We start from the raw sequence: 72,089 nt of genomic DNA on the forward strand, positions 1-72,089 counted from the left end.
AACTTAAGTGATCTACAAACTTTAGACATACCACATTACATAACATTGATCTAGCTTGATCACATACTTTCTAAAAATCATATTAGCAGGCATTAGCCTCTTTACAAATCCATAGACTTGATTTACATGTCATGTCAGCTGATACAAAATGGCATATTAAAAAAATATGAACTGGCACTAATGGCCTCTTTACATTATTTCATATACTTGATTTACATGTCTTCCAGTTATGGCCAACGACCCCACATCGGCTATAGTTAAAAGGACTAATCTATTTGTACTCTGTTTGCCTGCGTCATTTCTTTAGTTGACCTGTGATTCGCCTTGTAGCTGGCGGCAATATTGTTTTATAAACAATCTCTAGCAATTCTAGTGCATCAAGAATTGGGTTGAAAGGAAGGGAATATGCTCTACGGTACATTTGAACTGTGAAATAAACACCGAAAAAGAGGGTAACATCTTCATGCCTATGATCTATAGCGGCAATTGCATGACTGCACGACAACCCACTAACCTGCCACACTTGACAACTGCATGTATGAGTCGTTAGATTAATAACATATTTCTTTTCCGTATTGATTTCATACATACCATCATGTGCCCATGTGATTGTGTGAAGGAATCTGGACTTATCCCTCTTTATGTCTATTACTTTTTGGACCTTCGGTGTAAGCAAGCCGCTCTATGCTAGGGACATGGTCATCTTCTTTGAAAATTCTACCATGAGCTTAACCCTTAGGCACTCATGGAGTTTAATAAGGGGCTTCTCCAGAGCCTATAATAGCTACCGATTATATGATGCAGAGATGTTCGAGGTAAGATGATTATATCAATACCCTTGAAAATATGTATTTGTTTAATATTTTGGATGCTGTAACATGATCTAGTCATATGCCTCAGTATTTGCATTCTTAATCTTTGTCATGTACTCATTGAAGTCTGTTATAGACAATGCACATACAGCTTTCCAATAAAGCTTTGTGAGCGTCGAATTTCTATAGGTCTTTTTTAAGTTATTGGCAAAGTGATTCATACAATAGCCTTGTTCACTAGTTGGGAATACTTTTTCAATTGCAGCGTGTAACCCTTTCTGACAATCTGAGATAATAGGCAATGCTAGCAAATCAGGCTTCTCGTCAAACTACTAATTGAGAAGCTCTAAAAAGCAAATCCAACTTGGTGTATTTTCACCCTCAACCACTACATATGTTATAGGAAATATATTTTCATTTGCATCTAACCCAACTGCAGCCAATAGTATCCCTTTGTATCTTCCCTTCAAAAATGTCTCATCTAGTCCTTCCCATAAGTGGCCTGCAACCAAACATAAAACCATACAAACATAAATGATTGCCAATAAACACACACTCAGACCTATCATGATCATCTATGTGAATAATCGTTACGGTTTCAGGGTTAGTGATTCAGATCTTATTAAGGTACTTAACGAGGTCCCTGTATTCCTTAACCCTCATTTATCTCTTATCTAACCTATTTGCCCCACCATGGTTGTTGGTAAGATCACATGACACCGTGATCATGTTGTATATCATTAACCACATCTTCAGTTGTCAGATTGGGCATATCATTCAAATGATCTTTGATCTTGCTTGCCACCCAACGGCTTCGGGCAAGCAGCTGATGAACCTTACCAATTGCACCGGGACATGAGTGCACATTTACAATTTTTTTCACCCTGAAGAAGTTTGTTGTATTAACCCTCCAACATCTCCAACATCGCAGTTGCCATGAACGCCATCTGTAGCATACATTACCCATACACGTCTCTCCTCGCTTTTTATAAACTTCATATTGAAGTTTTGTAATATGGCATAATCAATAAGGTGATTACAGCATGCCTATACATCATCAAAATCCTGATCTTATTGAAGTACAACTTCGTAACGATTAATCCTGAGGGCGCTTCTATACCTATAGCAGCAACACCTTCACTGTGAACTACTTGCTCTGATCGATAAGTGCTGTAAAAAAGAAAAATTAATAACAAGTAAAAATTGTCCTAACACAACATAAAATTAACAAATAAGAAAATTCATGATTTTCATTGCAAACTTCTTACGTGACCAATCTTGATGGACCATTATCGGGCATTGTTGGTGGTCAATATTCAGTGCAGTTGGACTCAATAGGTCTGTTTGATACGTATATAACAATGGGAGAAGACCCTTCCATCATATTTGCAATGTCGTCATCATCATCAACACGTATCATATTATTGTTACGTGGTAACCTTGGGTCAATATACCTAATAATCATGGTACTTCAGGTATAATTTGATACTTTTGACAAGTGATCCTTCACTTGGTCAAATAATGGGATCCCCTTAAAAAATATAACCTTCATGTCCCCACCTTCATATAAAATACATCCATCATTAGATTTCTTCTTGAAAAAACCACCAAGGTGTAAAACGATATTCACTCTGTTGTTACCCATTATTATTGTGTACCATCTCAATCACTGCATTGAAATTTTAGATGGAAACAAATATATAATACTTATAAGAAGTTTCAAAATACTTATAAGAAGTTTCAAAATACTTATATATAATGAGGAGGTTGCATTATAGAGGGACATTAGATTACAATACAGATACCAAAATATAAATAAAACTACAATGGCCAACCTTACTACATCAAGTATTATAGAAAAACATTATTTTGATGGCCACCCATTAAATAAATCTAAAACTTATTTATGCAACAATATAAATAAATTTAAAACTCATTTATGTAATATTTTAATCAAACTATATCAAGTACTATAGAAAAACAACATAATATTTTGATGACATACCTATAAAATAGTGTTGGTGTGTATATTTGATGCTCTCAAATACCTCATTCAAATATTGATACATAATAGATGATATGAGGAAAATGGATGAAATAGATAGAAAATGGATGAGAGAGGGAGGACGCTAAGGATAAAGAAAATGCTAAACAAATTGTGAAAATAGGGTTTTATGCAAAAAAATTGAAAGAAAAAAAAGGCAGGAGTACATTACGGTTATTTTAAGACAGTATAATATATGTAAAATATTACGCTAGATCGATTACCGTAATAGAATGTTATTACACTACGATAATTAAAGTACCGTATAAAATGTTCTAAGAATGACGGTAAATAAATTACCATATAAAATTTGCTAGTCATTACGGTATTTAAATTACATTAATGTTCTTTACGGTAAAAAGACTAACGTGAAGGTCATTTCGTCCAAAAAAAACCTGAAAATAATGCGAAAGGGTGTAGACAAGGTTTTTGAAAGTTTGGGATTTTTTTTTCCTATTTTGTACAAATACAGATATATTTACGATAATTTCCCTAAAAAATTCTGCATCTTTAGATTCTATTATCATATTTCAACTTAGTTCAAGAAACTACATGCTTTACTCTTTTGTGCGTACCCCTCAAATACACATCTATAAGCTCTTAATCCCAATATATTTCTTTTTAAATTAAGGAGACTTGTATAGAGGCTAAGCATCCATACTTTAAAAAAATTTAAAGATGGCTTCTTATTAAATCATAGCTCATGTGCAGTCATTTACTTTCTTATATAATACACTATTAATTATAAACCATGTTGAAAAGCTTCACCCCACAAAGCTAAAAGCAATTTATTTTCATTGAACTAATCATTTCTACTTAAGTTTTATTTTTTCTCTCATCGAAAACATTTTGTTGAGGAGTTGAGGAGTGTAAAGAGCCGTCACTTGATGTACAACACCATTTCTTTCACAAAAACTAGTAAACTCATTTAATAAATATTCTTCACCCCTATCACTTCTTAGAAACTTTATTTTTTTATTTAATTGATTTTTTACTTTGAAAATCCTGAACTTTTTGAATGGTTAATCTTTATGCTGTAGTAAATACATATGCGATAAACCAAAGAAATCATCTATGTAAGTGATGAAATATCTTTTCCCTCCCTTTGTGAATACATCATGTAAATCACACAAGTTCTATAACTCGGCATTCTTGTCTACTAAAGGGAAAGTCTATCTTGTCATTTTGGCTTGTACACATGTCTCACACTTTTCTTTTGATAAATCATCACATGACACCTAATTTAATCATAGTTTTAATAAAAACATATAATTAAAAAAATTATAATCTAGCATGCCACAAATTACAAAGACACAATATAAATAGAAGAAATTTTTAATTCATTACTCAAGTCAAGCTTGAACATCTCATTTCAACAGTCCCTTTTCAACAAATACAATTTGTGGTCAAAATGATCTTATCAAACCATATGACTTTCTTATTGTAACCCGACATCAAATTCCTTTTTAGTTTCTTCTTAGTTCTAATAGATGAAACACATTTTCCAAGGTCAATACTTTGCCTGAAGTGAACTTTAGTTCAACTTTACCTTTACCACACATCTTTAAAATAGCCTATGTCAATTGAACTAGTTCTCATCACCTACCGGTTCATACGTCCTAAAGAGGTCTCAATTATTTGAAACATGTATGATAGTCCCTATGTCTGCCCACCAACCTTCCTCTTTGTTTTATCATATTCATTTCACTTACCATGGCCATTAATTTTCTTCGGTGTTCATATCTACTTGATTTTCAGGCTTTTAAGGCCCATTTTGATGTCAGCATTCCCTTAATAATTACCGGGTTTGCTAAAAGTAAAGCAATCTCCTTTTTTTTTGGTTTTTGTTGGATTTTGACCTTTAATTTTTAGATGTATCCTTTTAAAGCAAGGGAAGAAATGCTTTCTAGTATTTTGAGCAATGTATCTTGTGGCGATATTGCCTCAATCGCTAAGGTATCGAAATATCCATGAATGACTTAGTCTACAAATATTATTGAGAGCAACTCTCACTAGCAGCATCACCACAAGCGATGAGTCACTCATAGTTGAGCGCATCTCTGACTCATTGTGTAATGTGCACCGTCACGGCTGATGCAATAGGACTTCGACCAAGCGCCTCCAGCTCATTGCATTGCATGCACCATTGCGGCTCAAAAAGACGGCAATCTGCAAGCCCGATCCACATAAAATGCATTTGCTAATAGCACATCTGCACTGATATGAATGCGATCTAAGGGCACATCTAGGCCAATGCGAGAGTGAACTGCAAATTACAACTCAAGCACCTTTGCTCCTTGCACACCCACATACACAGGAGGTACACGCTTCGTGCACTCCACATGAGTAGCATACTCCCTACTAGATTCTATACATACAACAAAAGAGAGCATTTCCATTTAACTATATCATTTCTCTTCTCTATTTCCCAATATAGACTAAAAACCCATCACTTTCTGTACAACACAAAACTTTAACTCAAGCAATTCCCTTAGGACTAGGAACTCACCTGAGCCTCGTACATGAACCAGGTGGTTCCAGTCAAATCCAGGCGACTCCTTGATTTGAAAGCCACTAGAACATGGGACCACTATCCTAGGACCATATGGGCAATTCCATGTCAACTCGATGAGTTTTTGACTGCTAAAACTTCAGCATCACAACCATCCATGTCTCCACATGCCAACTTCTTTCCCACTTTAGAGAATTCAATCATTTTTTTCTTTTATATTTATAGCTGAAAAACAAGTTAATGTTGATCCTTAATTAGGAGAGCTCAAGTGTGAAAAGCGATGGGCAACTTTAATGAAGAACTCCCATGAGTGCACTCATAACAACTATTTTGGACAGGCTACATCTAGAAAAGGCTACAAACTACATGAGGATAAAGAATCAAAATCATTAAACACCATATATAACAGTTTTACAAACACAAAAGTGGCTAGAATCAGCATTATATAAACAAGATGGCACCATATATACGAATTACACTACCCGTCACCTGATCAAAGACCACATAAGCATGCAGGTGGATCAAGTGGCAATATGTCAAATGATCTTTGTGTAACTACTCCGTTTCAACAATCCAGGTGCCGTAAATTCTGGATCATGCTAAGGAGAGTAAAACTCAGTGAAACTCAAATAGTATGAGAAAGGAACCAGTTTTGCAATTTGCATTTGATGTTAATGTGCACTTTTATGTACATGAACTGTCTTCGGACCTTCTATCACCATCGGCAGTGGCCTGGACTTGTGCCGCATACTGCAAGTTCCAAAGAATGTCTTCAATGGAGGGACGTGCTGATGGCTCTGGAGAGAGGCATCTGTTAGTTATGGAGATTACAACAGATAACGATTCTTGTCCAGAAGTACCGAGAACAATTGGGTCCACTATGCGTTTCCTTTCATCACTACTGCTGAACGATCTAGCCTGCACCAAAGGCATGTCTAATTCACATGCACACACATATGTAATACACAAATCTCTCTCCCTCTCTCTCTGGAGGACCTTCAAATCTAAATTGTTCATTTCGATCCATAGGGCAAAGTCCTACTCAGGACTTTTTAGTGGACCCCAAATTTCTCATATCGTATTTATCACACTCTAAGATCAATCTTTATTAAAACAAAAAGATGATTTGAAGCTCAAAAAATGGATCAAACAAATCCCCTTCAAGACTGAATTTTGACAATTCATTTGTGTCAAATCTAGGGAACTTTGAGTGCAAAAGTGTTCTCATCCCTTTCTCGAAATTGATCATATGATGAAGCAAAAATGATTTGACAAAATTTTAGGCCAATCCTCCTATTGAAGTGTGGTCTCCATCAAAAATCCGTCTTAAAGAAATTTTAAACAAAAAAAAGTAAATTTCAAACCAAAAAACTGAATAAACTTTGGTTTCGAATTGTTTTTGGACCATTCATTTTAGTTGTTTAAAACATGTACTTAAAAGATTTAAAATCTACTTTTTTTCTAATTCATGATGGTGGTGGTCAAGATTATCAACCTGAGAAATTTTAAATCCAAAATCATCTCTAAGATGAACTTTTGGAAGGGGACCACATTTTAATGAGCCCGTTTAACTTTCCTCTCTCTCTCTCTCTCTCTCTCTCTCTCTCTCTCTCTCTATATATATATATATATATATATATATATATATATATATATATATTTGATCAATGCTTTTCTCTGTAAGCTGGAGTCTAAACATAGAGAGTACCCTAACCATTTCATTCAGCAAGGATGCATGTTCTCTCTCAATTGTAGTGGGTCCAACAAGTACTTTAAGAAGTATGAAGCCGAAGCCATAAATGTCATCCTCAAGATTTGTATTCTTCCTGGAGATAGAAACATTGAAATGGATCTAAGTCAATATAAGCTTCAAATCCTATATGAAGCACAGGAGGAATAAAGGATTTTTTTCTTTTCCTTTTTCTTTCTTTGGGCAGCAGGGAGAGGGGGTGCGGCGCTGCAAGTACTAATTCCCAGTCCCACAGAAATCAGTGGAATTTTGGAAATTTTTGCTCATGAAATAAGAATATATAGTGTGGATGGGAAACTGAATTCCTTGTGTTGCATAGCTTTCAATAACCATAGAAAGAAGAAGCATGTAATCAGTTGTCATGTCCCATTTGCCAAAGTACTCACTGTAATAAGTTAGGGAACTTTTACATGTCAAAAACAAAAAAAAGTTAGGGAACTTTGACATAATAATTTAGAGAACTTTTACTGTTGATCTTCCTGGAGCTGTTTTTCATTTTCATTCGAAGGAAGGAATGTATTTTTAAAGTATGAATAGTTTAGAAGGTTTCGAATGAGTTCCAATAATTAGGCCTAGATCAAATAATATCCCAATAGGCCCTCACCAGTAATGGCACCGTGTGTACAAGATGAAAGATTACATCCACATATTCAATCCAGTGGGACCTCAGATTGCTTCATGATATAACTGAGCCTCTAAGGGCTGTTTCTTGATAGCAATGTCCATAATTTCTGATAAAAGATTTAGGTTCCCTGGCTTTGACATTCATTTGCTGAAATTTTTCCCCCAAATTTGGTTCTCTTCCTAAACCGTTGACTAACAGATTTTTTTTCACTGGGTAAACTTTTGTGGAACCATTCGCTACTGGTCTTCATATCCACCATTATTTTAGCCTTTCAGGTATAATTGATTGTGGTTACATCTGTAGACAATGGACCAACATGCTGGATGACATGAGAGTACAATATAAAGCACATGAAAGCAATTCAGAACTGACGTGTAAGATTTCTCTCAATATGAATGGGTAGTATTTTGATTGCCAGGATTTCATTCGAATTTGAGTACTTACAAATCAACAAATGAAGAAAAGGGTGAAAGTTCAATACCTCATACATGATCTGGGATCCACATGGACAGACTTTTGGCTTTCTATCCTTCCCTATATATCATAAGAGTACACACTGTGTCACTATTTGAGCAACTGAATGACAACAATGCAACTATATGGCCATGTAATGTACCAAAAAACATATGGTGAAAAAATCATGGATACCTCATGTTTTTCAATTTCTTCAGTAATGATTGCTAGTCCATAGTCACTCAATTTTGCAGTAGCATGCTCATCAAGAAAAATATTATGAACTTTCAATCGATTGTTGAAGAAACCAGGAATTACTCGTGTGTGTAGGAAGTGTACCGCCTTTGCAACACCGACCAAAATATTCAGTCTTGCTGGCCAAGATAAAGATTTCTCTGGAATATACCCTACCAAAATGAATCTTACTAAGTCATCAAGGTGCAGCTAATCTTAAAAATTTGAGAAATCATTAACTACCTTGCACACCCCATATTTACCTGAAAGATGAGTTTGAAGATTTCCACTGGGTATGTATTCATAGACGAGAAAAACCTGCTTAACACCATAGGGATCATGCACACTGTCGAGGCAATGCCCCAAGAGACATACCAAATTGGGATGCCGAAGCTTCGAAAGTAAATCCAGCCGGAGTTTGAGATTTCGAATAGAATATCTTTTAGACAATTCTAAACAGCGTATGACAACGTAAGTACCATTCTCCAAACTTCCCTTGTAAAGCTGGCACAGAACAGGAATATTGGTTGTGGACAGAGCAATTGAAAGGAAATTACCAACTCTTTATATAAACACTAATTGTAGTAGAAACAGCATGTAATTTTGATGTAATTATTCATTCCAAGCAATGTGTTGAAAATTAGGAAAACAGAAACTTTGTGCAAACACACTCTTGATGTACAAGCATGCATAAAGACTTAAAGATATCAGTCAACATTCATATATGTAATCAATTGGAGTTATTTTGGTCATTATTCCTATGATGTTCTTTTCTAGCAGTATTCAGAAGGGAGAACTCATTTTTCTGTCAATATTCCCAGCTATTTGGGGTCGATTCATGAGTCCCAGTCTGTCATTCTACTCTATCAAGGGCCCTACCCTCAGTGAGGCCATAATTCCCCATATCTTTTATCACTATTTCCAACCATGTCATTTTGGATCTACCCCTTGCCCTTTTTGAGCTTTCCACTTGAACTAACTCTCACCCCCGAACATGTATTCTACATTACACATGGCCAGTCCACCTAAGTTTACTTTCTCTCATCGTATCACTTATTGGACCAAACTTGAGTTCTTAATGTATTCATTTTGAATTCTATCCCTTCTTGTCTTATCACTCATCCATCTCAACTATACTTGTCTCATGGATATGTTGTTTCTTGACCGCCCAACATTCTACCCCATATAACAAAGCTAGTCTCACAACTATCCTATAGAACTCGCCCTTTAACTTCATTGGTATGCAGGGATCAGAAAAATTCTAGTTGCACATCCCCACTCTGCCTAATTCTATACGCAACATCTTCCTCAATATCTCCATTTTCTTGAATTATCGATCCAAGATATCGAAAGTGCTTTTTGGTATTTCTTGGTTGTCCATCGTAACTACTTCCTTGTCTCTACTCCTATTGTTATTAAACTTTTATTTCATATACTATGTTTTAGTCCGACTAATTTTAAAACCTTTGGATTCTAGAACATCCCTCTAATGTTCGAACTTTGTGTTGATGCCACTTCGGGTCTCATCGATCAAAATTGTGTTGTCCACGAATAACAAATACCATGGTACCTCATCTTGTAGGTGCCTAGTTAAGTCGTCTATCACTAAAACAAAAGGGTACGGGCTCAACGCTGACCCATGATGTAGACATATTGTCACTAAAAACTCACTCATCTCTTTACTAGTTGTTCATACACTAGTTAGTGCTACCTCGTACGTATCTCTCACCAAGTTGATATAGTATCTAGAGACTCTTTTCTTTTCTAACACCCGCCAAATTAAATCTCGGGTATGCTATCATAAGTTTTCTCTAAATCAATAAAGACCATGTGGAAGAATTTTTCCTTCATCCTAAACCTTTTAATCACTTTTCTAAGTAGGAAAATAGCCTCAATTGGCATAAAGTGACACTAAATATTCCTTATAATATAAGTTTACAAAAAATCTCACGAGATGCGAGTATAAGCCTACTTTATATATTTCTTTCATAGTGGTAATGATATCAAGGATAAAAGACCATACACAACAGATGACAATCATCAAAAATAAAAGAGGGGATGATGAGAGAATATCATAGGCAAAAGAAATATAAAAACAAAACACACCCTTCCTATGGCCACTGTGGTCAGTCCATCCACTCCTCAATTCCCTCCGGAAGATTGTGAGGGAAAGATATATATCTTATCCCCACACAACTCTAAACGTTCTGCAAAACTATGGGCTGTCTATCAAAAAGATTGTTTGCCTTCATAGAAGCAAATATAATCACATTCAGAGGTAGATAATCTCCTTCCACAACAAATGGGAGTAAAAATCTGTTCTTTATGCAACATTGGCAGTAAGATACGCCCTTGTTATCTTTTCGTTCATGAAACATCTGGATTATGTATGAGGGGCATTTTAATCATTTACCCACACCGATGAAAATATGTAGCAAAGCAGGTCTAGGATACCCTTCATTGCGAGAAGGGCATCCAAAAGTCAAGGTTCCCTTGAATAAACCCAGAGTCCAAGTACCTCCCAAAATCCTTCATGTTTTTTCTTACGTTCTCTAGCACAAAACCCTCAACCAGACATTGTTCTTCCTGCATCAAATCCTAAATTCTCTCTCTCTCTCTCTCTCTCTCTCTCTCTCTCTCTCTCTCTCTCTCTCTCTCTCTCTCTCTCTCTCTCTCTCTCTCTCTCAGATATCAAAAAAAAAAAAAAGTAAAGGAGGATGCTGCTGCAACACGGAAAAAGAACTAAAATAGATAAACGCAAACATGATTTTGCAACCTCAAAACCCCTATATTTTTCTTTCTCCCTACCAAACCGTCAGAGTCTCTTTATTGACAATAACCTAGTACTCTTTCTCTGTCTCCCGCTCCCCACCCCCCCTTCCCCCTCAAAAAAAAAACAGAATCTCTATAAGTTCTCTGGAATTATCAACAACAACCTGGACTTATTTCTCCCCTTGCTTGTTTTCTCTAGTTCCTCTAGATATTCTAACTCAACTTGTTATTATCAAATTAAATGGCACGAACCTTCTCTTATGGAGAAATCAGACTACAGTTTTGGTTCATAAACATATCTCTTTGACAATCTTGATGAAACTAACCACCTTATCACCACCCACCAATTTAAATATCGGGTTTCTCATTATCAGCACCCACTAATTTATTTGGATTTTCCATTACAACAAAAATCATTAGCCAATTTTTGGATTAGTCCATGAATATTGAGGTCTGGAACTCATCATGCATCAAATTAAGTTCCATGGCCAAACCTCTATGACATTGAGAGCTACCAAACAAAGATCCATTAGTGACTCTCATACATATAACTCCTAGCAGTCCTGATGTTAACAACAAGTCCATGAACATCTTTATCACTTGCTCTCAGCTTCCAAAGATTGGAGAACTAAATCTATTTCTACTTCAGCACTGATCAATTTTTGGTAGCATGATTACACTTTTGCAAGCAAATTTCTTTATTGCCACTAAACATGGAAGGTTATCAAGGACAAGATCGTAGCTGTGGATTTGGCTCTAGATAGAGATGTCCCAAGCCTCTCATGACACGTACTCCTACTGTTAGTCTTCATGGTTCTCAAACAACTTCTTCCTTTGCAAGCATGACCATATTGCTCTCCAGTATTATAACTGACTTAACTGGGGACATGAAATAATTTGCCACCATTTCTTGTAAGGACACATGAACTTGCCAGGTTATCCAGGATTTGTGATCTTGCCATCATGCCAGTTGCATCTTCTTTGATAGCTTATGGAACCTAAAGACTTGGGCTTCTCATCACATCCGATAAATGCACCTAGGTGTTTTTTGTTAGCTTAATCTATGTCATGAATCATTTAATATCATCCGATACAGCTCATCTTGCTTCCCATATCAGCATAACACATCTCTCAACTAGGTTTGGCATTTATTGTAGCCAATATTTCCCATAAAGAAAAATGACACAACTCATCCCTTTTCCCGAATCAGAGTAATAATGGGATCAACTAGGTTCAGTCATCGGATTTTGCCAAATGATTTCCAAATTCCACACTAATATTTTTCATAATTGACTTAGAGCATTTGCTAATTAATCTTCATATCTTATATGTCTTGTTTGTTCAACAAGTATCCTTGTCACAACGTTTAGCCCACGATAACCTTCTCATACATTTTAGCGAAAGATGATTTTAGGAGAATAAGGGAATTGCTTGGGATCATGGGAAAGCTCAAAAAATGATAAACTCATTGGGGATTGAAGAATAATGTGAAGACAAAAAGGGATTGGGCCAAATGTCTAAAACCTGGTGGTGACACATGAGACACACCCAAGTCCACCCAGCTAAGTCAGTCCAAAGGCAAGCTCAGATAAAAACTCAACCTATTAGAAGCCCGAGTTCATCATAAATTCATAATCCTTGAATGATTGTAAACAACCTGGGCAGAGTAGTCAACCAGCACATGGCCCAAGTAAATGCATTGACCAATTTTGGACTGCCAAAAGGTTATGATGAAGCAGTCCAAGCAACACCCTAGCATGACTTTTTTATAAGGCTTGATTCCTTTATTTAAATATTCCAAAGAGTTATCCATCTCCATTTACATGCACAATGTATAAATATCTTCACTGAGGTAATTTCTATATTATAAAACCAAATGAGTGGCTGAAGACTAAAAGACATATCTACAGTACCTTATGCATTACAATATAATGGAAAATTTAGATTATCCATTTGGGACTGCATATTGTTTAATGCATGCTCTCATTGCTCACACAGACATGTGTGTGTGTGTGGGTGTGTGTGTGGAGAGAGAGAGAAAGAGTTATCCATGATGGCTGGTTGAACCCACATGCTAATGGGCCGAGCCTATTCCCAAATTATTGAACCTTGGATGGCATAAATAAACATCAATATTGTCAGCAATGATGGTGACCTAATTATCACATTATATATTCTTTCTTTGTATGATAGAAATAAGCGCATCCTAGAAAGATGAATGCCACACATATGTCTCAAGCAGGTATGTAATGTCCATACCAAGGTTCAAAAAATGGATTCGAGTGCCTAGGCGGTTTGGGTGCCTGGCTGCCTAGGCGGTTTGGGTGCCAGGCTGCCTAGGCGGTTAGGCGCCCTCCTAGCCCTGACCAAAATCAAACCCCCCCCCCCCACCCCAAACACAAAAAATATAGGAGTTCTTAGGGCTAGTTTATTGCCTTAGGGAGTTTTTAGGGCAATTTTAAAGCCCCAAACTCCTCGTGATTATGAAATAGACAAAAACATAATAGTACAACAATACAATACTACAATGAGTTACTACTAACTTGTAAGCTATAAGACATTAAAATGCTTGAAATCCCAAATGTCATTGTACTGACTTGTAAGTTGTAATCAATTATTTATAAAATAAACTAAAACAAAAAAAATAGAATATCAAAATAAGACACATTGTACAAAAAAGGAATCACTTATTCATAAAAGAATATGATATATGCTCAACTTCATCGTCCAAATGAGAAAAAACCAATAAATCATTAAAAAAATAAATCTTTTTCTTACAAACATGTAAATATATCATAAAAGACAAAAAATAAAAGTAAAAGAAAAAAAACATGATCATAACATATTGTGTTGTAGCAAAATAAAATCAAAACCCTCTTTTAAATATGACAATACTTAAAAAATACCAAAATCAAATCGGTGTCAATGTAAACCTCGACTATTGGGTCGCCAAAAGTACTCAAAATCAACTATTAGAAGCTCCAAATCTACCCATGAACTATTGTCTTCGTTTTGGGAAGAAATCGAAAAAATAAAATGTATCAATCTTTCAATAAATCACAAAATAATAGTTTTTGAGGGGTTTTTCTCACCCTAAATGCCACGGATTGTATATTGGGGGTTTAGAATAACTCCAAAAAGCCTTTTCCCCCCTTTTTAGGGGGGGGGGAAATTATGTATTTTACCCTCACTGGAGGGTTTTGGGGGTTTAGAATACCCCCAAAAACCCTTTTCGCCCCTTTTTAGGGGGGGAATTTATGTATTTTACCCTCACCAGAGGGTTTTTTTCCGCCGCCCGAAAATTGTCACGGGGCGTCACCTAGGCGGCCGCCTAGAGAATAGCGCCTAGGCTGCGCCCAAACCCTATGTGACTTACATCCTCTCCTGTATTCGATAGCATACCCTATGTGACATTACCGGTCTTCCATTATAGGGCTAACCATCAGACTATATTACAAGGACATAGTTACACGAATACAATAATTAGTGTCTGATTCAGATTCACAGAATCCAACTTACCTAAGTATAATTTGCCCAGTCCAGCACAACATGTCTGTACAAGTTCATACGCACATATGTGCTGGTATATATTGATATATAAATTAATTTGCAACATTTTAATAATAAATTAACTGTTAAGAAAATTAAACATGTGGGTTCAAATCAAACACACGCATTTCCAAAACATGAGACACGTGCACCGATGTGTGTCTTACAAAATGGACATTGCTGAAACGCATTTCTCATTCATCCAATCTATGGACTCACATGTCAGCATGGCACACACCTTTTTTGCATATCCAAAAAAAAAATGAAAATTGCCAGACACGAATATCGACAAAGGTTTCTTGTCTGTATGCTTGTCACCACTTGTGTATTCGATTGCAGCACTGGATTCTCCTAAATGTGCGTGTCATGCATGTCATTGTTACATAGCCATCAGATTATCCAACCTCTTATGTCCTTCTAAATCAAAGCTATAGAAAAGATATCAGAGAATTGTAAGAAACCCAAATCAATGATTTTCACCATTCCCACTATGGTAAATTTCTACTAACAGCAAAATAATATTTTTGCATGATTTTGACATCCCATTTGATCATTCTCATGCAAATCTCATATTATAGTATCGTCCGTCCTAAATAATTTATAGTTCACCATCAAGAAGTGTTTTTCGAGCAATAAAAGGCAGCTTCGTTTCACTTGAAAAGTTAGTTAACAAAAGGTCTTAGTCATGACAAATAGTAAAGAGATATCAGTTAATCTATGACATAAACTGGTTGTAAAATGAGGTTGAAGCAAAGTGCAACTCATTGAAAGTATTGAACAACTGAAAGAATGTCGCAGCCTACAACTAGAAACATCAATGGAACATAAAAGATGTGTGGTGATCTAAAAAATAAATGTGGAAAGACCTTAATAATAGACTAATTAAATGCAACTTATCTAGCTTGCAAGCCAAGCATAGATTGGTACCTTCCCAATAGATCCTTCACCTAAATAAGTTGAATGATCAAAGTTCCTTGTCGCCTCTTCTAACTCTTCTAACAAAAACGATCGGTACACAGGCAATCCCTGGGCACCAAGTTTCATTGTTTGAGATATAAATCCTGCTAAGAGACAATAATAACCAACATATCATACTGATAGCTATCGAATGTCCATCAAATGGTCAATGTTTCTAGATCTAGGACATGCCAAGCACCATCTTACAAATCACTTCCACGAAACATAAAGGGAAGGCACGAGTTTCTCATGCACAATTGCAATAGAAAATGAAACAAGCTAGAAACTCATTATCCTTCCTTTAAGACTTGGAATTAACCATATCTGAAACTGTCAAAACTTGCCTTCTTTATCTTCTACTTTGGACTTTCCAATTCGTCACTAACCGACATAATTCCGTAAAGGTTATAAAAATACATTGAAAAATAGTTGTGTTCCATCAACATATGTATGTGTTGTGTGCATTAAACTTGAAATGGCTATGGCTACAAAATTGGACGAAGATGTTCTAAGTTCAACAGTTGGCTGGTGTGACCTGGAGATTCCTTATCTAAAAGTATGTATGTATATTTTGTGTGTGTGTGTATATATATATATATATATATATGGGTTATGTTAGGGTGCTCACACTAAAGAACATTTTATAATTGTACTCAACAAATTTTGGACACTTAGATACCCTTGTTTTGTACACATAGATACCCTTGTTTTGTACATTGAGATTTTTTTTAATAAGGGTATCTTTGGTCTTTAGGAGAGGTACGACATCATCCACATGGGGTGTGACATCGCCCACATTACTCTATGTGAGTGATGTCACACCCCATGTGGATGATGTCACAACTCTTCTAATGACCAAAAATAGCCTTACTAAAAAAATGTTCAGTATACAAAACAAGGGTATATAAGCATCTAAAATTTGTTGAGTACAATTATAAAATGCTCTATAATGTGAGTACCCTAAATGTGTATATATATATATACACACACACACACACACACACAACAAATGCCCAATGGCCCAGATTGAATCTGGGCAATCTAATAGTCACAATTGTATGTCGTATTTAAATTTTAATTTTTTTATACAAATCTAAATCACTTGAAAATTGGTACGTACATTATTACGAAATAGGTGAATCTAATAAAAATATCAAAAGAATAATTCAGAAAAATTAAATTGACCAAAATTCCTCTAAAACTTTCAAGGGTATTTTAGTCAATTTATTTTTGCAGATAATTATTTTAATATTCTTATTTAGTGCACCTTGATGAGAAAAATGGACGCCCCCAATTTCATGTGATTTGTATTTGTAGAAAAAATTTAAAATTAAAATACAAAATGCAGTTATGATCATCCGATCGGCCCAGATTAAGGGCTTACACTATTCCATCAGCCCATGAGCTGACAGAATCTTTTCCCTATATGTGTGTGTGTGTGTGTGTTTGTATGAATTATGTTAGGGTACTCATACATATAAGTATTTACTTATTGTACTCATCATTTTTAGACATTCAATACCCTTACTCCACCATGTAGTAACTATTTTTCTTAGGGGTATTTTAGGCAATTGAATAAGGGTAAAATTGAAATTCTTAATAGAAAGAAGAGCATTTATTACCTATATTGGAGGATGACATCACCCCCATGGAGCAATGATTGCTTTTTAACCACTAATAAATGCCATTACTTTCATATAGAAATATATATCCTACCCCTCCTATTTACAAAAAGTGCCCTTACTAAAAAAATATTTGTATTACAAAACAAGTGTATATGAGTGTCCAAAAAAGTTGAGTGTATTAAGGGAATACTCATATATATGAGTATGCTAACATAATTTTATATATATATATACGGACGAGACTACAACGCCTATGGGCGAAAATGAATAGTGTTTTTCGCCCATAGGTTCATCACTGCCCAAAAAAATCCGACGGTCTGCGTTTTTCGACTGCCACAACAGACATGCTAGGTCCATGACGGTCAAAAATTCACGCAAACCGCAACAGACAACCGTTACGGGTCCGTTCAATGAACCGCCACAGACATAGCAAGTCCGTGGCGGTGGCGAAACACTATAGCACTTTGCCTGTAGGGGTTTTTTAGGTTTTCCTATATATATATATATATATATATATATATATATATATATATAGGAGAAAAATTTTCATTTGCCCTAAACAGACTGCTACAATGGTGTTCCCTCCCCATTTTGTAGGATCTAACCCCAAAATGTTTCCACACATCCTCTTCATCCTGGCAAAGATCATGAAAAAGAAAAAAGGAAAATTTATCAAAATGCACCTAAGATATTAACTATATAACATTTTAGTTTCTTTTCTAGGATTATCTCAAAATCTATTTTCATATCTAATTATAAAATTTTAAATTCCAAAAATAGTTCAAATCAAGTAGATCTATAAACATATGAATATGTTGAAATGGACGGTCTAGATAATGTGTTTCAAAATGCATTATTTTTGGGACTCAATTTTATTTTATTTTTTCGTACTCATACATCTCATTGTTAAGAAGATCAATTAGAGGGTTTTTCAACATTAAAACAACCTTTCTTAATGGATTTTTTATGGGCATCTGTAATTCTACATTTTAAGATTGGAACTTTCTATAAGTGTTTTCCATATATATATATATATATATATATATATAAGCAAAAGTTTATATAGAGCAGAGGCTCTAAACAATCAAATTTGAGCCTATCTCAAAAATTTCACTAAAAGAGGTTGTTTTGACGTTCAAATATCTTCAAATTGATCATCTCGACATCAAGAAGCATAGACATGAGAAAAAAAAAAGTTTTCAAGTTTTGGAAATAGTGTATTTTGTAACACATTTTTCGACCGTCAATTTTCAAGATTTTCTAGATTTCAAAGATCTATCGATCTACTCTATTTTTTAAGCTTTAAACTTTATAAATAAATATAAAAGATATTTTAAGGCAATCACAAAGATTTCCAATATTGAAACCACATTTCTCGATACCATTTGAAGGTAGGCTCTAATTTGATTGTTTAGAGCCTAGGCTCAGAATAGTTGAAAATGGGTAAAATGTCAAACAGTTGATAAGCTAGGTGTATTTTGATAAATTTCCAAAAAAAAATGGAAAATGGGTTTTATGAGTAAGGAGAAAATGCAATGAATATGGGCTGTCTCTAAATAAAATGCAATGAATATGGGTTGTCCAATTTAGAGAAGAAATGACATGTTTAGATCGATGCTCTAGGCTTAATTAAGACCAAATTTTGTAGATGACCTAATCTTCACCAGATATGAAATGAGCAGCCAGCACTCATCAAGTTCCAAAAAGCAAATTTTTACATTTTTTTTTCGGAATGTTTGATGTGCGTCTCCAAATCTAGGGCAGCAAAAATTCCCATATGCCCCTAAAATGGGGGAGGGCACACCATTGTAGCAGTCCAACCAAGGAAATATGAAATGTCTTCCCTATATATATATATATATATATAGGGTGTGGTTTCTATAAGGTTGCAACCTTAAACAATCGAATTAAGGCGTACCCCGAAATTTTATCATAATATGTAATTTTGGTGTAAAAATTTTCTAGGATTATCTCAAAATCTATTTTCATATCTAATTAAAAAATTTTCAATTCCAAAAATAGTTCAAATCAAGTAGATCTATAAACATATGAATATTTTGAAATGTACGGTCAAGATAATGTGTTTCAAAATGCATTATTTCTGGGACTCAATTTTATTTTATTTTTTGGTATTCATACATCTTGTTTTTAAGATGATCAATTAAATGGTTTTTCAACATTAAAACAACCTTTTCTGATGGATTTTTGAGGTGCATCTGTAATTCTACATTTTAAGATTGGAACTCTATATAAACTTTTTCCATATATAAATAAATAAATAAATATATATATATATATATATATATATATATATATATATATATATATATATATATATATATATATATGAATTGTATATAATGAGACCATTTACCTTTTTTACAAAGAGGTCACAATTACTTACTACCATTTGATGTGAAATCTAATAGCTTAGATTTGTTACAAAGTTTGAGAAAATTTCTTTTGAATTTTGAGTTTGGTCAATAAAATAAATGCAACCATCCAATTTCACATCCAACGGTCAAGATTAATTGTGACCACCTCGTACCAAATACGAAATACAATTGTGACTAATGGATCGGCCCAAATTCAATCTGGACCATTGGGCATTTACTGTAGCTGTCAGCTAGGGGGCTGACCTTAGACTCTCATATATATATATATATATATATATATATAGGGAATGGATTATTTCATTCAATGGGCTGATAGCTACAGTGTCAGCCAACGGTCTAGATTCAATCAGGGCCGATCTGACAGTTACAACCTCATTTTGTATATGAATTTTTATTTTTTTTCTACAAATCCAAATCACTTAAAATTTTAATGTTCCAAAAAACGATTCGCCCGGCGCCTAGAAAAATATTTCCGCACGCCTCGACCTGGGCGCCCTAACACAGGCTGCTGTACCTGGGCGAGTGCCCAGGCAAGCTAGGCGGGCACCCAGGGCCCAAGAAAGTTGACATTTTTTTTTTTTTTTAACGTCGCTCAAAAGGGCAAAGGGGATCATTTTGACCCCCAAGTTTGTATGAAATAAGTTTTGGGGTTTATTTTTAAACCCCAAAGTGAAACAAAACAAGAAACCCTCAATCTTAAACTTATTTATGAGAATCTAAAGTAATTTCAGAGAATCGAAAGTACTTTTTGTGGATTGAAAAAGATTGTTTTTCTGATTGAAATTATTTGGTATTATAAGACTTTTCTGTTGATTCGTAGCTCGATTGAGGTAACCAACATCGAAGATCAGAAATTGGGTAGAAAAGGTCAGTTTGTAATCTTTATTTGAGTTATATTTTTTCAATTTGAGATGTCTTTGGCGGGGTCTACTAGGGGTGGAGATCTGGGATGGAAATATTGTGTTAACCCTGATAAGAATGACAAATAAAATTATGTGCAATTTTTGTGGACATTTTTCTAATGCCGGCATAAATAGATTTAAGATACATCTTGCCGGCATTAGAGGTGATGTTGCCCCATGTAAGAAAGTCCCAGATCTTGTAAAGAAAGAAATTTTGGAGTACATTGAAGTTGAAAAGAGTAAAAAGTTGCAAAATAAAAGGATATAACAGAATTAAAGTCTGGGATCCATATTTTTTATGATAATATTGACACTAAAGAAGAGGATGAAGAGGGGGAAGAACAGGTAGCCATGATTGATACTCAGAGCTCTAAGACCAAGAGGGTTTTTAGGTCTAAGAAGGCTCGTACGAGAGGGCCTATAGATAGATTTTTTACACCTAGCCCTGAGACAGTAATTGAGAAAGGCAAGGGAGGAAAAAGGAAAAACAAAGTGACAATTGAAAATAGGTTTAAGAAGAAAGATAGAGTCAGGGTGATTCAGTATATTGCTCGGTGGTTTTACCATTCGGGCATTTCTTTTAAAACTGCTCGCTTGAATAGCTTCCATACAATATTGGAAACAATTGGGCAATTTGGGCTAGGTTTGAAAGTTCCAATTCCTTATGAGATTGGAGAGCCACTACTGAAGAAAAAAGTTGAATACGATAACAAATATCTCAAGACTCATAAGAAGGGATGGGCTAAATTTGGGGTTTAATGACAGATATGTGGAGTGATAGGAGGAGGAGAAGTAACATGAATTTATTAGTAAATTGTACCACGGGTACAGTTTTTTTATGCTCAATCGATACTTTCAATGATGTTCATGATGCGCATTATATAATTTCTTTCATTGATAAGGGCATTGAGGAGGTTGGGCAGGAACTTGTAATTCAAGTGGTCAAAGATAATGCTGCTCCCAATCTAGCTGCAGGTCATTTGCTTCGACAGAAGAGGTCTCACATATTTTGGACTCCTTGTATTGCACATTGCATAGATCTTACGCTTGAAACAATTGGTGAATTGCCTACTGTTAAAGGAATTATTTTTAAGGCTAAGGAGATTACAATCTTCATATACAGTCACATACTTATCCTTCGCATAATGCGCAAGTTTACAAAAAAGAGAGAGCTAGTGAGGCCTTGGGTCACTAGATTTGTCACTGCCTACCTTAGTCTACAAAGCATGTATAGAAGGATAATCGCATTAAGATCTATATTTACTTCAGAGGAGTAGAGCAGGTGTAAGTGGTCTAGAGATGCTAAGGGAAAGAAGGCACGAGATATTGCTCTTTCAAAATATTTTTGGCGTGGGGTGAAGCATGCGATATTAGTATTTCTTCCCTTGATGAAGGTCTGGCGCTTGGTTGATTCTGATAAGTCTTTCAAGGGCTTTATATATGATGTAATGGAAAGGGCTAAGAATGAAATTGCAGAGAATTTGGGCAATGATGCAGCGAAGTATGCCCCAATTTGGGAGATTATAGATAACAAATGGGATAGGCAGCTCCATACACCATTGTATGCAGACATATCCAAGATAAGATATCAACTGAAGAGCTAATTTTGTACAAGTGTTCTTTGATGTCATTTGGGAAAGATATGGCATTAAGACAAAGAAACAAAGAAGAACCAGGTACTATTCTTTTGACTTTGTTTTATAAAATATAAATTTATAATTTTCTTTCAAGTTATAATAATGTTAAATACCTAAATTAATTATAAAAGTTGCCCACATATTGTGGCCCAATGGTGGAGACAACATGGGTGTAGCGCTCCAAACCTCCAAAAGATGGCTATACGGATATTGAGTTTGATAACCACCTCTTCTGGTTGTGAGCGCAATTGGAGTTTGTTTGAGATGGTGTTTTACTATTTTATAATTTATATGCTTTTTTTGTTTATACGTTCATTTTGTTATATAGATTCATAAAAGGTAAGAAGATCATAGACTCGTAGTAGTTACTTATGTATTATTTTTCCTTATAGGTGCATACAAAGAGAAGAAATAGGCTTGAGCAAAAGAAGCACAATGACTTGGTTTTTGTTAGAGAGAATAAAAGGCTCAAGGAGAAGAAAAACCAACCAAAGAAGACCCTATCTCTTCGAAAGACATGGAGAATGCTTCAGATTGGCTAGTTAGTGACCCTGGTACTGAGGAGGTCTTCCCTGGAGACATGGGAAATGGTCGAGGGAGCTTCGGGGCAAGCTTTTGATCCTAAGAGGGCCACTGGAGCAACTTCTTATGCTCGTACTTCACGGAGGGAGATAGAGAAAGAGGAGGCAGATTCAGAAGAAACTTTGGAAGAAGAGGAATATGTTAAAGAGGGTGATAATTCTGATGATGAAGGCCTCAATTCTAATGCAGATGAAAGCAATGAAGATGATGATTCTGATTCTTATTGATGTCTTGATTGTCTTCTCTCTTCTTTTGAAGTAACTTTAATACTTTATTGCACCATCTTGGTTTGGGCTTTAGACATTTGGACGATTTTTATTTAGTTGTGGTTTGTAATTTTTTTGCCTTTTCGGACTATTTTGTTGTGTAGTTTACTGATTTTTTTATAGTTTTGGAAGTCAGTTTGTTGATGACTTGGAGAGTTGGAGACTTGGATGTTATTATGGTTTATTTTATGGATATGGAATATGGAGAATATGAGAGTTGGAGAGCTTACCATAGCGTATTAGACTTTTAAATGTTTTGTATGGTTCAAAATTTTGAATAAGTTTATTCTCAACCTGATTACCTTAGAGGCTGAGACATGTGATATGTTTGTATATAAAAACGTATGTTGCGAACTTGCGATATTTCCAATTTTCAAATGGAATAAATTACAAAATTTGACACAAATATATGCATATATGTGTATTTGGATAGCAAATATATAAAAAAAAACTAAGAATTTGCACCACAGGGCGCCCAAGGTTCTGGGCGCCCGCCTAAGCGCTGGGTGCTGGGCGCCAGGCAAGCTGCCTAGCATTTTTTGAAACCTTGTGAAATTTTAGGAGTTCATTCTTCTCATCAAGGCACACTTAATAAAAATATTAAAAAAATAATTCGTAAAATAAAAACTTACCAAAATACCCCTAAAACATTTCAAGGGTATTTTGATTAATTTATATTTTGTGAATTACTTTTTTTATATTTTTATTAGATTCTCCTATTTTTGAAGAATAGACGTTCAAAATTTCAAATGATTTGGATTTTTACATGAAATGAGGTTGTGACTATTGGATCGGGCCCAGATTCAATATGGGCCATTGGCTGACACTATAGCTGTTAGCCCGTGGGCTGACATGATCCTTTTCCATATATATATATATATATATATATATATATATATATAAAAAAAAATACTACAAAATACCTATAAGTGAATTTCTACAAAACTTCACCTACGGCTTTATCACTATTCAAAGTTTATCACACAGTCACAGATATCAGATAGTTTTTTAATTTTAATAGTTTTTTTACAAATCATAGTGATCTAAAATTTTGTAAGTGTGTGCACCTTCATGAGATGCACATAACTAATATATAAAACAAATAATTATGATAAAAGTTACGCAAAATATCCCTATAAAGTTTTAAAGGTAATTTCATCATTTTACTTTATGGCTATTATTTTTTAAACATTTAATTTTGGTGCGACTTGATCATATGCACACGTTCCAAATTTTAGATAAATCTGATTAGTACAATAATTATAAAAATTCAAATACTACCAGACAACTGCGATCGTGTGTTGAACTTTGGACGGTGATGAGGTGTAGGTGAAGTACTATAGAACTTCACCTATAGGCGTTTTGTAGATGCTTATATATATATATATATATATATATATATATATATATATATATATATATATATATATATATATATATATATATATATATATATATATATATATATATATATATATATATATATATATATATATATATATATATATATATATATATATATATATATAGGAAAACACTACGCAACGACTATAAGCGAAAATGAACAGTGATTTCGTTATGCTTATCATCGCCAAAGTTCATCGCACGGTCACGGTTGTCCGGTAGCGTTTCATTTTTCATTTTTTTTCTACATATCGGAATGATCTGAAATTTGGAACCTGTGTTCATCAAAAATAATAAAATCTAATAAAAATATAAAAAAATAAAAATATAAATTGATCAAAATACCCCTGAAAATTTGCAGGGGTATTTTGGTCAAATTATATTTACGAAATTGTTTTTTTCATATTTTTGTTAGGTGCGCCTTACTAAGATGTACATACCCTCCAAATTTCAGATCATTCCATTTATAGAAAAAAAAAGAAAAATGAAACACTACTGGACAATCATGATCGTACGATGAACTACAGATGGTGATGAGCATAGGTGAAATCACTGTTCATTTTCGCTTATAGGCATTGGGAAGAATTTTCCATATATATATAGTAAGTAAAGGAATGAGATGGCTGACTGTATCGGCAAAAGAAGTTTTAAGAGAATCTAGAAAAAGAAATTTGGTGGTGGAAATTCCGAGAAAGAAACTTGGTGGTGGAGTGATGAGGTCCATAAGACCATTAGTGAAAAATGATCATGTTAGTGTAATAGAAACGATCAAAGGTTAGAAGACTACAAAATTGTTAAGAAAAACTCTAAACAAATAGTAAGTAAAGCGAAAATTAAAACATATGATAATCTATACAATAAATTGGGAATAAGAGAAGGTGAAAAAGATATCTTCAAATTAGCAAAAATAAGAGAGAAAAAGTGTAGGGATCTAAACCATATTAAATACATTAAGAATGAAGATCAAAGGGTCTAACGAGGTCAACGAAAGGTGGAGAGTTTAGTTTAAAAAAATTATTAAATGACGAACACAATGGAAACATAGTAATAGAAGCAATTGTTGGTATAAATGAGGGCAGAGGTCATAAATACAATCGTAGGATAAGGATGTCAGAAGTGAAAGAAACTTTGTAAAGAATGAAGATAGGAAAGGCTCTAGGACCAGATGTTATCCCCATAGAGGTTTGAAAGTGTGACTAATTGACGAAGTTGTTTAACAAGGTGCTGAGAACAAAAAACATGCCAGACGAATGGAGGAAAAGTATTGCGGTATCTATTTACAAGAACAAATGAGACATACAAAATTGTGTGAACTATCAAGGGATCAAACTTATGAGCCATACTATGAAGCTCTGGGAGAGAGTGATTGAGCAATGACTAAGGCATGAAACGAGTGCATATGAAAACCAATTTGGTTTTATGCCAGGAAGGTCAACAACCAAGGTATTTTCCTACTTAAGAAACTGATTAAGAAGTTTATGGCGAAGGGAAAAGACCTCCACAAGGTCTTCATTGACCTAGAGAAAGCTTATGATAAAGTACCTCAAGATTTGATTTGGAGGGTGCTGAAAAAGAAAATAGCATTTAGACACTACATCGACTTGATGAGAGATGTACGATGGTGCACTAACTAGTGTGCAAACAACTAGGGGAGAGACGAGTGAGTTTTCAATGACAATAGGTCTACACAAGGGTCAGCATTGAGCCCGTACCTCTTTATCTTAGTTATGAACGACTTAACTAGGTATCGTGGTGCATGTTGTTCGCAGGTGACATAGTTTTGATCAATGAGACCCAAAAAGGCGTCAACACAAAGTTAGAACTTTAGCGGGATGTTTTAGACTCCAAAGGTTTTAAAATTAGCCGAACTAAGACAGAGTATATGGAATGTAAGTTGAATAATAATAAGAGTAGAGACGAGGAAGTAGTTAAGATTGATGACCAGGACATACAAAAATGACCGCACTTTCGATACTTTGGGTCAATAATCCAAGAAAATGGAGAGATTGAGGAAGATGTCACACACAAAATTAGAGCTGAGCGAGCGAAGTGGAGATATGCAACTGGAATTTTATGTGATCGCCATATACCAATGAAGCTGAAGGGTAAGTTCTATAGGATAGTTGTGAGACCAGCTTTGTTTTATGGGACAGAATGTTGGACGAACAAAAAACAATACACCCATAAAAAAAGTGTAGCAGAGATGAGGAAGTTGAGATTGATGAGTGGCAAAACAAGAAGGGATAGAATTCGAAATGAATCCATTGGGGAAAGTTCAGGTGTGGCACCAATAGGATATAAGATGAGAGAGAGAAAACTTATGTGGGCTAGCCATGTGTGGCATTGAACCAATACAGCACCTGTTAGGAGGTACGAGTTAGTTCAAGTGGAAGGACTGAAAAGGGCAAGGGGTCGACCCAAAAGAACGTGGATGAAAGTAGTCCAAATAGATATGGGGATCTATGGCCTCAGAAATGGCCTTAAATAAAGCAGAATGGCGGATCAAGATTCGTGTAGCCGACCTCAATTAATTGGGAAAAGACTATGATGATGATATATATATGTTGGCTGTTAATAACATATTTGAGTGGTTTTTCCGTACTTTTTATTTTATTTTTCCGACCTGCCTGACCAATGATAAGGCCTGTTTAACAAACTGGAATGGTGCCCTTATGGTTTTACCATAACAAAAATGGACTGACCATATGGCTTTTATTTTTTTTATGAAGTGACTGATCATATGGCTTACATGTTGAGATATATACCACATAATGATCTGATAGCAACATTGTAAAATATCACTAGGACAAGTGATGCAGACAGATATTGAGTACGATGCCTCAAAACACACAAGTGAGCAACAAAAGATAATAGTAGGTATTTTGTTCTGGAACTCTATCCGTCAACTTAAGTCTGCAATTAGATATTAGAATCACATAAATGTGTAAGATAATGTCATTAGTCTTGATTCTCCATTGCACAACACGCAAAAGGACACTTCAATCACTCTTATACTTTGATATACAATACCATACTTCCTATTTTTATTGTCCATAATTTGAAAGGTGAATAATTCCTTTCTAAAAGCTACACTTCCAACAACAGAACATCTCACACTTCAATACATGCCAACAAACACCGAACTACAGATAGCACTCAAAAGACATTCCTTTACAAGAATCATTTCAGTTGTCTACTACTTTTTTGGGTAAAAAAATAATAGTATTTATAAATAACTGAAATCAATAAAAAGTAAGTACTCTCTTTTTCTTTCCTTGTTTGGGGGGGGTAGGTCAAATTTCAATTGTTTATATTCCAAAACCAAGAATTATTTGTAAGGGGATTAATATTGTGAATAGAGCTCATAACTCTAGTTTGCACCAGCAACATCATAGTCGTTGGGTAGGAGAACGGGAATGGTTCTGGGATCAGGGGCAGGATCGATGGAGCGAAGCTATATTGAAGATCCCTGTGTTAGTGATCAATTATTATATAAAGGTGCAGGATCCTGTATGTAAGTAACGAATTTTCCAAGGACATGTTTTGGAGTTTCTTAATTCAGGGAGCGCATTATTAAAAGCGATCCAAAATATTACGGAGCGAGGAATAACTTTTATAGGAGCGAGCTCTATTTTCTTAGATTACGAGTTCCTCGTGTGGGTAATAAACTTTAAAATGTAGCTTCCAACGTTGTTAACCAATAACATGTAGGCGTAGTCCTTCTATGAAATAAATATGGAACTTTAAAGTGATCCCATATTGGTGGGATCTGGATGCCATATATGCCGATGCTTGTATTCCCTTATTTTGGAATCTACATTCCAATGCACTCTAGAGCGCAAACCATAAGACTAGGGATCTATATCCTGTAATGTTTAGGAACGCGAAATTATACTGTAAGAAACTCATTCTCTTATGAGATGGAGCGAGATCCCGAAAACACTAAATTGAGTTTCAAATGAGATCCACTCCAGAATCGAGAGAATTGAGGTTCTGCAAGGGATCGCCAAGCAAGGGCGGAGATCCCGGTAACTATGAGCAACATACAAAAAACCAAAAGATAGCAGATTCTTATGACCATAATGAACAAAATCACAACAGAGTTCAGCAAATGTGGCTTCTGCGATGAAAACTTAGTGTCTTCTCACCAATGTAGACTATATTCAAAGCGAGTTCAGACAAATGTGGCTTCTGCAATGAAAATCTAGTGTCTTCTCACCAATGTAGACTATATTCGAAGCTCAAACGTACTTTTTTTTTTTTGGCCATTTAGCGAGCTCAAATGCCCAAGGTCAAGCTTGTCACACACATGCACCTTCCTGTTGAAAAAGGGCTCATCAAACACTCAAAGCCAGCCTTTCAAATGCTTGAGATACAGACTTTTTAAGGATGATATTTTTAATGCGGGAAGTTTTTTTATCAGACACAAGCAAAGCACCTTACTGATAAAGGCAGTGTCATTAGGAAGAAAAATATAACATGAGGGGGATGCACTGGTTATAATGCCAATGCAGATGCGAGAGATTTACAAGCATAATTTGCAAATTAATTAAGGTTCAGAAGTCAATGAACGTCTTACTTCCTTATGGACCTATCATTAGTGCTATAAATATACAGTTTCCACAATAAATTTTTGACAAAGAATCCACTTCTAACAAAGAGAGTTTGCTCATGAAGCTAGTTATAGAAATCTTAAGCTTGTCAACAAAGGACACATCTATGGTTCATTTCTCATGCGTCAGTCTCAGAGGATCAGTGCAGAAGTTTCATAAGAGAAATGTAGATAATAATACAAATTGGACCACTTACTTGCATTAGCGAGCAGCTCAGTGGAGAAACCTGTCGGAGAGTTTTCAGTTGTTGTCTTTGGGATTAGATTCTGCTCTGATATCTCTCTTTTACAGCATCTTTTGCAGAGAATCAGGGCCACAAAAACAAGCACAAGAAGAAATAGAGCAATCCCTCCAATGATGCCAATTAATATACCTAAGCTTATAACCACAGTTTGTTCAGTTGATTTGCCAAAGCCTTGACAATAAGAAGCCTGGTGCTGGTGCTGAGAATTTACATATAAACAGTTCCCAGCAAACTTGACCACCCTTTTCTCTGCCTCTGAGCCCAAGCAAGAGGGCAAAGCTCCACTCAATCGATTTGAAGATACATCAACAAATCCAAGTGAGCTACTGCATCTCAGAGAACCAGGGAGAGCTCCACTGAGAGAATTTGAAGCGAGATTCACGTAAGTGATATTGGGCAATGAGAAAATCATAGGTGGTGGAACCCCATCAACGAAATTGAATGAGAGGTCAAGATGTTGGAGATTGTCTAACTCACCATATTCTGGAGGGACCTCACTCGAAAACAGATTCTTACTCAAAAGAACAGTGATTACCCCAGCAGGAAGCTCTGGTAAGTGAGGCCCCAATCTGTTACCCCTCAAATCAAGAGATTGAAGCCCTGTTAAACCTTTTAATTCGGGCAAATTGCCTGAAAGACTGTTCTCTGACAATGCAAGGACTTGAAGAGTCTTGATTTTGGCCATGGAAGGAGGCACTGGTCCCTTAAACCTATTCTTGTTCAAACTCAATACCGATAAGTTCTGAAATGAATCGAACCAATTGGGCAGGGTATCATTAAAGAAATTGTTGTCAAGTTTCAAAGTTTGGATTCTTTCCATGTTGGAAATCTTCTGAGGAACACTACCAAACAAGAAATTCGACCCAAAATCAAGAATTTCGATCGAACTAAGCCTATGAATCTTGTCAGAGAGAGGACCCCAAATCCCCAAAGAAACCATGCTCACCACCCTCAAGCTGTTAAGCCTACACAGAGTAATGATGAAAGAATCCATTGAGAACTGGTCTGATAGGGTCTGGCCAGAGATTGGGAAGCCATCAAACTCCACATACTTTACTGGTTTTTCGCCAACAATTCTGAGTTCGATGACTGAGTCATCTTTGCAGACAATGCTTACCTTTGACGAGGAAGGCGAGTAGCAGAGATCAGTAGTGATGTTCCAGGCATTCAATGCTTGTGGGTATTCAAGATGCCTCCTCAGCTGCTGAAGGATTTGGGTTTGAGAGGACGGTAGTGGCTGCGAAATGGGAAAGAAGAAAACCCATGAAAACAGAAGCAAGACCACTGCAAGGAAAGGTGCCATGCGTGAGTTTTTGCAGGAACAGAGTTGATTTAGAGAGAGAGAGAGAAGAGAAAGAGAAAGAGAGAGAGAGAGAGAGAGTTGTAAGGCTTCTGTAATGAGGTTTAGAAGGGAAAGAGAGAAGCATGCAGACTACTCTGTTAGTGGGTTTTTGGATTCAGTGGTATTCTGAAGCAGAGAGAGAGAGAGAGAGTTCCCAAATGCTTCTGGTTTCAATTGAAACTAAGAGATCCTCTGCAATGAGTTTAGAGAGAGTTAGCAGCCAAGCTAAGTAGCCTTTCTTAGTGGAAAATGTAAGTTTTTCTCAGTAAGTATAGAGGGAATGCCGCCCACCTAAGCATCCCATTTTCAGAAGAAAATGAGACTTTGCCTGAAATGAATTTGGTGCTTGAGCTGAGTTCTAGAGAGAGAGATCACAACAGTTGGCACATGGAGTGTATTGATTTGGATGTAGATTGGTTGATTGCTGGCATTAATGGAGGTAGTTGCCCGCACCACAGAAATGTAGAGAGAGAAAGAGACATACGGCACCACACAAATGTAGAGAGAGAAACAGAGAGAGGGTCCAGCGATAGTAGACTGGTAATCAAGTCAGGAACCGGTCTTTGTCTGAAGTGGGCTCTACGATGCGTCTTTTCTGATACCCACAGTATTTATGTAATTATTTTAGGGTGCGGTTTGTATAAAGCATGGGCTCTAAACAATGAAATTAGAGCCTACCTTCAAATAGCGTGGAGAAATGTAATTTCAATCTTAAAAATCTTTGTGATAATATATGTCACACCCCAAAAATTTACAATACTGTTATTCTTGAGATGTGACAGACAAAACATATATACATCTATTGATAAGACAAATTTACAGTGGCGAGGTCTTATAAAGTAAATAAAGAAAGTTAGCACAACAACAGTATCTTCCAAGGTTGATCTTGACTAGCACTCAAAATGAATCCGCAGTTATCCTGAAAAATGTTTACCATAGTTTGATGAGTTTGGCTACTCAGTAAGTGATCATCATAATCCTAAAAATAATCATGATTGAAAGAGATCAATATTTTCTAAAATGAGATCTATTAATAGAAATGCATCATCAGTTTCACTTTCAATAAATGCATAATTAAGTATAATCCGAGTAATTGAAATGCTTATAACACTTTTAACGGCAGTACATAATTCAAAGGATTTCACAAAATACCCTACTGGCGTCCCAAGTAGGTCACCTATATACCCCATCAACGTCCTGATGGGTCCACTTAATCCCTATCAGCGTCCCAGATAGGTCCACTTAATCCCTGCAGGTCCACTTATACCTCACCGGCGTACCGGATGAGTCCACTTGATCCCTACCGGCATCCCAGATAGGTCTACTTATACCTCACCGGCGAACCGGATGAGTTCACTTGCATACTTAAATTATTTCTAAATCTCTTTAAACATTCGAAAGCAGCAATATCATGTACTCAACATATTACTGAAATCATTAATATGAATTTCACTTAAACCATTAATAACAGTCACTCTCTATAACATTTCAAAAATAACCAATCAAATATTTTGAGCTCAAATTTAGAAAGGTAGCAGTTTGTAAAGGCATTCTAGCATAATTGCCAATTTAATATGTATAGAAAAACTCTTACAGAAATTCAAGAATACGGAATTATCACAATTTATGGGATATCAATCCACAAATAAACATTTCACAACAATATTATAATCAATTGTAAAAATGTCAATTTTTAAATAATAAGGCAGTCATTTGCACATGAATTTTTTCAATGTCTAAATATTCAAAACAGTAGAAGGAAATATCACAATTTTTTTACTAAAAGCAGAAATATCACATTTATTTCTAACAATAAACAAGAAAAATAAATAAATTTATTTTTCTAATTTACAGCATTCAAAATTTCTAACACAGATAAAATATCACAATTTTTATCAAAAAGATTATTTTTCAAGATAATGAGGTCACGTGCGCATAAAATTTATCGCGCCTAAAATTCATGATAATAAGCAGAAATAATTATTCATTTCATTTTTAAAAAGAATGGATTATTTTTCGAGACAATGGGGTCACTTACACATAAAACTTATAAAATAAAGATCCTGGACGAAATATCACTATTTATTAAAAGAGACTATTTTTCAGAAAGACGATGTCACTTACTCCCAAATATTTGAGAGGGAGCTTCCGATAAAAATTCGGTTCGAGAGAGGAGTTCACTGTGTTTCGACCAGAGAGAGAGAGATCTCAAAATTTTCTAAGGTGGGAGTGCTCACCCTCCCCTATTTAAATTCTTATAACGTATTATTATAATATTTTATTACGCTTACCTCATACCTGAGGTGTCGCGTTAAGCGTCTGCTTTTAACATACGAAAACCACGTCCGCTAAAGGACGTTGCCAGCTGCAAGCAGCAAGCAAAAGCAAGCAAGCAAAAGCAGGCAAGCAAAAGTTAAACCAAGTAAAACTTTTTGAAAATAGTGATGGTCCCCAATGACCATCATACTCAAACAGACCATCACCTATTTAAAAGCATCTTTTCTCTTCTTTTTTTTTTTTTTTTTTTTTTTGAAATTTTAGGATTGTTACATTCTTCCCCCCTTAAAGAAATTTAGTCCTCTAAATTTGTGTACCTGATTACTGAAAAAAGATAGGGGTATTTTTCTCTGATTTCGTCTTCTCGTTCCCAAGTCGACTCTTCTCTTGAATGGTACTGCCATAATACACGGACCAAAGGAATCTCCTTGTTACGCAACACTTGCACCCTTTTATCCAATATCAAAATTGGCTGCTCAATGAAGGATAGGTCCTTCCTGATCTGTAAAGGTTCATATTTTAAGATATGGGATGGGTCGGGCTGATATTTTCGTAGTGAAGATACATGAAAGACATTATGGACATTTGCCAATTCGGGTGGTAAGGCAAGTCTATAAGCGACACCTCCGATTCTTTCCAGGATTTCAAATGGTCCGATGTAACATGGGCTCAACTTTCCTTTCTTGCCGAATCTCATAATGCCCTTTATTGGTGAGATTTTTAGGAAAACTCGATCACTTTCCTCAAATTCAAGATCTCTCCTTCGGTTATCGGCATAACTTTTTTGCCGACACTGAGCTGTCCTGAGCCTTTCACGAATTAATGCTATTTTATCTGTGGTTATCTGGACAATTTCTGGTCCCAAAAGCTTTCTTTCACCAACCTCGTCCCAACATATGGGTGACCTGCATTTCCTTCCATACAGGGCTTCATATGGTGCCATCTGAATACTGGCTTGGAAGCTATTATTATAAGCAAACTCAATCAGGGGTAAATGGTCATCCCAGCTTCCTGTAAGGTTCATAACACAGGCCCTCAGCATATCTTCCAAGGTTTGGATGGTCCTCTCCGATTGTCCATCAGTTTGGGGGTGAAAGGCAGTACTAAAGGTGAGTCTCGTCCCCATGGCTGACTGTAGTCTAGCCCAAATTTTAGAAGTAAACCGCGTATCCCTGTCCGATACAATACTGACAGGAACTCCATGCAATCGCACTATTTCGTTAATGTACAACTGAGCCAGTCGATCCAAAGTGTACGTCGTGCGAATCGGTAGAAAGTGGGCAGCTTTGGTTAACCTGTCCACAATGACCCAAATGCTATCATGTCCTGAATTTGTTCTAGGCAAGCTAGAGACAAAATCCATAGAGATGTGCTCCCATTTCCATTTTGGCACAGGTAAAGGCTGCAACAACCCAGCGGGCCTTTGATGTTCAGCTTTTACTTGCTGGCATGTTAGGCATTTAGACACAAATAGTGCTACCTCTTTTTTCATATTATTCCACCAAAGGGTTTTCTTCAGATCCTGATACATTTTAATACTTCCGGGATGTGTCGTATAACGAGAATGATGTGCTTCTTCTAAGATAGCTTTCTTTGCACTCTTATCATTCGGGACACAAATCCGACCTTCGAATCTTAGCAAATCCTCACTACATATAGAGAATTCATCTATCTTTCCTTGCTTCACCTTTTTTATAATTGTTATAAGCTGAGGGTCTTTCTTTTGTGCCAATCGAATCTGTTGGATTAATTGGGGTTAATCATACTTACCACACCATTAATGGACGGAGTTGGATGCCAATCCACTATTTCCTCTAACAATCGCATTTCTTGGATCATTAGATGAGCTAAGACCGTAGATTTTCTACTTAGAGCGTCGGCCACAACGTTAGCTTTTCCTGAATGATAATGGATTGTACAATCATAATCTTTTAAGAAATCCATCCATCTTATCTGCCGCATATTTAATCCTTCTGAGAGAAACGGTATTTCAAACTCTTATGATCCGTGTATATTACAAATTGCTCACCATATAGATAATGCCTCCATATTTTCAAAGCGAATACTATTGCGGCTAGCTCCAAATCATGAATTGGATATTTTTTCTCTTATTCTTTCAACTGTCTAGATGCATATGCCACTACTTTCCCATATTGCATTAATACACAGCCCAAACCTTTATGTGAAGCATCAATATAAATCACAAATCCCCCACTCCCCTTAGGAATAGTTAAAATAGGTGCTGAAGTTAACCGAACTTTTAGTTCTTGAAAACTCTCCTCACATTCACTTGTCCACTCAAATTTGACATTTTTCTGTGTCAATCGAGTCAATGGGATTGCGATTCGAGAAAATCCTTCTACAAATTTTCTATAATATCCTGTCAATCCCAAAAAGCTTCGAACTTCAGTCACATTGCTTGGTTGTTTCCAATTAACAACGGCTTCAACCTTTGAAGGATCAACTGATAGACCTTCTTTTGATATGACATGTCCTAAAAATGTCACTTGTTCAAGCCAAAATTCACATTTACTAAGTTTGGCATACAATCTCTTCTCTCTTAATATTTGCAATACTATTCTTACATGCTGCTCATGTTCCTTCTGATTCTTGGAATAAATTAAAATATCATCGGTGAATACCACAATAAATTTATCCAAAAAGGGCTTAAAGATCCGATTCATCAAATCCATAAATGCAGCTGGTGCATTGGTTAATCCAAAAAGCATGACTAAAAATTCATAATGGCCATACCTTGTTCTGAAAGCTGTCTTGAGTACATCTTCACTTTTAATCTTAAGCTGATGGTATCCAGATCTAAGATCAATTTTTGAAAACACTTGTGATCCTTGTAATTGATCAAATAAATCATCAATTCTAGGTAATGGATACTTATTTTTCACTGTCACTTGGTTCAACTGTCTATAATCAATACACAATCTCATAGTCCCATCTCTCTTTTTGACAAACAATACTGGAGCACCCCAAGGTGACACACTAGGCCTAATAAAACCTTTATCTAATAATTCTTCCAATTGTTGTTTCAGTTCTTTAAGTTCTGCAGGAGCCATTCTGTAAGGTGCCTTAGAAATTGGTGCTACCCCTGGCAATAATTCAATGGAGAATTCAATTTCCCTGTCAGGCGGTAATCCTGGCAATTCTTTAGAAAAATCGTCGGGAAATTCTCGGATAACCGGAGTGGTATCCAAATTTATTTCTTCCTTCCTATCTTCTTTGATATAGGCAAGAAAGCCTTGACACCCTTTTCGAAGGAGGCGATTAGCTCGAATACAAGAGATTAAATATGATGGGGAGTCTTCTTTGACACCATTGAAGTAAAATACCGGTTGATTCGGAATACTAAAGGTAACAATTTTCTTATAACAATCAATACTTGCATGGTATGCAGAAAGTCAATCCATGCCTAAGATTACATCAAAATCTTGAATTTCCAAGAGTATTAAATCAACCAACAGTTCCTTTTCTTCTATCTTTATTACACATGATTTGTACATTATATTGGTGTTAATTGAATCTCTCATCGGTGTGGCTACCTCTAGAATGTATTCTAATTGTTCTGGTTCTACCTTTAAGTGGCATGCAAAGTGCTGTGACACAAATGAATGAGTAGATCCAGGATCAATCAAAACATGAGCTACTTTTTGGAAGATAGTAAGAGTACCTTGGATCACTGATTTGGAGGCCTGAGCGTCTTGCTCGGTAATCGCAAATACTCTTCCCTTCATCTGAGGCTTTGGAGCTATCTCTCCCTGTTTTGGAAGCTGTTGTGTCTGTAAGCTAGGACATTGTTTAATCTGGTGTCCCAATTTTCCACATTTAAAACAGGTTCCAGTATTCCCATAACAAGGGCTTGATCCATGATTTTTCCCACATTTTCTACATGGTTCTATTGGGTTTGAAATGGCGAGGGCCTTGGCTTCTTGTTTGGCCTTTCAAACTGTTGTCGATTAGATGATGTAGGTCTAACATGACTGTTCTGATTTTTCGTCTTTTGGTAATCTTCAAAATCTTTTTCGACAATTTGAGCACGATCCACTATTTCAGCATAAGTTCTTAATTTCAAGACTGATATTTTGCTTCTAATAGCTGGCCTGAGACCCCTTTCAAATTTCTTCACCTTTCTTGCCTCATTGTTAATCATATGTGGTGCAAACCTGGCCAATTCAGTAAACTTGGCCTCGTACTGTGCTACTGTCTTATTTCCTTGGATTAATTCTAGAAATTCCATTTCTTTTTGGTCTCGAATAAAATCTGAGAAATATTTTTCATTAAATGTTTCTAGAAATACTTCCCAAGTCAAGGTTTTATTTTCTTTGACCAATACTCCTTTTGCCATTCGCCACCAGTGTTGTGCCTCACCTTCTAACATAAAAACTGCCAAGGCCACCTTCCTATCATCAGGACGTTCCATAACCTCGAATATTTTTTCCAATTGCATAATCCATCCCTCGGCTTCCAGTGGGTTTACAGCACCCTTAAAAGAAGGTGGGTTTAGTTTCTTAAATTGTTCGATATTACTCCCACCATTTCCTGTAACTGACTGCCTGGGTGGATTGTTGTTTTCCATCTGATGTTGCATTAGAGCAACCATATTTTCCAAGGCTTTGTGAATTCCTTCCATATTGGCTTTAGCTAATCTGGATCTTGACTTTATCCCGGTCTGTACATACAATAAATGTGATTTTAAGTACATTCTTTTTAAATTTCCTAAGGATCTTAAACCTATTGCTCTGATACCATAATTGTCACACCCCAAGAATTTACAATACTGTTATTCCTGAGATGTGACAGACAAAACATATATACATCTATTGATAGGACAAATTTACAGTGGAGAGGTCTTACAAAGTAAATAAAGAAAGCTAGCACAACAACAGTATCTTCCAAGGTTGATCTTGACTAGCACTCAAAATGAATCCGCAGTTATTCTGAAAAATGTTTACCATAGTTTGATGAGTTTTGCTACTCAGTAAGTGATCATCATAATCCTAAAAATAATCATGAATGAAAGATATCAATATTTTCCAAAATGAGATCTATTAACAAAAATGCATCATCAGTTTCACTTTCAATAAATGTATAATTAAGTATAATCCGAGTAATTGAAATGCTTATAACACTTTTAACGGTAGTACATAATTCAAAGGATTTCACAAAATACCCTACTGGCGTCCCAAGTAGGTCACCTATATACCCCATCAACGTCTTGATGGGTCCACTTAATCCCTATCGGCGTCTCAGATAGGTCCACTTAATCCCTGCAGGTCCACTTATACCTCACCGGCATACCGGATGAGTCCACTTAATCCCTACCGGCGTCCCAGATAGGTCCACTTATACCTCACCGGTGAACCGGATGAGTCCACTTGCATACTTAAATTATTTCTAAATCTCTTTAAACATTCGAAAGCAGCAATATCATGTACTCAACATATTACTGAAATCATTAATATGAATTTCACTTAAACCATTAATAACAGTCACTCTCTATAACATTTCAAAAATAACCAATCAAATATTTTGGGCTCAAATTTAGAAAGGTAGCAGTTTGTAAAGGCATTCTAGCATAATTTCCAATTTAATATGTATAGAAAAACTCTTACAGAAATTCAAGAATACGGAATTATCACAATTTATGGGATATCAATCCACAAATAAACATTTAACAACAATAGTATAATCAATTACAAAAATGTCAATTTTTAAATAATAAGGCAGTCATTTGCACATGAATTTTTTTCAATGTCTAAATATTCAAAACAGTAGAGGGAAATATCACAATTTTTTTACTAAAAGCAGAAATATCACATTTATTTCTAACAATAAACAAGAGAAATAAATAAATTTATTTTTCTAATTTACAGCATTCAAAATTTCTAACATAGATAAAATATCACAATTTTTATCAAAAAGATTATTTTTCAAGATAATGAGGTCACGTGTGCATAAAATTTATCGCGCCTAAAATTCATGATAATAAGCAGAAATAATTATTTCATTTCATTTTTAAAAAGAATGGATTATTTTTCAAGACAATGGAGTCACTTACACACAAAACTTATAAAATAAAGATCCTGGATCGAAATATCACTATTTATTAAAAATAGACTATTTTTCAGAAAGACGATGTCACTTACTCACAAATATTTGAGAGGGAGCTTCCGATAAAAATTCGGTTCGAGAGAGGAGTTCACTGTGTTTCGACCAGAGAGAGAGAGATCTCAAAATTTTCTAGGGTGGGAGTGCTGACCTTCCCTATTTAAATTCTTATAACGTATTATTATAATATTTTATTACGCTCTACCTCATACCTGATATGTCGCGTTAAGCGTCTGCTTTTAACATACGAAAACCACGTCCACTAAAGGACGTTGCCAGCAGCAAGCAGCAAGCAGCAAGCAAAAGCAAGCAAGCAAAAGCAGAAAAGCAAAAGTTAAACCAAGTAAAACTTTTTTAAAATAGTGATGGTCCCCAAGGACCATCATATTCAAACAGACCATCACCTATTTAAAAGCATCTTTTATCTTCTTCTTCTTCTTTTTTTCTTTTTTTTTGAATTTTTAGGATTGTTACATTATATTTTCATCTTTATTTATAAAGTTTAAAGATTAAAAAATAGTGTAGATCGACATATATATATGAAACCTTGAAAATTGACAATCCAAAAATGAGTTACAAGATGTACTATTTCAAAAGTTGAAATCCATTGTTTTCTCATGTCCATGCATGTTGATGTTAAGATGATCAATTTGAGGATATTTGGACATCAAAACAACCTCTTCTAGTGAAATTTTTTAGATGAGCTCCAATTTGATTGTTTAGAGCATCGGTGCTATATAAACTTTTTCCTTTATTGTAATTATTTTAATTATTTTATTGAGACCTTAGGCTACTCCACATATATGTTTTCAGTAAAAGAAATCCCTTTTTATGTATGGGTGCGGTTTGTAAGATGTACCATATTTGATAGTTCAAACTTTTTTTTTTCTTTTTTTTTTACATTCATACATCTTGAAGTCGACATAATTAATTAAAAACAAATTTACCATCAAAACAACCTGTTTCAATAGATATTAGGAGGGATGCCCTTTTTTATACGTTACAACCATATACAAACCTTTTTCATATTTAATAAAAGGAAAAGTTTCCATGAGTCAGGGAGTGCAAGAGCCCGCTGACTCACTAACGTCCATCATAGAGATGGACATTGTAAAAAAAAACTCCTATGGAGTTAAAACGAATTTGGACGGTGTAAAAAAATAAATAAACATATTAACCCAGATCATAAATCCCTGAATTTTTGGTTTAAAAATCTGTTTATAGCATATGTTTAAGTGGGGCCAGCATTTATATAGTACGAGTCGGCTGAGTCATAGAAACCCATCCTTAATAAAATGAATAGGAAACCACACTAAAAGCATGCAAACCTTTTGAATTGATTTGAATCGACAAGATTCCCCTCCTATGCTCACCCCCTTTTATCTACATACGGCTGATACTAGGCTGATGTTCCTGGACCGTTAGATTTTGATCCAGCTTAAATGCACGGCTCTTGATTCATCGTTATTATTATTGGTAAAGATGTGGGGATATGTTTTGTTTGCACTTTCTTTTTCACTGAGAACAAGGTGAATGAAGATGGGCATATGGACCCCATTAAGTAACACGTAATAATTTGCCCTCCGTTTTGCTCTCACCTCATTTGGTAATAATTGAGTAAAAAGCAATAATATCAAATAAAGATATTATAATGTGGGCACGGCTCTTGATTCATCGTTATATTATTGGTAAAGATGTGGGGATATGTTTTGTTTGCACTTTCTTTTTCACTGAGAACAAGGTGAATGAAGATGGGCATATGGACCCCATTAAGTAACACGTAATAATTTGCCCTCCGTTTTGCTCTCACTTCATTTGGTAATAATTGAGTAAAAAGCAATAATATCAAATAAAGATATTATAATGTGGACAAAAGAATTATGGGGACATCTTAATTATATGACCTCATTCTTATATTATTGAATTTCATCATGGTTTCTCTCTCTTTTGCAGAAAACGATGGTCCTTGCACAATGAGACCTCATTTTGACCATAGGATACAGAAAGCGAGAGGAGATTGTATTTTATGCTCCCTATAGAGCAATAGGGCACATCTACTCCCTCGCTCAAAACACTTAGGAAGCCCTAAAATTATGGGAACCATATAAGGATTACTAGATTCTTATTTTCGAAAGAAAAAAATGTGGATTTTTAGGGGTGAGGTTTGTATAAAGTTCCAACTTTATACTATTAAAGTAAGGTACAACTCAAAACTATGCTGAAAATGTAGTTTCGGTGCAGCAAAGCCTTGTGATGATATGAAAATCGATTGTTGCCTCGATTATAAAATTTAAAGTTTTAGAAATGGTGGCGATCAAGCAAATTTATAAACACTTGAAAATCTTGAAAATGGATGGTCTATATAATGTGTAAGAAGATGAATTATTTTTGGGGCTAGAAATCCCCTATTTTCATGTGTATGAATCTCGAGGTCAAGATGATCAATTTGAGGGTTTTCCGGCATAAGAACAACTTTTTTTAGTGGGTTTTTTAAGTGCGCATTCCCTGTACAGTATAAGGTTGACACATTTTATAGACTTTTTCTTTTTTGGAGAAACTTACATTTAGCCCTTCAAAAATTGGAGGCCCCTATTCAATCTTCAGACATTAATTTTTTTACTACATAGAGAGATTATTTCTCAAATTTTTTTTATTAAGATTAGTCTATGGGTAATAGAGATATCCCCAAAATTTGAGACGTAAAAAAAATCATTACATGTACCTTACCCGAAGGAATAAATCAAGAGTATGATTGCGTGAGTAGAAAATCTTTTAGGGGAGAAACAAGGTCGAGACAAAGAAATATCTGCAAAAAAAAAAAAAAAAAAGAGGTTACTTTTACCTAACCTTCCTTCTCCCAATAATTTTCCCAACGCTCGCTTTAGTAAAATGGTCAAGTCAACATCATTACATGCGTTGCACAAAAATTTGACCAATGTCCCTCTGTCCCTGCATATGGAAACCACAGAGAGGATTGGACACAAAACGCCTTTTTCTAATAAAGGTTCCTGTACAATGAGATAGCGTACTTAAGTTTTCTACAGTATTATAACACCACTTGAGCCACCAGATGTAAAAAGCTGATGGATAGGATCCGTTGCTGCGTTGGTTCAAGCCCATCAAAATTTGATGGAGTTTAAGCAGTGGATTGATAAGCAATATGTGGTGGATAGGGTCCGCTATCTTGCGACTCGCCCGAGTCAGGGGCAACTCGCCCGAGTAACTTGGCCTCACCATTGTGGCGAGGCGAGTTGGGGTGACTTGGATGCCCAACTCGCTTGGCCCAAAAACTAGCAAAATAGTACAAAACGAATGTCAAAAAATTATAAAAAATTAGATAATATTAGGGTGCGGTTTGTATAAGGTTGAGACCCTCAACAATCAAAGTAAGGTGTACCTTGAAATAGTATCGAAAGTTGTTGTTTTAGTACTAAAATTGTTTGTAGTGACTTAAAAATTTATTTCCATCCCTAATTGAAAATTTTAAAGCTTAAAAAATAGTGTAGATCGAGTATATCCATGCACATTTGAAAACCTTGAAAATTGACAATCAAGAATATGCATTATAAGATGCACTATTTCGAAGACTTGAAATTTATTTTTTTCTAATGTAAATATATCTTAAGGTCGAGAGATCGATTGGAAGATTTTTGGGCATTGAAACAACCTCTGCTAGTGAATTTTTGAAGTACGTGTTAATTTGATTGTTTAGGGCCTCACCCTTGTATAAACTTTTTTCATAATACTAATATATTACTATTATGTTTTTGGATAATTTTCATAATTTTTAAAATTATTTGGGAAATTTTATGTTTTCCCTTTCTCTCTTTTTTTTTTTTTTAATATTCAAGATACAAATCAAGCATTTCAAAATTCAACTTTTATAGATATTTTATAAAATATTTCTCTTTAAGTAAATACTATTTTCATTTTTCTCTTTTCCTTTTGTATTTTTGGTTAATAACTTATATTTTTGGTTAGTAAATATATTAAAAATATATAATTATTAATCCAATAAATGGTAAAAAAGTATTTTATTAACCTATATAATTTTCATTTTGAGCTTTTATTTTTATTTTTCTATTAAAAAATGAAGAAAACCAAAAGAAATTATAGTTTCCATAACATGTCATATAAATAAAAAATATATAGTTATAATACTTTAAGGTAAATAATTATATCATCATCATTGAGTTTTATCCGAACTATTTTGATTGGGTACACGAATCATGTTTTGCCATTCAGCTCTTGATTGGGTACACGAATCATGTTTTGCCATTCAGCTCTATCAAAAGTAGTATTGTTAGTCAGACGACAAGTCACCTATCTCTTCTCACCCTTCTCCTTGCTTTAAGGTAATAATATTTTGTTAAATATACTTGTTGATAATTATAAGATTTTAATTGAATAATTTATTTGTCAACTATATTTTACGTATTGTGTCACTTTTTAGATAATTCTTATTAAAAAATATATCGCTTACTAATATGAATTACATTTATGATAATCCCTATCTTTATTCTTAGCATGCGCCTGAAATTACATTTAAAATCCCAAAAATAATTTTTAATCATCAAAATTAATTTTTAGCCAAAAGAAAAAGGACAAAACCAAAACAACCCATACTACATACTTTTTCCTTTTCTTTTTTGACAAGCGTACAAGATTTTTATTGCTTAAACCTGCTTGCAAACATATTACAAAGGTGAGAAAATAAAAGCAGTTTCTTAAAGATATACTCGCCCTTTTTGTTAAGTTATTTATTAGCAGTGGCTTCCCTGCACGGGCCTGAGAAAGTATAGAAGATTTGCGCACTTGAGTTTGTGATCAACCCTCCAACTCCTGCTGGACCAGGATTTCCAAGTGAGCTTCCATCGAAGTTCAACTTCATACTTCCTTGGATAGGTGGAACCCAGCAACTATACGGCCTAGAATTTAGGATGCTTTGGATAATTAGAGTCTATAAATTTTGATTCACATCCACCTTCAATATGCCATATCCCTCCTTAGTATTTGAATACCTATGGATTATTTTCTCATTAACTCTAGGCATATCATAACCAATCCCATCAAATATGGGATGATTTCTTTCCATACAGATTTCCCAAACTACCGAACCCCTAAAAATATTCCATGTGATATTTTCTTTTTTCGGTATATTTGGTAAGCTCATATGTGAAATTTTCTCCTTATGCGATGCCGGCAATAGCATCGCAATCTCCAATAGACTAAAAGCCCAATGCCATAAATGAGTAGCTAAAAAACAATACAAAAACATATGATGGCTTGTTTCTTCATCCTCTTTGCGGAAAATACAAATGTTTATAATCACCTTACCTCTAATTCTCAAGTTATCAATTGTTAACACCTTATTCTGAGATAAGATCCAGGAAAACACTTGCACTTATGTGGAATGCTCCATTTCCAAATTTTATTGAGCTTCGGATGGGGCCACCGCAATCTATCATTAAAGAGAAGCTTATATGCTGATTTAACTAAAAATACTCCATCATTTGAAAGTTCCCATATGACTTAATCTCTAACCCATATCACATACTTACCCTATTTACATGCTCTCAAACGTTAATAAATGAAAACCAAAAAATAAATTAATTGAATAAAACGGAAAGGGAAATAAGCGTACCTATTTAGATAGAGAATATAATCACCTCCAATCTTTAGGGCCAAAGAGAATAAAGAAAAGAAAACTCATAATAGTCTATCTCACTTTCTATCACTCTTTAGCTTTTTTCTTATTGAGTGTACTATCACTAGAAGATGCAGCACACACCTCACCCTTTGTCTCTCTTGCAACCCCTCATTCTCTCTTCACATACCACTCTCTCAAGAAATATACCCTTCCCCCCCTCTCTCTCTTCCTTATCCAATCTATATCGTGTATTAATTGGCCATTTATGTGTCTATTAATTTATCATCCATGGCCATGCATACATGGATGGTAATACATGATTTCAGGGGAGGTTAACAAAAAAGAGGAGAAAAAACTGCGGTTTTTAATGGAGAAAAAGAGTTCCAACTCCATGCATGCATGGTCATACTTTGTGAAGCAAATAGAAAATTACATTATCAAAATTTTCTTTTATTTTTCTTTAATGGATTAATTTTGGGGATAGGGTAGTGTGCGAGTTATTTTGGGGATATAGTTGGTTTTACTATTAGGCAAAAGATTACAGTGGTTTTAAAACGATAAATGTTAATTAGGTTCAATTAGGATAAGACCTACTTGAGACAGTTTGATAAGGAAGATGTGAGTTTTGAAGTAGTTTGATAAGAGAAAGATGTACATGATTTTTGGAGGGAGTGTTTATTTTTTATATGTTCTCATTCATTTATTTATTTACTTATTTATTTATTTATTTATTTATTTATTTTTAAATGCATTTAAGGGAAGATGTCCTTCATTGCAAAGAAGAGAGATTAAAATTGAATAAAAAATTGATTTTGTAATAAGATCTTTTTGGGGTAAAATTTCATTCAGACCCAAAAAAAAAAAATATTCTCTCATCTTTTATTATTATTTTTATTTTAATTATTTCTTCCTGCATCACTTTAATACCTAGAAAGTCACAGAGAAAGAACGTTGTGAGGGAGGAGAGAGAAAAATTTGTAGAGAGCAAGAGAGATAGGGTGTGCATATGGGAGAAGGGGTAAGAGAGATCGAGGGAAAAAAAAATATTCATTTAATATAGGAGAGATACATGGTCATACTTGACAAATGGGCGGTTACCACAAAAAAAAAAAAGCGTTGAGAAAGAAGAGGGAGAATCCATAGCGAGAGAGAATACATTGAGATAGAGAAAGAGATTTTTCTTTTACTTCAAGTGAGATAAAGATCACCGAGATAATCCATAGAGTGGGGGAGAAAGAAAGTAAATTTGAAAATATTTGTTAATAAATATAGAAAAAAGAAAAAAAGAAAAATACGAGAGAATAAGGGGGAGAATCCGTTGAGAGAGAGAGAGTATGGATAAATGATAGAGGTGAGGTGAGGTGAGGTGGGGTGGGGTGGGGTGGCGTGGGGTGTGGGTGTGGGTGTGGGTGGGAGTGGGGGTGGGGAAAGGGAGGTGAGGGTGAGGGTGGGGTGGGGTTGGGTTTGGGGGAATTAATGTTATATAAGTATAGGTGAGAGAAAAAGAGGTGGGGTTGGGTTTGGGGGGAATTAATGTTATATAAGTATAGATGAGAGAAAAAGAGGTAATTTAGCGGTTATACCTTCATATATTGGTTTTTATTAAATAATAAAATTTTAAACCAGTGATTTAAAAATCGTTGAGTCAACACGGATTCGGGCGAGTCGACACGGAAATCGATCATATCATATCGATTCCAATAAAAAATGTTGTACCACCCGGTTATAGAGAAGAATTGGCGATTCTGTACATTGAACCGCCCGCCAATGTACAAAATCAGTAGGTGACATCATTTCTACACAGTATGACATCATATATCAACGAGTTTCGCTAGAAAACCGGACACGTCAACGAGTTTAGCTAGAAAACCGGGACACGTCACCGTATCTCAACATTACATTTGTTTCCAATTTTTTGTAAGGGCAATTGGGATATTTTTTTCAAAATAAAAGAACTTTACCATCAGCTCTGTTTTCAATTTTTTGCAAGGGCAATTGGGATATTTTTTTGAAAATAAAAAAACTTTACCATGCTGAGCTGATGCCACCATACAGACAATCATACAACCCCCTATCCCATTCATTCATCACCAAGTAATATGTTGGTCCTAGGTCTTTTATAGATGTGAAATCCCATTGAAGTTTTCGATGTAGGACAATTCTCGCTATAGCAGCGTGAGAACAAACATATTAGCGTGCAAACTGTTAATAGCAATGAACCTATATACTTATAACCATTAGCTCTTATGGAATTCACTTTATTATAAAAAATGTTTATTAAATTAATAAAATAAATATTTTAATAATTATGTTTATTATAAAAATATTTATTTAATAGAGCGAGCCTTTTATAATAAATTACGTTTATTATAAAAAATATGCAAGCAATTCAAAATATACATATAAAAGCCATCTTGTTTTTTGAATCACGTTTAGTATAATATTATAATTAATAATTATACTAATTACATCAATAACCAAATCTTACATGTTCTTTATTAATATATTTTTCTTATAAATTATATAATTTAATATCTTTTGCTACAGTTGTAAATTAGATTTTAAAATTAGATGATATTACAAGACAAATTTCAAATTTATTCTTATTTGACTAGTAAAATTATTATAAAGTATAAACCAGTAATTTCAATTTCAATATATAATATTATTGTTAGTTACGTTGTGATAATTGTGGACGAGTAATGAGAATTAATAAATATTTAATCTTATACTAATTTCACTTTATATGGGATAATATTATTTTTAATTGTATAAAAAAATGAAAGTTCTTAATGTTACACTCATTTCTTATTGAATTCCCAAAACACAACATTTATAATGATTTTTAATAATTTTTGTGGATCTTTTTTAAGGCCGAATCCAACCGATTCGGCCAATTCCCAATCCGAAACGTCCATTCACCTATCCGGATGAGTTTTTGGAGTACCCGATCCGGGGCACCGATTCGTTTTTTAAACCATTGATTTAAACATAGTTTTCAAATTAGTTTAGACTTTTGGAAAATACAAAAAGTGGGGATAAATAATATAAAAATTAAAAAGAAAAAAAAAAGTAATGAAGAAAGAAAATTAGAGAAATAATTTTTTTTTTTTTACATTTTCAAGTAATTATTTATCCATAAATATTTATTTCTTGCTAATAAACTAGAATTTCAATTATATTATTTACTTATCAAAGTATGTATTATCAATTAATTTTTTAGCTTTTCTTTTTTTATATTTTTATATTTTAAATTATATTATGTAATACTATAAAAATTATAGTATATTATTTTTATTTTTATTAAAAAATACATTATTTATTTATAAGTAAATATTATTCTAATTATTGAGGGATCAAGCTCATGAGTCATAATATGAAGCTTTGGGAGAGAGTAATTTAGCAACGACTAAGGCATTAAACAAGTGTATCTTAAAACCAATTTGGTTTTATGCCATGAAAGTTAACAACTGAGGCTATTTTCCTACTTAGGCAACCGATTGAGAAGTTTTAGGTGAAGGGAAAAGACGTCTACACAATCTTTATTGATCTAGAGAAGGCTTATGGTAGAGTACCTTAATATTTGATTTAATGGGTGGTAGAAAAGAAATGAGTCTCTAGATACTTCATCGACTTGGTGAGAGATATGTACAATGTAGCACTAACTAGTATACGAATAATTAAGGGAGAGACGAGTTTTCAATAACAATAGTTCTACATCAAGGGTCAACATTTAGCTTGTACCACTTTGTTTTAGTTATAGACGACTTAACTAGGCACCTATAAGATGAGGTACAATAGTGCATATTTTTCACAAATAACATAGTTTTGATTGATAAGACCCAAATTGACATTAACACAAAATTAGAGCTTTGGAAGGATGATCTAGAATCCAAAGGTTTTAAAATTAGCCAGACTAAAACAGAGTATATGGAATGCAAGTTTAGTAATAGTAGGGGTAGAGACGAGGAAGTAGTTAAGATCGGCGGCTAGGAAATACAAAAAAAACTGCACTTTCGATATCTTGGGTGGGTTAGCCATGTGTGAACTTAGGTGGGTTAGCCATGTGTGACGCCGACCGAGTACAACACCTGTTAGGAAATGCGAGTTAGTTCAAGTAGAAAGACTGAAAAGAACAATGTGTAGACCCAAAAGGACATAGTTTGAAGTAGTATGAAAAGATATGGGGACTTATGGCCTCAGTGAGAGTATGATCTTTAATAGATCAGAATGACGGACTAGGATTCGTGTAGCCGAGCTCAATTAATTGGAAAAAGACTATGATGATGATGAAGAAGAAGAAGTAAATATTATTCTAAAAAGTATAGTAAATATTCATAGAAATTTTTTAGGAAAATAAAAAAAAAGGAATGAATATTATATTTTTTCAATAAAATTATAGTTTCCATAACATGTCCTCATAATATAAAAATATAAGTACTAAACGTAATAAAAATATAATTATTATTAAATATAATGACAATGTTGAAAAGCCTTCTAATTGTTCATCTTGATATTGAGATGTATGAATATATAAATAAATAAATAAAGATTTTTAGTCCCATAAATAGTGCATCTTGCGGCACATTATTTAAACCATCGATTTTCAAGATTTTTATATGTTTATATATTTACTTGATTTTAACTATTTTTGGAGTTTAAAATTTTATAATTAGATATAAAAATAGATTTTCAAATAATCCTCAGATTTTTTTACAACAAAATTACATGTTATGATAAAATTTGGAGGTGCACCTCAATTGGATTGTTTAAAGATGCAACCTTATAAAAACCATACCTTTTATTTAATAGTAATAATTTTTATATTATAGATAACATAATATTATCATTATTAAATTATAGAATTTTTACATTATTTTGTAGCAATTTTATTTACAAAGATAAAAAATACAAAAAAAAAAAAAAAAAGAGAAAAAATAACCATCTAACCATCCATGATAATTGTAGCTACAGGATTCCTCACACTCTATCCCTCTGTTATTCGTCTTCTTGGGATCTTTCTCTCGCTCTATCTCTCATTCCTGTGTTTTCTCTCACTCTTTTTCTCAGACTCCCCCTCAATAAACCAGTCAAGCTCTTCCCTCCTTGTTTTTCTTTCCGTCTCCCCATCAATAAACTTGTCTAGCTCTTCCCTCCTTGTTTTCTCCTCTCTCAACGATTCTGAATCAGTGGATTTTGGACTTCTATTAAGACATGAGAGGAACCATAGCTCCTCGAAATATTGTATCAGGCTTCGAATGTTTAAAATCTGCAAAGCCGTAAGTGGTTTCCATCTGGTTCCCTCAGAGATTCTAGTGTTTTGAAACCCTATTCTTTAGCTTCTTTGGGATGTGATGGTCCCATTCAACGCTTTCTACTTCACAATGTATGACTATCCATATTGATTGCCATGTTCTCTCTTTCTTTTGCATATCTCAGTCTTTGTTTATTTCATGCCCAAAATTTGCGCATATATTATGCCTATTTTGTTTATACGCTATGCCCATTTTGTCGAGTCCTTGTTTTACTTGTAATGGATCGGGTTCTAGTGTTTTGTTACCTTATGTGATGCGTGTTATGCCTTCCTATTTGGATGTGTTGTTTTGTCTATTTATTTTTAGGTTGATAAGTTGAACACTCTTGTATTTATGAGGTCGGAAAGTTGAAGTTCATGTTTTGCTTTTAGAAAAATTTGATTGTTTTATGATTATTTTTGTGATCTATAGATTCTGAATTTTCTTAATAAAAAAATATAGGGTTTTTAATTTTTATTTTTTAGGAAAGGTTAACTTTTATAAATGAAAAAAAAAAATACATCAAACTAAACTATAGGGGTTCCTTTTACAACTGAAGTTTGCATCTATTTGCTTTATTTAAATGATTTCCAATTGTAATGTTTGAAGATTGAGGGCTTTTATTTATAATATGCTTTTTTTATTCCTGAAATTCGTAATAAAATTTGATTAATTAATTTGAACTTTCGGACTATGAAAATAGCCTGATTTCTTTCCTCTTCTTTTTATAATTAATCAATAAGATTTTTTCCATTTATTTTAGGATGGGATGTACTATTTCTATTTCGTGTTTGAGATCTAAAATTTTTTCACAATCCTTTCCTAATTTCTTGATTTCTAAGATTTTATTTGGTTTTTCTCCTAAGATGAATTCTAGGGCTTCTCTTAGCAAGTCCAATCCTAGGGTTTTCTTTACCTAGTCACCCTCCATGTCGACCCTTTTAATGATCAGTATCTGAGCTTTATGTAATATTCATGCAAGCAGTTATGGTGGAATGTGCACTCTGCTGTTTAAATTTACCTCATTTTCCTTAAGGACACAGAAAGCAAATGATCTATGCATGCAACACCTCCTTGCTAATTTCTTATGTCTCGAATTCATAATATTGGTAACTTATTTTATATGTTTGTTAATTCTTTACTGGAAGCATGCTTCCTTTTTTGAGTAGATTGTTCCCTCATGCCTATGCCAATGGCTGTGGAGAAGGAGGTCATGAAAGGACCTTTTGCATAAGTTGTTAGTTCTCTATAAGGCCATGTATGTGCTTGCTGATTCTTTTCTTGATTTGGGAAGAATAAAGGCTTGAAGGACATTAGATAACATCGATCCATTACACTTGCTAAACAAACTAGAAATCCTCACGAGGCCCATGGTCTACTGGGTAGTTCGTTTACTTAGCTGCCTAAATGGGCTTAAAACAGTCAGGAAATAGTTGAACGAAGAACAGGTAAATATTTTCCATGTCTATAGTTCATGATTAACTTAGTATTCCTTATTTAAGGGCATGATAGATGTAAAGACAATAACCTCGATGATGCAATTGAGTATGACGAACTTTGGAACCTTTTCTCAATAGTCGTAAAAAAAGTCCTCAATGAACCCAACCATGTTATCCCCTTATGTACTTAGAAAAACACAACACCTTCATCTCTCTCTCCCTCTCATAATTATTGGAGATAACCTAAATTGCTTAATTAATGGCACAATACTTATGTTTTGTTGTTTTCCCCTTCTTGAACCTTATCTATATTGCTCATCCATGGGCATGAAATTGATTGCCTTGTCTAAAGCGTGGTAATGTTATACCTATGCTTCCTTTTATGCTTCTCTCTCTATAGGTTTTTGTGTTTGAAGATATTTTTCAGCACCTTGGTTCCTGATGCGGAATAAAAGAGGAAGCCGATCAATAAAGGGTCGACATACAGTAAAATTGTCAACAGTCTCATAATTTCCCTAGAATGGGTCAGAGTCTTCCTAAGCACTCCAAAAGGCCATCTGCCAATTTTCGTCACAATCCGACATGTCTAAGGCAGTGCAAACAAAGAAACAATTTCGAAAAAATCAGCCTCTAGCATCCTAAAACAGACCCCGTAATTAGAACTATATTTTTGGTACATCAAACAGCTATGGGACCACCACCATGAGATTCGACACGGTCGAAAACCCCTATGGGTCAAGTTTCGACTTAATTGGGCACTCAAGGATGAAGTTATGGGTAAAAGACCAAAAAGGGGTAGGCCGCACACTATTCCCGTGCGCCCTCCCTGCACCAAATCACTTTCTGGATTCATATCTCACTTGCTCTGAGTCGGATCGCTCTCAAATTTTGTGAGAGTGTTCATCTTATCAAGACGAACGTTTTTCTATTAGCACGCCTCGTGACAATACCCGAGCAGGGTGAAATATTGGAGAGAAGTTAATGATTTGTGAAGATAATTGCAGAAAATTCAGCAACAGCACGTCTCACTCGAGCAGCCAAATCAAGACACTCATGTACCTGATCAACTCGAAACTAATTGCATTATGTGCGTAAGGTTCGAGGCTATCTCCGATCCGATCCCCACATACGATGAACGGTTTGATTTCACACACGGAGGTTTCAAAACTGCTATAAATTTCGGCAGTCGGATTTCTAGATTCTGGCAAAAAACTCAAAACGAAGAAATCTTCGGCCGGACACGAAATCAAGATGCATTTATTGGAACGTGATCGTGACGGCATGCTTAGTGTGATCCAACGAAGAAATCACGAAAAAACATCAAGGAACAAGCACACTATTGATCCAAAGTTTTCAAGATTCATCCAAATTTCAAGTTACATGATCGTAGCCCAAAAACGCGATCTGTGGCTTGACATTGTTATCAAATTAATCGTCATGCCGAGCCCGATAAGACGTACATCGGAGTAACCTCGAATCATCCATGGAAGATCACGCAAGTTCTAGGGCAGCAACAGGGATTGTTTTGAAATTTTATGTATTGTTGGGCAGGGGCAAAATAGTCCTTTTACACCCAATTTTAGAATTTATTTTATTTTAATTAAATTGTAATTATCATCAATTTAGGTAGTTTTTGAGCATACACTCATGTTTGGGCCCAATTCTATAAGTACATGTTAAACACAATTGTTATGGGACCCCTTGATTTTTCAATACTCATTAATAAAATTTGAGAGTTTTCACGTTCAAATTGTAGGCATGTCTTGGAGAGAGAGAGAGAGAGAGGAGAGAGAATAAAAGGTCCAATACTCTTTAGTGAACGTAACTACCTCTCTCCTCCTCTCATCTTCTCTTTCTCTCTCCTCTCGTCTATATCTTTCCTTCCTATTTTTTGTCTGATTTTCTTTATGCACTTTCCTTCTTTTTCTTTATCTTTCCTTTCTCTTTCTTCTCTTTCCTACCCTCTCTCTGTTCTCTCTCCTTTGTCTCTGTTCATGCATGGCGGAGTCCATCTCTTAGCATGATGTCTTCTTGCGTCAGGGACACGAACAGTGAGCCAGGCTTTAACCCGAGTGGCGGGCCGGGCCTCTGTCAAAGTCTCCTTATCTTCCCTTCTGTCATGGATGGTGGAAGCACTTCACCGTCCATGTTCTCTCTCTTTTCTTAATTTTTTTTCATGGACGACAGAAAAGCATCACCGCCCATGTTTCATCTCCCTTCTCATTCCCCTGCCATTGACGGCGGAAGCACATCATCGTCCATATTCTCTCTCTTTTCTTTATTCTCTGTCATGGTTGGCAGAAGCACATCGCCGCCCATGTTTTCACTCTCCTCTTAATCTTTTGTCATGGACAGCAAAAGCATATCGCCGCCCATGTTTTCTCTCTCCTCTCATTCTTGTGTCATGGACAACGGAAGCTCATAGCCGTCCATATCTTCTCTCTCTTCTCCCACTCCCTTGTCATGGATGGTAGATGCTCATCGCCGTCCATGTTCTCTCTTTCTTATTACTCATCTGTCATGAATGGCGGAAGCTCATCACCGTCCATGTCTTCTCCCTCTTTTTTCATTCCTCTATCATGGACGGCATAAGCTCATTGTCGTCTATATTTTCTTTCCTTTCTTGATTGTCTGTCATGGACGGCGGAAGCTGATCGTCGTCCACATCTTCTCTCTCTTTGTTATTAATCATCTGTCATTGACGTTAGAAGCTCACCGCCATCCATGTCTTCTCTCTCTTCTTATTCCTCTGTCATGGGCAGCGGAGGCTCATTGTCGCCCATGTTTTCTCTCTTCTTACCCTTCTGTCTTAAACGGTAGGAGCTCATCGCCGTCCATGTTGTTTCCTATCTTTTCTCTCATCGCCGCCCATGTTCCCTTGCTCTCTTCTCTCTCTTTCTTCTTTATTCTTTTCCTCCTCTCTTTCCAATCTCCCTTTTTCCTTTTCTCCCTCATTGCTCATCTCGTCTTCTTCTCACATGCACGATATCAATAGTGCTGTGCATGTCTCTCTTTCTCTCTCTTCTTTCTTTTCTCTCTCTCTCGTTTCACCAAGAGAGGCTGAGACAAACATTGCCATGGTAGTCTTGTCGTCTAGCAGTATTGTCGCTGAGCCAGTCTTAGTTACCGTGCCCACCTTACTGCCACGATAGGCTAGCTATTGTGCTAGGTTGGCCAAAGATCGTTTTGACGTCTAGTAGTATTTTTGTTGTGCCGGTCTAGTTACCATGCCCATCTTGCTACCACGTCGAGTCAATCACTTGTTGATCTAGCTGTTGTGTTAGTCTCGCTACCTAGTCAAAATTCCTCTAATCTACCCCTGTCTTCTTCTTTCACTTATCCTCTTACCCTTTCTTCTTTTGAATGTGCACATCCGTGTACATTCACTCACAGACAAGGTGGGGTCTCTTTCAACCCACTTGTCTCGTAAAATTAACCATGTGTGTGTGTTTGCAGAAACAGGAGAATACGTGTCAAGGGAGGCAATTCCAAACCAGTTCTTTGACTGGGGGGCTTTCTTCATGATCTAAGAGGGTGCCCACGTGAGCCAGCCCAAGTAAGTCCTGAACCCACCTTAAATTCCTTTCTCATCGATTGGTATACCTGCTCTCGCTCTTGAGAGAGGTTCCTGAGATAACGATCTTAAAGTCTAGGGTTCTCATGAAACCCGAGACGCGTGTCTCCCGATCATCTAGATCCGGAAGGCGAGATCGAGGCACCTAACCAGCTTGACAACTCCACTGGGGACTTACTACCCCTTCGTCGGATCATTCTTGTTTGGCTAGTTTTTCTTTTGTTTTTTTGTTTTCACACATCACATGGTTGCTGGGTTTCTTAACTCGTTTATTCGAATCAGGGATTTTTTGATCCCTGCATTCGTGAGCGTTCCCCCAGGACAAGTTCTTCGAACTTTGTTTCCAACCTTCCTTTTGAGCAAAGACCCTGTGTCTAGCTCTCAGGTCTTAACCTAGATAGGCATGAGGAGGGACTTAAAGGTCCCTAACTCCCCCTCTCCTAGCTATGGTGGGACTTCTGCTAAGACACCCTGCATTGGTAGCACATCTGATGTCACTCACATCATGCACTCTGTCACCGGTAAGTCACTTGTCGGTCGTATTGCCGAGGTATGGCGGAAGGCTGCCCTGTCCCTTTCTGCAAAAGGCAAGCAAGTTGTGGTTGCTTTTGTGGGTCCTCACAAGGCTACCCCCCACATTCCTACACCACCACGAGTCTCTACCCTTAGAGGGCCGACACATCGAGGAGGAGACCACAAGGCCTCCACCTCTCGCACACACCTTAAGGCTTGTAGATCATCAACTTGAGCCATAGCTCATTGCAACCTTTATGTTACTTCCAGTCAACGTGCAGAATCAAGCTTCCTAAGGCTAGGCCCTACACACGTTATGCATGGGCATCCCACCACTCAGAGCAATGTCGTCATTGCGCAAACCCAAGTATATTGGAGACGACTCCCTCATCCTCTGATTCAGCACACACTAGCGCACCCTGTAAGGGGTAGGCTTCCACTTGCTCTCTTACATATACATGCTCGCAGTTCTCGGCCTCCTAAGGTCAGAACACTTGCTCGAGCCTGGGTTGACCCCAAGGTCACACGTGATCCTTCTTCAAGGGGAGCACACATGTCACCGTCACAGATAGCCTCTCGCTCCTGACTCAATCGTCGACATGAGTCAACCCTTCTCCTGCCTGCCCCTCCTCCTTTGGGCAAGCACCTTCATCCTTAGTACTCGAAGAGCTTCCCCAAGAGTACCATCTTGAACCAGCCCCGTCATCTTGGTCATGCCTCTGGAGCTCACAAGAGAGTTCGAGGCAAAGACTCGATGAGAGATCAAGTCCTTCATCCTCCCCGGCCCAAGATGACCTCAGTTCCTAGCCCGCATCCATTGCAACTCTTTCTTGCACAAGGAGGGCCGACCAGTCACAGTCTAGATCGCAATTCTGGCAAGAGGTCTATCAAAACCTCAGAGCTAAACGTGATAGGGGTCTGTAAATTTTGACTAGGAAAGCTACCAAGACGGTCGCGGCAACCAGCTCTGACAACCCTCTCTATTTGAACCCCTTCTACCTCTTCAGATGACAACGCCTGAAGACGAAATCCATGAACTCTGCACTGTTGTTAGTGTAGTAGAAGATGACCCAGCTACTCAACAGCCACGGTCCCAAGACCATCGAGAACCAGTCCCTCACGTGATCGGTATACAAGAATTGAGTTCAGTTTGGGCATGCTGACCCCATGTTGACTGATCTGCCACATGCGACCCATCAAGCTCAGAGGCCCTCTACTGCAGCTAAAGCTGACCTCCCTGGGATATAGTCAGCGTAATGGTTGCAATTGAGCCTGACGACTCTCAGAAAGAGCGTATGAATAAGTTCGACGGCATGGTGCGCACAATAATGGAGAAGATTGATCGCATAAATGCCGCAAGACAATCGACTAACCATGAGGTCAATTCCCATCATTCAGATGATGCACCTTCAAGGCAACCTCTTCCCTCTGCCTCACAGGACAATTATGTCCCTCACCCCATCTCACAGGAAGACATCGATGATATGGTGACCCATAGCTTAAAAAGCAGACAGATTCCGAGTATGCAAGGAGTAACGCTTTACCAAAAGCTGTACCCTTCATACATTGATCAGGTGTCGTTTCCCTCAGACTACAAGAAATGGAAGTTTCCCCTGTTCAATGGCACAACCTCCCCACATCAGCATATCACCCACTTCCAAGAAGCGTGTCGAGAGACAGTGGCTGAGAGGAGACTCCTTCTCTGTCAGTTTGTTGATACCCTTGATGGCCCAGTTTTTCAATGATATGCTCGAATTCCCCCAAACTCAGTACATCCTTGGGAAGAGATGGAGAAATTATTCCACCAACGCTTCTATGAGGTCGAGAGAGAGGCTCAAACCATCGAGCTTCTCAAGTTGACCCAAGATCTCGATGAACCCATTGATCACTTCATATCAAAGTGGAGAGCCTTGGTCGCTCGCCATACCAATCCCATACCTGAGAAGGAAGCGGTTCAAACTTGTGTGCGAAACATGGACCTAAAATTGCTCTATATGTTGAGGCTTCCAATCCGACCTCCATGTCAGAGCTGATCTCCAAGTCAGTCCACATAGAAATTCTGTCACGCCACTATGGAGGGTCACGACAACAGTCTGCAAGCTTAGGAAACAATCGGGGCAATGGTCTCTCTTGGACTAATACCCGGGGCAACCAACCAAAAGGAGTGATCAGCGCGGCCGTCACTGTAAGCGATCCAAAGAAAGCTCCCTACCAAACTTTGGACATCTCCAAAGGGGTAAGCACAGCTAAGACAACACCTCAGGCAGGCAAGCAACAACAGTCGTACAAATGAGTACCCCTACCCGTGAACCTTAATCGAGATGATTGTTGGACGAGGAATAGGAACAAGGTCTACCCCTTTGAAAAAGAATGGGTCCCTACACTACTCCCATTGTTACTGGAACAGAACATGATCGAGCTCCCAAAAACCAAGTTCCCTGACCAAGCCGGACTCGATACCCACACGAATCATTGTGCTTATCATCAGAGGATAAACCACCCCATAGAGGACTGTTATACGTTAAAAGACATTATTGAAGCCCTAATCCAGAAAGGTCAGATAAAACTTGAAGAGCTAAAGAAGGCATTTGGGGCAGCAGAGGCCTCCCACTCAGTGACAGTCCAAGAGGAAGACAAAGCGCCTAATCTCCTTCTCACCTTGTTCGTTATGATGCTTCAAGAAGGTCTCATCACACTAAAACTGACACGACAGCCTCAACGCCTTGCTCAGGGAACTGAGAACCAATGGTGCCCGTACCATCAGATATAGGGCCATGACCTAAGCGAATGCTCCAGTTTTCATGATATAATCGTGAAGAAAATACAGGGATGCCAAGAGTCTTACAACATTCAAGAAAGAGATCCCTAAACCACTGCTCCACCGGTACGAGAGGACCTCCTGACATAAGTCCTGAGTAATGATGATTCAGATCCTGCCCTCGACCTCCCAGCTATGGATAGTTCATCACCGGCGAAGCAGACTCAAGTCCTTAAAGCGAGAAGTAGTTCGCCAAGCTAAGGTTGTTCATAAGCCTAGCGGCACAAATCAAGTGCTTTTGATAAAAACCAAGAGAGGGTGGGCTCCAAGGGCTGCTCAATGGATAAACAAGACGACTCAACCACCAATTGAGTAGAAATTTCTTAGGCCTCTTCCCCCACTACCTACTTTACTAGACTTTATCCCTGACGCTATCATCCTTCCTTCCTCATCCCATCAAGAAGATGTCCCCGCGCCATCCTCTCCTCAGAGCACGTCCAATGAGGGTAACGACGTTAAAAGCGCTCCCTAATGGTCGAAGCAGGGGAAATACCTAAAAGATTCCCTGCACATGTCCAACTCTAGTGATAACGCAAAAAGCTGCCTAGATCGGTCCAATGAGGGGAACGACCTTAAAAGTACCTCACTTATTGACCTTTATCCTCCTTCTTCTTCTTTTTCTCATCCTTTCTCTTCTATGTCTCCTGCAGGTACAACCTTGAAATGTCCAGACTTCGAGGCTCTTGATAGAGAAATTGAAGGAACCAATATAAGCAGGACGCAACAGAGGCTGTTGAAAAAGACACTGGCCCAGGCAGCTGGATTCTTAACAATTGCTAATGCCCTGGTAGCTAGAGCCAAGGCAGAGCCATCTTCTTCAAAGAAGCACAAGATGTCAAAACCAAAGAAACCCCAGTGGGCCCTTAAGTCTGACCTTGAGCAGAGACTGAGAGAATCAAGAGACCAAAACTTCTATTCTCAGGAAGCTTGCCACATGGTACAAGTATATGAAGTGTCAGCCAGCGTAGAGAAAAAACTGCAGACACTTCTGCAAAGACCGTGTGATTCATATGAGGGAGTTTCTTGTCCCACAATCGTTGAATCTCAACTTCCTTGTAACCTTCAAATTAAACTCCCACAACTGGATACGGCGTCCATATTCGAAGTCGATCCTTTTGTGCCTCAGTTCGAAAAAGATGCATAAATCATGACCTACCCTGGAGCTCTATTAGAGGCGGAGATGTCAGGATTATGGGTATTTGCACTTGAGATTAATGAGAAGACCTCTTAAGCCAATGATGAGGAATTGCAGGAGGCCCCAGAAGAATGGGAAGAAAGTGGACAAGCCACAGCTAATGAGTTCGAGGAGATAAATCTAAGAGATGAAGCTGACCCCATACCCACTTTCATCTCTTCAAATATGTCGTTGGAAGAGAAGGAGAACTTTATTGTCTTCTTACGAGCAAACCAAGATGTCTTTGCCTGGAATTACCATGAGATGCCTGGTTTAGATCCTCAAGTTGCGATTCACCGTCTCAGCATCGTACCTCTGTCAAGCTCGTCAAACAGAAATCAAGGAGGTTCAAGCTTGACCTCGAAATACAGATAGATATTGAGGTGACCAAACTCAGGCAAGCAGGCTTCATTCATGAAGTCAAGTACCCAAATGGCTAGCAAATGTTGTCTCAGTCAAGAAGAAGAAGAACCAAATTAGAGTTTGCATTGACTTTCGCGACCTGAATACAGCTTGTCCCAAGGATGACTTCCCGTTGTCGTTCACCGAGATGCTCATTGATTCTATGGCTCACTGCCAAATCTTATCTTTCATGGATGGATACTCTGGGTATAATCAGATACGAATGGCACCAGAAGATGAGGAAGCCACCGCGTTCTTGACTCCAAAAGGGGTCTTCTGCTACACAATGATGCCTTTTGGATTGAAGAATGCTAGTGCCACATATCAGAGAGCAATGACGACCATCTTCAAAGACATGATGCACAAAGAGGTGGAATCTTACGTAGATGACTTGGTGGTAAAATTCGAAGAGAAAGACACTCACATGAGAGACCTTGAAAAGGTGTTCGAGCGATAACGCTTGCATCAACTCAAAATGAACCCGCTGAAGTGTGCTTTTGGCATGCATTCAGGAAAGTTCTTAGGGTTCATTGTTAGACACCGAGGATTGGAAGTTGAGCCAGTCAAGATCAAGGTGATCCAGGAAATGACGCCACCAACTACATTGTGATTTCTCCAAGAACACCTGGCTTATATCCGCAGGTTCATTCAAACCTCTCAAGTCGATGTAAACACTTTACGCACATGTTAAAGAAGGATACCCCATTCATCTCGGATGAAGCATGTCCAGCAGCCCTTAATGACATCAAGCATCATTTACTCAATCCTCCAGTGCTCCCAATACCAGTGTTAGGAAACCCCTCATCCTGTATGTGACCGCTCTCAACGAATCGCTCAGGGCATTGTTGGCGCAGAACAATGACGAAGGGAAAGAAATCGCACAGTAATATCTCAGCCACAGGATGCAAGGGCCCGAGAAGAATTATCCCTTATAGAGAATATGTGCTTGGCCCTAATCTTCACGATACAAAAGCTCCGCCACTACTTGCTCGGTCATGAAGTAAAACTTATATTGAAGCCAGATCCCGTAAAGTTTGTCATGACATGCCCATGCTTGTCAGGACGCCTTTCTAGGTGAGCATGCACAAAAGGCCATCAAGGGCCAAGCCTTGGCTGATTTTCTCGCAGCACACCCGGTACTGATAGAATCTCCTTTATCAAGTGACCTCCCCGATGAAGAAGTATTTTGTGCAGAACTTGCTTATGCATGGGAGATGTATTTCGATGGAGCCTTCCAATCTGATCGAGGATGCACCAGAGTGGTATTCCTGACTCCAAAAGGAGGAGTATTGCCACTTTCTTTCTCTCTCGCCGATGCTGGTTCTCATAACGAGGCAGAATACCTGGCCCTTATAATTGGATTCGAGATAGCCTTTGATCTAGACTTGGAGCAGCTCAAGATCTATGGCGACTCTGAGTTGGTCATTCGCCAGCTTAAAGGGATCTAGGATGTAAGAAAGGACACTTTTAAGCCCTATCTAGGATGTATCCTCTAGCCACATCCCTAGGAGGTTAAACTCGCAGACCAATGCACTCGCAAAACTTGGAGCTACAATTCAATTATCCTCGTCAGGGCCCACGCCTGTCTAGGTGGCAGAGTGGAGACGTATTGAACTAAGAACCGAGGAAGACTTAGATAATGAGAGAAATATCTTCCCCTAGTGCCCTCCTTGTCCATTCGGAGCACTTCTATCAACTAAAGAAGTTATCAAGACTGAACATGAAATGGCACGGGGTCAGGGAGCTAAGGCTCAAAACCAAGTACTAGAGTTCTTCGACCGAATATGCACATAAATCGAGCAGATAGAAGATTGGAGAGAGCCCATCATTAATTTTTAAAGACATGGTAGACTCCCGGAGGATGGTGCCGAGCGCAACAATGTACGTCGAATGTCTACCAAGTATACCCTCCTTAGAGAGATGCTCTCTTCGAATGATCATTTGACGGTATTCTTCTTAGATGTGTGGACGCGCAAGTAACAAATAAGGTCCTAGAAGAAGTACACTCAGGCATCTGTGGATTGCATCAGTTTGGTCCCAAGCTCTATGAACAGATACGCAGATTGGAGTACTATTGGCCTTCGATGATTGTTGATTCCTTAAACTATGCTAAGAAGTGCTAGGTGTGCCAAATACATTCGAGCTTTGTTCATCAGCCTCCAGAGCCCTTACACCCTACAGTGGTATCATGGCCCTTCTCACAATGGGGTACGGACATTGTAGAGCTTATTGACCCTCGTTCGGTAATGGGTCATGTCTTTATTCTAGTTGCAACAGATTACTTCTCCAATTGGGCTGAAGCGATCCCCCTTAAGAAAGTCCCTAGGACCACAATGGCTAATTTCATTCGACATCATATCATATACCGTTTTGGAGTGCCTGATCGGATTATATCTGAGAATGACCCTCAGTTCAAAAGTCATCACATCGATCGCTTGGTTAACCAGTTCGGTTTCGAATGGAAGTACTCGACTATGTACCACCCTTGAGCCAACGGATTAGCTGAAGCTTTCAATAAGACCCTGTGCAACGTTTTAAGGAAATCGATATCGAAGACGAAGAAGAACTAGCATGAGAAGCTTCATGAAGCCTTGTGGGCTTATCACAATACCACACGAAATGCCACCGATTCCAGTCCTTATTCCCTAGTCTATGGGGGTGAAGCAGTTTTACCTCTTAAATTCAAATCTCTTTATTACGTGTCACTGTGCACTAAGGACTAACCAATGATGACAGGGTCAAACTTCGATATCAAGAGTTGGATGCGATTGATGAAAAGTGGTTGGAAGATCAACAGAACCTCGAACTCAACTAGGGTAGAATGAAGAGAGCCTTTGACAAGTCAATCAAAGTCTGCTCATTCGCCCATGGGGATCTTGTTCTACCCTTCAAGAGGCCGATTGTTATGCATGGGTGGCGCCAAGGGAAGTTTAAACCCAAGTGTGAGGGTCCTTTTATAGTAAAAAACGTCTCGTTAAATGGAGCTTACATACTTGCACATCTTAATGGAGAGGAGGAAATGGCCACTATCAATGGGCGATACTTAAAAAAATACTACCCATGATGCATACTAAAAAAGACTCTATGAGCAACAACAAAGAGTTAAAAGTGTTGGCTATGTGGCCTTTCAAGGCCTTAAAGCCATTACTCTTACGCTTAGTGGGAGTTAAAGAGCGACCGAATCTGGGTGCTTGGTGCACTGAGACCCAGATTCATATAACCCGAGTATTTGAGGCATTAAGAGTATACGTTTTGAGAGTGTGAACTCTCAGGGAAGTGTGAGGGTCACTTCCCAGTCAGGACTATATTGATTAGAATGCCTCATAGTTGATGTGATAAGCCAGGGCTTAGAGAATCCAATCGAGAATAATAGAACCCGAGTATTTAAAAGGGTATTCACCCTGTATGGAATGCTCGACTCATGAGAGATGAGCCCATATCCTAACAAGAGACCGTTCCATAGCATGTGAACCCACAGTCGTATGGGGAAGCCACTCTTCTATAGTATTATCTGACTTAGAAGAGCTAGTGCGCATGTGCTTTGAGAGGACCCCTGTATTTGAGTAAGAACATGTCCCACAGGCGTACACTAGTAATCCATTGAACCCCTGGTGACGGGAAGCTCTAGCTGTAACAATCCTAAACTTTCAAAAATATATGTATATAATAATAATAATAATATGAAGGTTGTCAACAGAAATAAATACAAAAAAAAAAAAAAATAATAAGTATATATGCGTAATGATAATCATAATAATAATACTAATATACAGTTAGGATATTGTTGCTTTTATATTAATAATAAATAAAAGATATTATTGTTAATATATTTGAGGGTTCAATTTTACTTGGGTGGACCTTAGGTCCACCACCTTAAAGGTTTATAAGAACACTCATTTAAACGACACCTTGCATTGAGGTGTTTCTTTTTTATACGTCTTTTTCTCTCTCTCTCCTATGCACATCTCTTTTAACAAATTTTTTCCCACCCTCTCTCTAACTACAAAAGTGGCTAGGATCAATAGTGATTGATGGCGGCAAGAACCTGTGAATCGCGTTAATGGCGTTCCATCCTACAAATTGAAATCAGTGGATAGAAAATCATTTGGGTTCTTTCCTTTTTCTCTGAATTTGAAATATGATCAATAGTAGAAAAGCCCCATTCAAAAAAAAAACAGAAGACCGGTTTTCTTAGTTCTATCTGCTTCCCCAGTTTCGAAGTTAAGGTAAGTGACATTATCTTCCTGAAAAATAGTCTGTTTTTAATAAATAGTGATAATTCTGTCTAGGATCTTTATTTTATAAGTTTTGTGTGTAAGTGACCTCATTGTCTCGAAAAATAATCCACTCTTTTTAAAAATAAAACGAAATAATTATTTCTGCTTATTATCATGAATTTTAGGCACGATAAATTTTATGCGCAGGTGACCTCATTATCTTGAAAAATAATCTTTTTAATAAAAATTGTGATATTTTATCTATGTTAGAAATTTTGAATGCTGTAAATTAGAAAAATAAATTTATTTATTTTTCTTGTCTATTGTTAGAAATAAATGTGATATTTCTGCTTTTAGTAAAATTGTGATATTTCTTTCTACTGTTTTGAATATTTAGACATTGTAAAATTCATGTGCAAATGACTGTCTTATTATTTAAATGACATTTTTGCAATTGATTATACTATTGTTGTGAAATGTTTATTTGTGGATTGATATCCCATAAATTGTGATAATTCCGTATTCTTGAATTTCTATAAGAGTTTTTTTTTTGTATATATATTAAATTGGCAATTATGTTAGAATGCCTTTACAAACTGCTACCTTTCTAAATTTGAGCCCAAAATATTTGATTGGTTATTTTTGAAATGTTACAGAGAGTGACTGTTATTAATGGTTTAAGTGAAATTCATATTAATGATTTCAGTGATATGTTGAGTACATGATATTGCTGCTTTCGAATGTTTAAAGAGATTTAGAAATAATTTAAGTATGCAAGTGGACTCATCCGGTTCGCCGGTGAGGTATAAGTGGACCTATCTGGGACGCGGGTAGAGATTAAGTGGACTCATCCGGTATGCCGGTGAGGTATAAGTGGACCTGCAGGGATTAAGTGGACCTATTTGGGACGCCGATAGGGATTAAGTGGACCCATCAGGACGCTGATGGGGTATATAGGTGACCTACTTGGGACACCAATAGGGTATTTTGTGAAATCCTTTGAATTATGTACTACCGTTAAAAGTGTTATAAGCATTTCAATTACTCGGATTATACTTAATTATGCATTTATTGAAAGTGAAACTGATGATGCATTTCTGTTAATTGATCTCATTTTGGAAAATATTGATATCTTTCAATCATGATTATTTTTAGGATTATGATGATCACTTACTGAGTAGCCAAACTCATCAAACTATGGTAAACATTTTTCAGGATAACTGCAGATTCATTTTGAGTGCTAGTCAAGATCAACCTTGGAAGATACTGTTGTTGTGCTAGCTTTTTTTATTTACTTTGTAAGACCTCGCCACTGTAAATTTGTCCTATCAATAGATGTATATATGTTTTGTCTGTCACATCTCAAGAATAACAGTATTGTAAATTCTTGGGGTGTGACAATTATGGTATCAGAGCAATAGGTTTAAGATTCTTTAGAATGGAAATTTAAAAAGAATGTACTTAAAATCACATTTATTGTGTATACAGATCGGGATAAAGTCAAGATCCAGAATAGCTGAAGCAAATATGAAAGGAATTCACAAAGCCTTGGAAAATATGGTTGCTCTAATGCAACATCAAATGGAAAACAACAATCCACCCAGGCAGTCAGTTATAGGAAATGGTGGGAGTAATATTGAACAATTTAAGAAATTAAACCCACCTTCTTTTAAGGGTGCTGTAAACCCACTAGAAGCCGAGGGATGGATTATGCAATTGGAAAAAATATTCGAGGTTATGGAATGTCCTGATGATAGGAAGGTGGCCTTGGCAGTTTTTATGTTAGAAGGTGAGGCACAACACTGGTGGCGAATGGCCAAAGGAGTATTTTTGACTTGGGAAGTATTTCTAGAGGCATTTAATGAAAAGTATTTCCAAGATTTTATTCGAGACCAAAAAGAAATGGAATTTCTAGAATTAATCCAAGGAAATAGGACAGTAGCACAGTACAAGGCCAAGTTTACTGAATTGGCCAGGTTTGCACCACATATGATTAACAATGAGGCAAGAAAGGTGAAGAAATTTGAAAGGGGTCTGAGGCCAGCTAGTAGAAGCAGAATATCAGTCTTAAAATTAAGAACTTATGCTGAAATAGTGGATCGTGCCCAAATTGTCGAAAAAGATTTTGAAGATTACCAAAAGACGAAAAATCAGAACAGTCATGTTAGACCTACATCATCTAATCGACAACAGTTTGAAAGGCCAAACAAGAAGCCAAGGCCCTCGCCATTTCAAACCCAATAGAACCATGTAGAAAATGTGGGAAAAATCATGGATCAAGCCCTTGTTATTGGAATACCGGAGCCTGTTTTAAATGTGGAAAATTGGAACACCAGATTAGACAATGTCTTAGCTTACAGACACAACAGCTTCCAAAGCAAGGAGAGATAGCTCCAAAGCCTCTGATGAAGGGAAGAGTATTTGTGATTACCGAGCAAGACGCTCAAGCCTCAAAATCAGTTATCCAAGGTACTCTTACTATCTTTCAAATAGTAGCTCATGTTTTGATTGATCCTGGATCTACTCATTCATTTGTGTCACAACACTTTGCATGCCACTTAAAGGTAGAACCAGAACAATTAGAATACATTCTAGAGGTAGCCACACCGATGGGAAATTCAATTAACACCAATATAGTGTACAAATCATGTGGAATAAAGATAGAAGAAAAGGAACTGTTGGTTGATTTAATACTCCTGGAAATTCAAGATTTTGATGTAATCTTAGGCATGGATTGGCTTTCTGCATACCATGCAAGTATTGATTGTTATAAGAAAATTGTTACCTTTAGTATTCCGAATCAATCAGTATTTTACTTCAATGGTGTCAAAGAAGACTCCCCATCATATTTAATCTCTTATATTTGAGCTAATCGCCTCCTTCGAAAAGGGTGTCAAGGCTTTCTTGCCTATATCAAATAAGATAGGAAGGAAGAAATAAATTTTGATACCACTCCGGTTATCCGAGAATTTCCCAACGTTTTTCCAGAAGAATTGCCAAGATTACCGCCTGACAAGGAAATTGAATTCTGCATTGAATTATTGTCAGGGCTAGCACCAATTTTTAAGGCACCTTACAGAATGGCTCCTGCAGAACTTAAGGAACTGAAACAACAATTAGAAAAATTATTAGATAAAGGTTTTATCAGGCCCAGTGTGTCACCTTGGGGTGCTTCAGTACTGTTTGTCAAAAAGAGAGATGGGACTATGAGATTGTGTATTGATTATAGACAGTTGAACCAAGTGACAGTGAAAAATAAGTATCCATTACCTAGAATTGATGATTTATTTGATCAATTACTAGGATCACAAGTGTTTTCAAAAATTGATCTTAGATCTGGATACCATCAGCTTAAGATTAAAAGCGAAGATGTACTTAAGATCGCTTTCAGAACAAGGTATGGCCATTATGAATTTTTAGTCATGCCTTTTGGATTAACCAATGCACCAGCTGCATTTATGGATTTGAAGAATCGGATCATTAAGCCCTTTTTGGATAAATTTATTGTGGTATTCATCAATGATATTTTAATTTATTCCAAGAATCAGAAGGAACATGAGCAGCATGTAAGAATGGTATTGCAAATATTAAGAGAAAAAAAATTGTATGCCAAACTTAGTAAATGTGAATTTTAGCTTGAAAAAGTGACATTTTTAGGACATGTCATATCAAAGGAAGGTCTATCAGTTGATCCTTCAAAGGTTGAAGCCGTTGTTAATTGGAAACAACCAAGTAATGTGACTGAAGTTCGAAGCTTTTTAGGATTGGCAGGATATTACAGAAAATTTGTAGAAGGATTTTCTCGAATCGCAATCCCATTGACTCGATTGACACAGAAAAATGTCAAATGTGAGTGGACAAGTGAATGTGAGGAGAGTTTTCAAGAACTAAAAGTTCGATTAACTTCAGCACCTATTTTAACTATTCCTGAGGGGAGTGGGGGATTTGTGATTTATAGTGATGCTTCACATAAAGGTTTGGGCTGTGTATTAATGTAATATGGGAAAGTAGTGGCATATGCATCCAGACAGTTGAAAGAATATGAGAAAAAATATCCAATTCATGATTTGGAGCTAGCTGCAATAGTATTCGCTTTGAAAATATGGAGGCATTATCTATATGGTGAGCAATTCGTAATATACACGGATCATAAGAGTTTGAAATACCTTTTCTCTCAGAAGGATTTAAATATGTGGCAGATAAGATGGATGGATTTCTTAAAAGATTATGATTGTACAATCCATTATCATTCAGGAAAAGCTAACATTGTGGCCGACGCTCTAAGTAGAAAATCTACGGGAGTCTTAGCTCATCTAATGATCCAAGAAATGCGATTGTTAGAGGAAATAGCCGATTGGCATCCAACTCCGTCCATTGATGGTGTGGTAAGTACGACTGCCAACATTAAGGCGGAACCCCAATTAATCCAACAGATTCGATTGGCACAAAAGAAAGACCCTCAGCTTATAACAATTATAGAAGAGGTGAAGCAAGGAAAGAGAGATGAATTCTCTATATGTAGTGAGGATTTGCTTAGATTCAAAGGTCGGGTTTGTATCCCGAATGATAAGAGTGTAAAGAAAGCTATCTTAGAAGAAGCACATCATTCTCGTTATACGATACATCCCGGAAGTATTAAAATGTATCAGGACCTAAAGAAACCTTTTGGTGGAATAATATGAAAAAAGAGATAGCACTATTTGTGTCTAAATGCCTAACATGGCAGCAAGTAAAACTTGAACATCAAAGGCCCGCTGGGTTGTTGCAGCCTTTACTCGTGCCAGAATGGAAGTGGGAGCACATCTCTATGGATTTTGTCTCTGGCTTGCCTAGAACAAATTCAGGACATGATAGCATTTGGGTCATTGTGGACCGGTTGACTAAAGCGGCCCACTTTCTACCGATTCACACGACATACACTTTGGATCGACTGGCTCAGTTGTACATTAAGGAAATAGTGCGGTTGCATGGAGTTCCTGTCAGTATTGTATCGGACAGGGATACTCGGTTTACTCCTAAATTTTGGGCTAGACTACAGTTAGCCATTGGGACGAGACTCACCTTTAGTACTGCCTTTCACCCTCAACTGATGGACAATCGGAGAGGACCATCCAAACCTTGGAAGATATGCCGAGGGCCTGTGTTATTGACCTTACAGGAAGCTGGGATGACCATTTATCCCTGATTGAGTTTGCTTATAATAATAGCTTCCAAGCCAGTATTCAGATGGCACCATATGAAGCCCTGTATGGAAGGAAATGCAGGTCACCCATATGTTGGGACGAGGTTGGTGAAAGAAAGCTTTTGGGGCCAGAAATTGTCCAGATAACCACAGATAAAATAGCATTAATTCGTGAAAGGCTCAGGACAGCTCAATGTCGGCAAAAGAGTTATGCCGATAACCGAAGGAGAGACCTTGAATTTGAGGAAGGTGATCGAGTTTTCCTAAAAATCTCACCAATAAAGGGCATTATGAGATTCGACAAGAAAGGAAAGTTGAGCCCACGTTACATCGGACCATTTGAAATCCTGGAAAGAATCGGAGGTGTCGCTTATAGACTTGCCTTACCACCCGAATTGGAAACGTCCATAATGTCTTTCATGTATCTACACTACGAAAATATCAGCCCGACCCATCCCATATCTTAAAATATGAACCTTTACCGATCAGGAAGGACCTATCTTTCATTGAGCAGCCAATTTTGATACTGGATAGAAGGGTGCAAGTGTTTCGTAACAAGAAGATTCCTTTGGTCCGTGTACTATGGCAGTACCATTCAAGAGAAGAGTCGACTTGGGAACGAGAAGACGAAATCAGAGAAGAATACCCCTATCTTTTTCAGTAATCAGGTACATGAATTTAGAGGACTAAATTTCTTTAAGGGCGGAAGAATGTAACAATCCTAAACTTTCAAAAATATATGTATATAATAATAATAATAATATTAAGGTTGTTAACAGAAATAAATACAAAAATTAAATAAAATAATAAGTATATATGAGTAATGATAATCATAATAATAATACTAATATACCGTTAGGATATTGTTGCTTTTATATTAATAATAAATAAAAGATATTATTGTTAATATATTTGAGGGTTCAATTTTAGTGGACCTTAAGTCCACCACCTTAAAGGTTTATAAGAACACTCATTTAAACGACACCTTGCATTGAGGTGTTTCTTTTTTATACGTCTTTTTCTCTCTCTCTCCTATGCACATCTCTTTTAACAAATTTTTTCCCACCCTCTCTCTAAATACAAAAGTGGCTAGGATCAATAGTGATTGATGGCGGCAAGAACCTGTGAATCGCGTTAATGGCGTTCCATCCTACAAATTGAAATCAGTGGATAGAAAATCATTTGGGTTCTTTCCTTTTTCTCTGAATTTGAAGTATGATCAATCGTAGAAAAGCCCCATAAAAAAAAAAAACAGAAGACTGGTTTTCTTAGTTCTATCTGCTTCCCCAGTTTCGAAGTTAAGGTAAGTGACATTATCTTCCTGAAAAATAGTCTGTTTTTAATAAATAGTGATAATTCTGTCTAGGATCTTTATTTTATAAGTTTTGTGTGTAAGTGACCTCATTGTCTCGAAAAATAATCCATTCTTTTTAAAAATAAAATGAAATAATTATTTCTGCTTATTATCATGAATTTTAGGCACGATAAATTTTATGCGCACGTGACCTCATTATCTTGAAAAATAATTTTTTTAATAAAAATTGTGATATTTTATCTATGTTAGAAATTTTGAATGCTGTAAATTAAAAAAATAAATTTATTTATTTTTCTTGTCTATTGTTAGAAATAAATGTGATATTTCTGCTTTTAGTAAAATTGTGATATTTCTTTCTACTGTTTTGAATATTTAGACATTGTAAAATTCATGTGCAAATGACTGCCTTATTATTTAAAAATTGACATTTTTGCAATTAATTATAGTATTGTTGTAAAATGTTTATTTGTGGATTGATATCCCATAAATTGTGATAATTCCGTATTCTTGAATTTCTATAAGAGTTTTTTTTTTCTATACATATTAAATTGACAATTATGCTAGAATGCCTTTACAAACTGCTACCTTTCTAAATTTGAGCCCAAAATATTTGATTGGTTATTTTTGAAATGTTACAGAGAGTGACTGTTATTAATGGTTTAAGTGAAATTCATATTAATGATTTCAGTGATATGTTGAGTACATGATATTGCTGCTTTCGAATGTTTAAAGAGATTTAGAAATAATTTAAGTATGCAAGTGGACTCATCCGGTTTGCCGGTGAGGTATAAGTAGACCTATCTGGGACCCCGGTAGGGATTAAGTGGACTCATTCGGTACTCCGGTGAGGTATAAGTGGACCTGCAGGGATTAAGTGGACCTATCTGGGACGCCGATAGGGATTAAGTGGACCCATCAGGACGCTGATGGGGTATATAGGTGACCTACTTGGGACGCCAGTAGGGTATTTTGTGAAAGCCTTTGAATTATGCACTGCCGTTAAAAGTGTTATAAGCATTTCAATTACTCGGATTATACTTAATTATGCATTTATTGAACGTGAAACTGTTGATGCATTTTTGTTAATAGATCTCCTTTTGGAAAATATTGATATCTTTCAATCAAGATTATTTTTAGGATTATGATGATCACTTACTGAGTAGCCAAACTCATCAAACTATGGTAAACATTTTTTCAGGGTAACTGCGGATTCATTTTGAGTGCTAGTCAAGATCAACCTTGGAAGATATTGTTGTTGTGCTAGCTTTCTTTTGTTACTTTGTAAGACCTCGCCACTGTAAATTTGTCCTATCAATAGATGTATATATGTTTTATCTGTCACATCTCAGGAATAACAGTATTGTAAATTCTTGGGGTGTGACACTAGCTCAGTGA

The 72,089-nt window shown here is 36.4% G+C and overlaps 1 protein-coding gene across 8 annotated transcripts; it reads right to left on the bottom strand.

Annotated features, from left to right (window-relative positions):
• Positions 1-5,735: 5,735 nt before the first annotated feature.
• Positions 5,736-31,305, bottom strand: LOC18435022 (Leucine-rich repeat protein kinase family protein). Of its 8 annotated transcripts, none has more exons than XM_020667777.2 (7): positions 29,330-31,305; positions 15,679-15,815; positions 8,694-8,934; positions 8,392-8,603; positions 8,225-8,277; positions 7,083-7,194; positions 5,736-6,286 (listed from the first exon to the last, which is right to left on the bottom strand). In XM_020667777.2, the coding sequence occupies exons 1-7, from the start codon at positions 30,678-30,680 to the stop codon at positions 6,053-6,055; spliced, it is 2,340 nt and encodes a 779-aa protein (XP_020523436.1). In that variant the 5' UTR covers positions 30,681-31,305; the 3' UTR covers positions 5,736-6,052. The 8 variants fall into 8 exon arrangements, 6 of the variants coding, with proteins under 6 accessions (XP_020523436.1, XP_011623743.1, XP_088726990.1 ...); XM_011625441.3 differs by having other exon boundaries at positions 15,679-15,812; positions 29,330-31,302; XR_016058556.1 differs by lacking the exon at positions 8,392-8,603.
• Positions 31,306-72,089: the final 40,784 nt, after the last annotated feature.

This window comes from Amborella trichopoda, chromosome 6 (assembly GCF_054954075.1).
Source record: "Amborella trichopoda isolate Santa Cruz 75 chromosome 6, AtrichopodaSantaCruz75HAP2 v2.0, whole genome shotgun sequence".
In the NCBI taxonomy this organism is placed as follows: Eukaryota; Viridiplantae; Streptophyta; class Magnoliopsida; order Amborellales; family Amborellaceae; genus Amborella; species Amborella trichopoda.

Coding starts and splice junctions, on each gene's coding strand:
- LOC18435022 (XM_020667777.2), bottom strand. CDS start 30,680: ATGGCACCTTTCCTTGCAGTGGTCTTGCTTCTGTTTTCATGGGTTTTC. Junction 8,604..8,693: donor TCTTCAAACTCATCTTTCAG/GTAAATATGGGG, acceptor TCATTTTGGTAG/GGTATATTCCAGAGAAATCT. Junction 7,195..8,224: donor GATCCCAGATCATGTATGAG/GTATTGAACTTT, acceptor TTCTATCTCCAG/GAAGAATACAAATCTTGAGG.